The sequence below is a fragment of the Vicugna pacos genome, chromosome 35, assembly GCF_048564905.1.
Source record: "Vicugna pacos chromosome 35, VicPac4, whole genome shotgun sequence".
Classification (NCBI taxonomy): Eukaryota; Metazoa; Chordata; class Mammalia; order Artiodactyla; family Camelidae; genus Vicugna; species Vicugna pacos.
This window is the reverse complement of record NC_133021.1, coordinates 28745046-28817134: the sequence shown is the minus strand read 5'-3', so window position 1 is coordinate 28817134 and position 72089 is coordinate 28745046. Positions and strand designations below refer to the sequence as shown.

At 36.9% G+C, this 72089-nt stretch overlaps 3 pseudogenes across 1 annotated transcript; 2 read left to right on the top strand and 1 right to left on the bottom strand.

Moving 5' to 3' along the window:
- Window positions 1–30624: 30624 nt before the first annotated feature.
- Window positions 30625–31413, top strand: LOC102542576 (regulating synaptic membrane exocytosis protein 3-like; annotated as a pseudogene).
- A 64-nt stretch (window positions 31414–31477) lies between these two features.
- Window positions 31478–32911, bottom strand: LOC102542823 (ubiquitin-associated and SH3 domain-containing protein B pseudogene; annotated as a pseudogene). The gene has a single exon (XR_012067133.1). The product of XR_012067133.1 is annotated as a ubiquitin-associated and SH3 domain-containing protein B pseudogene (transcript).
- Window positions 32912–63318: 30407 nt separating this feature from the next.
- On the top strand, window positions 63319–64384 carry LOC102538373 (chromatin target of PRMT1 protein pseudogene; annotated as a pseudogene).
- The last annotated feature ends 7705 nt before the right edge of the window (window positions 64385–72089 follow it).

The following is a 72089-nucleotide window of genomic DNA, read 5'->3' as shown; positions in this document are numbered from 1 at the left end:
GATATTTTTCGTTTTGTCATTGTAATCTTATTTTACATTATTATCTAACATGATACTTCACAAATGTTGACCATGAACTTATCCATCAGATACCATGGTTTAATCTCTAGGGAAAATATACACTTAGAATCAACTGCTTTTAAGTGAGAGTATAATTTAGTATGTTTACTAACTATGCTGGCTGAGGGGAGAGAAATGTGGTTTTAAGTAGGACCAAGAGAGTCATAGTCACAGTATTCAGAACTGTAAGCTGTCTGAAAGCAAGGACTGTGCCTTATTCCACAAACTGTCATTAATTACTAAACGATGCATGGTTGGAATGCAAATAACATTCTTATTGAAAAAGCACATGTAGGTATATAAAATGGGAAAATATGGCTATCTTCTTAATGGAGCTATTTTTTCTATGATAAACTAATGTATTAATAGTTAAACAACTTATCTAATATCAAACTAATAATCTTATAGTATGCTAGCTGCTTTATTATTTGATAACAAAAGACTATAAAATAAATGAGCTTTATGTAATAATTATTCTAGTAAATATGCTGTTACAACAATAGCTACATTTTTTATTGCAATAACACTGTTTCTCTTAAAGACTGGTAATCCATGGTAGCTATGTTTGTTACAAGATAGGCCTTTTAATGTTAGTAAATTTAAATTACACATTTCAGATATTCTTCAGTGATTCATACGGTCAGTCCATAACATAATAATTTGTAATTTGTGAGAAGCACATGCGTGAATAGAATATTCTGTCAATACTGGGTAGGGGAGTTAGTCGCTAAGGTAACAAATGATCCTACATCAACATTTCAGAACTTCTTAGCTATTTGCTCACTGGCCAGTGAATATGAGATGGCTGCTTTAAAGAAAACCATCATAAGATTTTATAATAAAAATTATAACCTGGGAAGGTTTGCATGAATTGGGGGTTTGTGAAGTTCTCCAGATTTTTTCTTACAGAGGGTCAAATATGCTTTGTTACGGTAATTAATTATATCTAAGAGAAGTGCAGGGGGTAAAAAAAAAAAGATAGGAAAAAATTAAAATAAAATGATCCATTTGATAAGAAGACACGATATACCTAGCCGTGTTCTCAGCCAACGTTAATGAAGACACATGTTAAGCCAGACTCCTGCTAATAAAAATCACCAGCTTCTCTGAATCAACAGAAGTGATAACAGAGGTTACTAACACCTTATTTTTTTTCTTTTAACCTACAACACTCACAGCATGGAGCAGTGGAAAACACTGTGTGATGGTAGCTTATGATTAGTGAGAAGTTTAATGAGAAATCTATTTAAACTTGTGGGGAAAAAAAACAGTTCTTACATGGAGAGTACCTTATTATTGCCTAGTTAAGTACCTAATACCTTCTTACATACCTTCCTATTGCCTAATTATTCACCTTATTTTTAATGTATAGAAGAAGTTCAAGTATTATGGTACTTAGAGCACTCATTTTTTGGAAATATATTATTTGCAGTGTTGATGAACATAAAGAAACTTCAATCATAACGTTTGCTTCCTTCATTGGTTTCCTTTCAAAACTCACTCATTTTGTTTCTCCCTTATGCTCCCTCCTATAGAAGGAGTACAGTAGATTATGCCTTGGCCATAGCACAGCGATGACAATAAATGGGGTGAGTTGTTAAGTTGAGATGAAGAAACAGAAATCAGCATTCTTTATAAAGTCAAGTTTCATCAAATGTTCAGAGTAACATAAACTGAAAATATGCCACAGAAGAACAGATGGCTTGAGCATTTAATTATCTCCTGTATGAGTGGATCTTATGAATGGCTGACCACAGTTTAAGCCCGAAATAGGTCAGGATGCCAGAATGGCCAGAAGAAACTTGGCCCTTAGGTCCATCCTAAGTAGAGTGAGAGCAAGCTAAGACTTCCCATTGGCTGTTACATTACTGAGAGGAAGGCAAGCAAATGATATCCTACCAAGCACCATGTTTGTTTTGGGTATTCTGTAGCTCAGTGGGCAAATTTTGTAAATGCCTGGGAATCTCCCCTCAATCCTAGTACTTGGAAAGAGAGAGGAACAGAAGCTTTGATCATACTGGGACAAGACAAAATGAATGTTTCCAACATCTTATGCCTCAGCACATGGAGTCCTCACTCCACTGTCAGATCCTAAGAAAATACAAAGGTCCACTGGGGAGAAGGCGAGGGTGTTGCTGCTGCTGTCCTTGGCTTTTCCTCTGTTAGAGATCTGGGTTTCACTGTACACGTTACTTTCCTTATCTAGTTCAGTTTCTAACATTTCTAGGCTCTGTAGCAATGGGTCAGTGGACAGCAAGCTGGGTCACCAACACCAAAAGTGTCCTTTCTGTAGAAGTCTTAGAAAACAGTATTGAAGGTGAATCTGAGACGTTCAGAAGCAGTGCAGACAGGACCCAGGAAGAAGCATGTACAGAGTACCTCACTGGACAGTCTTCCTGTGTTACAAGATGAGCCCAGAAACTCTGTAAAAATAATAATGGCCAATATAACTTTCCCAGTTTCAAAAATTACCATCAGATTGTGGAAGACACTGGGCAAGACTGATGCAACAACCTCAGATGCTCTGCTGTCTCCGTTTACTTTCTGCCTGTGGAAAACGGATCAGAGAGTCATATAGAACAGAATGTGGGTAGAATCAAGGATTGCTCCCTGCTGCTAAAAGCCCCAACCTGTCTGCCATTAATACGAATGAGTCATTAAAGAGAAATCTTATGTGATGATTCAGGAAAGGTTAAGAGCTGCTAAATTAGTTCCATTCTGTAACTCCTTTTAAAATGTACCATTTTATTACCTGATGCCAAGTGAGTACAGTCCAGGAAACAGCACATGTTTGGGGGGGGAGCAGAGGAAGGAACACACATTGCAAGTAACACGTAGTCACTTTTCCCCTTTAGATGGAGAACAGTGGAAGAGTAACCATCTGCCTCTTTTTAAGCCAAACCCATGTTTAAATCTGAAGGCAAGTATTTATATCAACGCTGTTAGAAGACTGTATTAATAATCAAGAAGGTGGGAAGGTTAGCTCATCAACAGAAAGTGGGATAAGGTGTTTATTATATTTGTGAATGTATGTGACAATCTGTACTTTTCCAGTCTAACACAGTCAGACAGACTTGGCTATAAATTCCAGCTCATATGCTTGAGAGTTGCATGACTTCAGCAAGTTAAACATTCTAAGCTCAGTTTCCTCATCAGTAACTGGTCATGATAATAGTGTACACCTCACAGTGAACTTGTAGGACTAAGTGTAATGAAGTGCATAAAGCAGTAAGTCCAGTTTCTGAACACGTGATAGACAGCTCATGGATGCTGCTAGCATATTGGTAAACCATTTAATGATTATAAAATTAACATCCTAGTACTCACTAAATATTGGGGGAGCATATATCTATTCTCTTTAAGGAATACATCTTTAACTGGTTCATCCTAAGGATACTTGAGAAGATTAGGTATGTTTTGATTACCAACGTCCGTAACAATCAGAAAACAATCTAGAGGAACTTAGATATTTTGGCAACCCTGGCTCCTTGTCCCTGTTTTGTCAGTCACTAGCTGCGTGGCTTGAGGTAAATCATTTGCATTCCTTGAGACAGAGGTTTGTCACCTGAACCTATCAACTCTTTGTCTTACCTTGCCTTGTGTTAGAATCACACAAAGCACTCTAGACATTCAAATTGTTCTTGCCATTATGCAAGCCAACAATAAAGAAATAGTTCTAACTGTGTCTTCTGGGTCTGTTAACCTCTGCTGTGTATAAACAGACATGTACCAAAAATGTTCCAGAATATTGGAATAATATGAATCTGAATTTTTAATGGTTATAATCTCTGCATGTTTCTTTATAATAAATAATGTAGGGACTGTTAAACAACTCATCCTGAAATGTTTAAGAAGAATCCTCTTTGAAGAACAACATATACACAAAATATAGAAGAGATTATGTGAAATTTAAATAAGATTATATATAATAATTTGTTCTACTGACTAGTTACTGTCTGGCTACAAATGTTAAAAGTTATCGACTAGTTACTAATATTCATGAGTCATGACACACTAATGTTGATAGACTTTCCACCATGGCTACTTTCTTTAAGTCATGTGATCAGTTTTCTTAGCATTCTTTTTGTTTTTTTAATCAAAGAATCACTAAAACTGAGTTGCTTAGTTAGCTTTAAATGTTGGGACAGACATAATATTCAACTCCAGGCTGAATTAATAGGCTCACACAGGTGTCTGACATATGACTTTGGCCTTTGGGTACCAGCTGCAAATCTTACCTAATTAGACTTACAAATATGAAGAAACAAACAAAAAAATTGCCAAGTAATTTTTTTTTTTGACAGGCTGCACAGCCTTCTGGGCAAAATGCCTTATCTATTTCATCATAATAATCAATCAATTACTAGGAAATCTGTTGGATGAAATTATTTGTAGTTTTGGTCTGAACATAGACCACTTTAAAAATATTTTTCCCTTTAATATTTTATTTAATGCCTTGAGGCTAATTCTCCTGTGTTTGTAATTGATTTATCATTTCAGTCAAAGCAGTTAAATCCAGTTTCACTGGTAAACTTAAATCTCAGGTGTATTCCCCAGAGCAAAATGAATGAATGTACTTCTGCAGGTAAAACTGAGCAGCCTCTTGGAGGCAGAACTAATGCAGAAGATTAGTGCAAGACATTTCGAGGATTGTGCCTCCTGCAAATAAATAATTAGTTGATAAGATGGACTTCATTAAAATTAAAAATTTATGCTTTGTGAAGGACAATGTCAAGAGAATGAGGAGATAAACTACAGTCTGGGAGAAAATATTTGCAAATAACACATCAAAAAAGGACTGTTATCCAAAATATGCAAATAACTCTTAGAACTCAACAATATCACAAGTAAAAAAAGAGCAAAAGATCTGAACAGAACCCCACCATATATATATGTGGCCAATAAGCATATGAAAAGATGCTCACATCATTTGTCATCACAGAAATGCAAATTAAAGCAACAGTGGGGTACCACTACACACCTATTAGAATGACCAAACTCCAAAACACTGGTTGGGGATGTGGAGCAGCAGGAACTCTCATTCATTGCTGTTAAGGATGCAAAATGGGGCAGCCACTTTGGAAAACAATGGTGGTTTCTTATAAAACTAAACATACTGTTACCATACAGTCCAGTAATGATGCTCCTTGATATTTACCCAAAAGAGTTGAAAAGTTATGTCTACAGAAAAGCCTGTTCACAAATATTCTTGCAGCTTTATGTACAACTGCCAGAACTTGGAAACAAGACGTCCTAGCAGGTGAATGAATAAATAAACTATGGTTCATCCTGACAATGCAGTATTATGCAGTGCTAAAATGAAGAGCTATCAAGCCATGAAAAGACATGGAAGAACCTTAAATGTTATTACTGAGGAGAAGAAGCCAATCTGAAAAGGCTACATACTGCACAATTCCAACTAGATGACTTTGTGGGAAAGGCAAAACTGTGGAAATAGTATAAAGACTAGTGGTTGTCAGGGGTTAGGAGAGGTAGGGAGGAATGGATAGGTGGATCAAGAGGATTTTTAGGGCAGTGAAACTATTCTGTATGATGCTGCAATGGTGGACATATATCACTGTACATTTGACCAAAACTATAGAATGCACAACACCAAGAGTGAACCCTAATGTAAACTATGGATTCTGGGTAATAAAGACGTGTCAGTGTAGGTTCACAGATTGTAAAAAGTGAATCACTCTGGTAGGGAATGTTAAAAATGGAGAGGCTATGCATGTAGGGGGGCAGGGGGTTTTGGGAATTGTGCTATTAATGTAAAGCTACTCTAAAAATGAAAATTTATTACTTTAAAAAAAGAATAAAGTCATAAATATCCTTCTTTTAAAGACTTTAGCCATAAGGGAATTATTAAATGCTCTAATGATAGGATAAAATTTAAATAAATTTACTACACCAGAACTTGATTTAACTAAGTTTCCATTGTATTTTATAAAATATCAGTGCACATTGCTATGTGAAGTTTTTGTCTGTATTTAAATATTAGGAGCAGAACTCTTGAAAATCGATTACGAAAATCTCATCATTGTAATCAAGTGTATTTGCTTTAACCCTGTTGTTATCAATTAGGAAAGCAAAAACCAGTGTATGCTTCCCAGATTGACTACCTAAGCTTTAAAAATACCTATTGTAAGATTTTAAAAGTAGAATAAAAGAGGAAAACACACTTTTATCATTTTTAGTATTTTAAAGCTGTCAGTTAAAGTTGAAAAATTCTATCACTTCGAACACAGTAATTTGTTTCTTTGCTGTGAAAGGGTGATTCTGGAATTCAAACTTGCAGTTTTTACTGAGATAACACAAATTTACCCTCAGGTTAGTAGCCCAAAACCCTGTTCAATCAAGGCACTTTGTCAGTGAATAAAATCACTTATTTGGTATTCTCCTGAATAATATGGAATCAAAATGCAACAGTGAAAATGAAAAACTTATTCATAAATTTTCTCTGAAATAATTCCAAACCAAATATATTTATCAGAAATAACTCATGAAAGAACAATGTGAGAGTAATCATTACTTAGAAAATTTAGAGAGAGACCAGAGTTTGCACAACTCTACATGGGTTTAAATCATTTGAAGGGGGCAGGGCACAGCCATTCAAGGAATGCTACAGTAATTAACATCAAAATGGTGAAAGATTCAACCCTCAGCAGGCCTTGAGGCTCAGGATGGTGGGAGATTTGACTTCTAGCAGAACTTGAGCTTTGTTATACACTTGTTGTAATATATTAACATGGTGAATAATATGCCCATGGGTGCCATGACAGTCCCGAGGCTAGCTGCAAAAGGTCAAAGAGTGGGAAATGGCCAGCTTCCTGGGAATCCCAGCCCCTTCCCTAGACTAGACTGGTCCTTCCACTTATTAGCATTTGAAGCCACTGAGCCTATAAAAACTGGAAACCAGGTGCCTTGCAGCTGCTGCCCTCTCTCTCTCAGGAGATGGCCCACACTCTGTCTATGGAGTGTGTACCTACTTTTAATCTGAGCACTTAACCCCCACACCTTGTGACCTTTCTCTTGCCTTTGAATGTATCTCTCTGAATAAATCTACCTTTAGTCAACTGTGACTCACTCTTGAATTTTTTCCTGTGTAAAGCCAAGGACCCACACTTGGCGGGGCACGTACCAGGGGCTCAACGAAAGCCTGGGACAGGGCCCTCCTCACACCCCACATCCATTTTTCCTGCATCAGGTTCATCTCAAAGGCAAAATGATTTGAGTTACCAAAGACAGATAAGCCACAGATCTGGGGGGGCGGGGGGGGAGAAACATTTCCCAAATTTCAAAGTACCTGAATTTTCATTTAAGTAGTTTGACTCAAACTGACCCATGCTAGAGTGATAATGTCATAAATCTTAAGGAAATTTTCTCTCATTTATGATGTATGTCCCTCAAATAGCATGATATTTCTAAGGCCTTTAAGCAAAGAGTGATAATATAACTTAACACAAAGAGAGAGAGAGAGGCAAAAAAAACTTGACACCAAATTTTTACTTATAATCAAAATATTTTTCAAAATATCAACTTTGTAATTTCCAAGTTCTTAAGGATAAATAAAAAAAGCAAGAATAAGGAAAATTCAGAAAAATAAGAGCAGTGTGTACATGACACCACAAGTTATAAAAGTCTATTGTAAACATACATTCAGAACACTGTGGTGGCATCAGTGCACAAACAGCCCAATAAAACACAATGAAAGTTCAGCAGTAAATCCAAGTACGTGTGGACCTTTAGCATACAGCAACAGTGGCCTGTAAAATTAGTGAAGAAAAGATAAACTGCTGAGCAAGTTGCTGTTAAGTCTATAAATTTGGGGGAAAAAAAACATAAAATAAGAATCATACTTTATTCCATACTCTAGAATAAACTCCAAATAGATCAGAGAGTGAAATGAGCTTAAATACAGAAAGTGAAACTACAGAAGTTGTGAAATTAACCATGGGTGATGTCCTTGATAACACAGGAGCGAGGAAAGACTTTTGTACTGGGACAACTCCACCGTTAAGTAACAGTAACTAGAGTTTTTGTAGATGTAATTACAAAATCTACCTCCTAATTTTTTGAGGACTTTTTTTCTTTTAATCACAAATGGGTATTGAAATCTGTTAAATGCTTTTTTTGAGATTTTTGTTTGCTTTTTCTTTTTGTAAGGTTGGTGATCTTGTGACTACATTGATTTTCAAATGTTGAAAAACACTCCTCCCTTTTTTTTCTTTAAAGAAAATCACACTTGCTCTGATCCCTTTAAAATATTTTTATATTGAATTTACTCATATTGTGCTTAGAATTATTGCATGTACTTTCATGAGAGGAATTTGTCAGAAATTCTGTTTTTGAAATCTTTCCACCTGGCTTAGATATCAGAGTCATGCTGGCTACATAAAATGACTTAGGAAGTATTCCTTCTTTTCAATTTTCTGGATGAGTTTGTGAAGGATTTTAATATTTCCTGCTTCAGCGGTTGGTAGAATTCTACCATTAAGCCATTGTAGCCTGGAGTTCAAGTTGTCTACTTCTTAACAGAGTTTTGGTGGTTGCATTTTCCAAGAAATTCATAACTTTCTTTTAAATTCTCTAATTTATTGGCATAGTTTTGTTCATAATGTTTCCTTATTATCCTGACAGTATCTCTTGAATCGATAGTAATTTCACACCTGTCATTTCTGATAATGGTATTTTGTCTTCTCTTCTTTTGTCCATGGTCATGGTCTAGACACTTACAGTTTTATTGACCTTGCAAAGAACCAACATTTTGTTCTATTAATTTCTCTGCTGTTTCCCTTGTCCTCTTCCATTGATTTCCAGTGTGAGCTTGATATTCTCTTCCTTCTTCTTTGGGCTTAATCTGCTCTCTTTCTTGTTTTTTAAGGTGGAAGCAGAAGTTATAATTTAAAACATTTCAATAATATACATATTTTATCTATAAATTGCTCAGTAAATACCACTTTATCGGAATCACATAAGTTCTAATATGTTGTGTTTTAATTTTCATTTGTCTCAAAACACTTAATGTTTTCTCTTATAACTTTCTTCTTTGACCCATGTGTTATTTAGAAGTGTCTTATTGATAATCCATATTGGATCATTTTCCAATTATCTATATTTATTCTTATTTTAATTCTACTGTGGATGGAGAGCATTCTGAAGTTGTTTTAAATTTACTGAAATGTTGCATTTTGTGATCCTAAATTCAGTCTATCTTAGTAGTGCTCTATATGTACCTTAAAAATATTGTGTGTTTGGATCTGTTTTGTTTGTTTGTTTGTTTGTGTTATGTTCTATAAATGTCAGTTAGTTTGTCCATTCATAATTGAAATATATTTACACTGTTGCCAAGTTTTTGTTGCAAATATGTGTGCTGAGTCTCTTTAAACTGTGTGCACATTTTAAAAAGTATCATTACCATATACAGCTAGAAGTGAAATTACTGGATCTGACTATATGCATAGCTTTAATTTTACAACATATTTCCAAATTCTTCTTTCAGGTGGTTTCCCAATCTACATTTCCACCAAAAACCTCTTTCTCTCATGCCCTACTCAACAAAAGGTATGATTACATTTTAATTTTGTTGACGAAATGAATATGAAATAGCAAAATACTTTGTTTCATATTTTTATAAAAACTGTACTAAATAAATATCAATTACATGCTGGTTATTTACATTTCTCAATCATGAATTCTCTCTTCACATATTTCCCCATTTTTATATTAGGTAGTTTTTTTGGTTTTTGTTTTGTTTTGTTTTGTTTTGTTTTTTTGCTCATCAATTTGTAGTGATTATCTACTTCTGGCTAATGATGTTTTTATCCGTGATATGTGTTACAGTTATCTTCTTATTTTTCATCTATGAACTTTATTAATTAATGTGTCTTTTCTTTTTCTTAATATATTCTTAATTTCATCCATGTAGTAAGTGTACCATTATGTTATTTTATTACTGTGTAGTTATTTCATTTTTTTAAATATTCAAAATTTGTCTTGTCTGTTACTTTGTTGGTAGAAATATGGGTCACTTCATTTTGTGGCCGTTTTAAATAAAGCTACGGAAAAATGCCTTTTTGGTGGATATATGCACCTATTTTCCTTAGACATATGCCTAAGATTCAGATTGACTCTTAGGAGGGCAAATATGCTTAAGCTTATTAGAAACTGCTAGCATTATCAACGCCAGTTACCCATTTACCGATCTTCCAGGCACGTGTGAAAGTTTTAGTTGAATTTTATCATTGCCCAAACTTGGCATTTTCTTTCTTTCTAATTTAGATTCTGATGAGTGTGTAGTCAGATTTTATTTTGGTTTTAATGATAGAAGGAATATTTTCATGTGATGATCATATTGATACCTAATTTTGTGAAATGCTGAAGCTTTTTGTCCAATTTTTATTAATTTATTTCTATTTTACCTATTGATATGTATGTATGTATGTATTACCTATTGATATGATTGTATTGATATGTATAAGTGCTTTAAGTAGCTTAGACAGAAATGCTTTGCTGTCTATACTGAAAGTATTATTTGCAATCTCTTAATTGCTTTTTCACTCTCTTCATACTGGCTGTAGATTAACAAACAGTGCTAATTCTGATTAATTATATTTTATGTTTTCTTTTATGCTTATCATATTATAAGTGTTTCCTAAGAAATTTTTGCTCACCCCAAGGTGAAAATATCCTATATTTTTCTCATGAACCATTACAATTTTAGCCTTCACACTTAGGTCTATGCTCCATCTCTAACTTTCTATTAAAAAAAATAATAAGTAGTAGTAACTTTTTGGTAGTAAAAATAGGTTAAAATAATTTTTACAGAGATATCCAATTTTTCTAGCATCATTTATGGAAAAGAACTTCGCTTATTCAATTGTATGGGTACTTTGGCAAAATCCTAAATTGCTATATATCGGCGATTCTATTTATAAGCTATCTATTTCTATGCTATTAGTCTATATGTCTATCATTACAACAGTATCACTGCATTGGTTACTAAAGTTCTTACAGTAAAGCTCAAACTTTAGTACTCAACTTGGAAATTCTCATCTCTTTTGATAAGTTAGTCCCTTTACGTTTCTTCACATCCACAGCTCTCCAGTGTCTACAAACATAATTTTTAGTTGACCTGTGTTGTTGTATATATATCATAAATAGAAGTGGAATTTCAGGCGCGGATTTCTTGAACAAGGCACAGAAATGCAAACCACAGATAATAATTTGATAAAAATTCAACTGTATTAAAGCAAGGACCTATTTCATTTCAGGATCCTATAAAAAATGAGAAGATAAACTCATCTAATGAGAACTTTTGCACATGATCACTAGGAGATATGGACTGAAAGTCTGTAGCAGCATTTTTTCCAGACACAGACATTGGAATCCATCCAGGAATCATTGATAACAGAATAAAAATCATTTTGACACATTCATAGAATGGAATAAAATTCATCATTAAAAATGAACTATACCCAAGTAAATTAACATGGATAACTCTTAAAGTATAATGCTATGTGAAATTAGGAGTTCATAAAAATACTATATCTGTATATTACTGTTATTTCATTTTAAAATCTTAAAACCAAGCAAAGCTATACAAAGTGCATGAATAGATATTTAATGTCAACATAAAATATTAAACATCTAATAAAATTTGCAATGGGCATGGATAGGGTAAGAATGAAAAGAGATTTAATATTTACATAAAATATTAAATACCAGTATTAATAGCGAGGAATTTTAATTTTCTCAACCACATATTATCTTCATTGATGAAAATAGGAATTACTTAAGTCTATTCAACATAAAGACTATCATTTGAGTGGAAGAGATGTAATGGCTATGGTCTGTTGGTTGGTGGATAATTTGGTGAATGTTTTGCAATGTAATTTGGCCATAGTACTCAGCCAATTTTCAATAAAAATATGCTTTTACCTTTTCTCACGGATTCTACTCTTAAGTTTTTATCTTAAAAATCATTCAGAAATACAGAAATGAGTTTATGAACAAAAAAGTGCATTGTAGTTTTATCTAAAATATCAATCAATAGAAGTATATTCTATGTTCATCAATTTGGTGAACAGAACATGATAGATACAGCCAATATTAAAACAAAATGACAGTAATATACTGTAAGAGAAAGTGTTGATGGATATTACTTCAGAAAATCTTACATCAAGATTCATAAGATTTAAAATACTCTCCCAAGTGAAATCTACCAAACCTTTATTTTATAGTTCGTTGCTATTATTTTGTTTTCTAAAGAACTAATCCCACCTGAGAATCAGTAATTTATGATATAGTTATGAATAAAGCATCTATGAACATTCCTGCATTGTTTTTGAGCATATGCCTTATTTCCCATTCTTTAAATATATGGAAATATAGTACCGTGATCATTGGGTACACATATGTTTAACTTTATTAAAATATGCCAGGCAAATAGGCATCCATGTGAGAATGGATATCCAATTGTAGAATATTAGTACAATGGAATAACATTTATCAAAGAAAAAAGAAATGAATGACTACGTGGATAAGTTTCAAAAACACTGTGTTAAGCTAAAGAATCCACGCATAGAAGAGCATTTACTGTATGAGTCCACACACATGCTGTTCTAAGATGGGCAAAACTAAGCTGTATGGTAGAAATCATTTCAGTGGTTGCTTTGGATGAAAGAGGACTGACTAGGAAAGTTCATGAAGGATTTTTTTTTTTTTTGCGTTAATGGATACTTCTCACATCTTAAATAGGGCTGTGGTTACATGGGTGTATACATTAGTCAAAATTCATTGAACTGTATGCTTTGGTAGAGGGAGAGAGAGAGAGAGAGAAAAGGAAAAATACATAATACTAGCCCAATTTATTTTATTCATTCTGAAGTCCTGGAATCAGTATTAAAATCACAAGTTATCCCCTTCATATCTTTTTTATTTTCTCATATTTTTAATTTAACCTCAAATTAAAATAATAGTATCACGTAAACATATTTAGATGCCATGCATTTTGTAATATATTCTGAAATGAGAAAGGCATATATATTCTCTTTAAGTTACATCTAGATAGAAGATAATATTACTAATGTTATTGCTAGTTTGTGGTGTGTTGGGCGACTCTTGTTTCTCCTTGGAGTTTTTCTATATGGTATAAATTGTTTGGAAAAATATCAGTTTTGAAATTGTGGAGGGTGGCGAATTCATATATATTTAATTAAATTAAAGGGAATTGCCAGTATTAATAAATTCAATGTAGAACTCTTACAAGAACTAAGAAGCAATTAGTATGTGCTTATTCTCTTCTGTGTATTTCATGAAAAAGTCTGGACAAAGTACTCTGGAGTGGCAAATAATCTCTTTGCTATCCTGCAGCAGAATCCAAAATCCCAATCATTAGGAACTAATCCTTCTACCATACAGACAGACATGGCAAATACCTCAAACAAATTTATTACTAGTCCTGGAAACAGGAGGATGTTACAGACGCTGTGACACACAGGCGCCGGGGGAAGTCCACTTACAGTGCTGTTTGCCTGGCACCTACCCATTCTGACCTACTCTTGCCTTTCGGGGGTGATTTATTAAATACATAGAATGGAAAAATACTCCGTTTGCTCTCTTTTGCCCTAGGAACACAAGTAAAAAGCCAACTGGTTTTTAGTTTCTAGCCCCCAATTCTCGTTACAGTGCCTGCCTTCCCCTCCTCCCCAGGAAGGCTTGTGAGAGGGGAGTGCAGAAGAACGTCTCCAATCATGGTAAATAAAGCACCAGGCAGCTCCTGGGTAAAATTTCATAACCTCAGCAGTGCTGCGGGATCTACCTAAGATGTAGTTTAGATTGTCACACAGTGTCGAACATTAAACAAAACCGTAATTCTGATTCATAAAGCCATATTTAGTTACGAAGTAATCTAGGCTTGATGAAATAAAAGATAACAGCATCACTGCCTTTTACTCTCCTCTGATAATTACAGGAGTTGTTTCCAAGCCTTCTCAAGGAGAGGCGTTCTGGAGATAATCAGAAATGAGCTGGAATAGAATAAAAGCAGTATGCGGCATGTGTAGATGAGCAAGAGTTGCGAGTCTATTATTTTTAATGTTTATTGGTGATAAGGGAAATGTACTATGTATATTGTAGTCTGCTTTGCAGTTTACTTACATGAGTTGGAATGAGTAAGATGGTATTGTTGACTGCAAAGCCATTTGCAGCAGGCTTTCATAAGAAGGAAACTACACTGAGGGAATAGCCTACAGAGCCCACAAGCTCAATAAAGGCGTATAGTTCATTATGGTGCTATCAGGTAAGGTAGCCTCAGAGTGTTACTGCAGCATCTAAAAGGGCCTGGCTCTCTCCTTAGACACTAGAAATAACTGGCTCAATAAAGTTTAAGAGCAGTAATGTCAAAAGCAGAGTTCAGTGCCTTGGAGTTTTATGAAAGTACTGTTATCATCATCATTAAGGTTTAAATTGAGAACTCAATAGTATAGATCCATTGCTTTCTTTGAAAGATCTCATAACCTTGCTTGAGAGTATTTGAAAATTTCAGAAGTAAATGTTGGTACATGTGATCTTGTAGTGATGATGACTGAGAAGAAATGCAAATATTAAAGAAATGCTGATGGATGGGATCACAGGGTTTTAAACGTAAACTTGATAATGGATTTCATAAAAAGATGTCTCATTTGATAGAGGAATTCTCCTTTTAAATAGGTTGACCTCACAGCAAATGGTCCACTTTCTCTTTTAAAAATACTTTTTCCTGTCCTCTCCTTTTTTCCATTAGAGAGTGGAAGGAAAGTTTCTCTAACCCCTTTTATTATTTCCAAGAACAAACATTTGAGCAACATCTAAGTGCAAATCACAGAAATGTAGGCTTTGAAATCTAAGAGAATAAGGCTTCAAAGCAATTGAAGAATATATTCCAAGTTACAAACTGTGGATAATCAGAATTCCACAAGTAAGAGATAATCTTCCCCCATTTCATATTTGAATCTGCTTGGTAGGCCAGGGGAACAGTACACATGCCTGGGTGGCTACAGACTACAATTGGACATAGGAATTATAGGAAAAGAGGTTGGAATAAAAACTGGCTCTAACTGCAAAATGACTGAAGTATCAGGCACAATATGCTGTAAATAGTGGAGAATCTTCATTATTTTTAAGCAAGTAGTAGAATTTCCAAACTTATGTTATTTTTAGAAAGACAACTTTGAACAGAAACAGATTATAAAAAAAGAAAAGACTAGGAAAACAACATTCAGAAATACATTGCAGTAATCCAGGTATTAAATATAAATGATCATAAGTAGGAGTAGGAAAAAAAGAAATAGAATGTTTGGATTTGAAAGCTTAATTAAAGAGACAGACACATTAGAGGCTGCTATTCTGCTGAATGGAAGGGTCAAAGAGAAGTAATAATAAAAGTTCATCCTGAGATTTTTGCTTAGGTAAATGTATAGATGCTGGTGGCAATACACTCTCTACAGAAGACTGGAGGATAGGTTTTGAGAGAAAGATAGCATGTTTAATTTTAGGCTTGCTCCTTGAAGTCAATTACAAAATTATGTATTTGTGTTAAGTATTATAGAATTATAGAATATTTAATATTTAAAAAGAGCTAGCCAATGTGCATTTTATTTGGTTCTAGAAGTTCTGTAGATTGCAGATTTGGATGTCATTTGAATAGAGACTTCGTTGGAGAATGGCAGTGGGTGGATCACTGAATAAGGATATGGAGAATTATGAGCTATGCAGGCTGAGTGTTGAAACCTGGAGAACATCCAGCCCACACTGAAGGGGTGGGTGTGTGAGAGAGACAAGCAAATGTGGCCAATTGGATGGGAGAATAAGCTACATAGTGTCCTGAGAATGAACGCAGGAAGTTTTAAGAAGGAAGCAGAGGGAAACAGCACCAAAGTTCTCTAAGAGGTCATACTGGAGAGGGCTCAAGACACGATGTTTAGAAAGGAAATTCAGGAAGTCATTCATAGCACTGAAATTCAAGTTTCAGTCGGGTAGCGTAGCACAAGTCAGTCTGTATTAGGTGCGGCTGAAGAAGTGAGAGCAGGAAACAGAGATTACTCTTCTACTGAATTTGATGATAAAGAGAAGGCAAGATAATTTGCGGTAACCTTCAGAGACAGCATCTGGAGATTATCAGAAAGCCAAGGGAAAGTACTCATGAAAAGATAAAGATACAAGTGAGAAAGAAAGTCAGTGATGATGTAACAAAAGCTGTGGTGGAGGGCCGAGCCGACAAACAGAGGTGGCCGTCAGCGAAGCAAGGCTGTGGAGACGGCTGCCCAGAGGCCAGGGAGGTGAAGGCCTGGGCCCAGGAGGCTGAGCTGGCTCTGGGGGCACACAGGAAGAAGATGAGCCCCCCTGCATCTCCATAGATGCCCCCACAGGGGATGAGGGCACAGCCCGGCCCCCTGCGCTAAGGGCAGCGTCACCACCCTGCAGTGGAGAACCCCTTCCTGTGAAGCGCACCCCACAGGGACCCCCTAGAGCCCATAGACAGTGCGAGGGTGGATGCTGCTGCCAAAGGGGAGCGGTGGGGCTGGGCCCTCTGCTGCGCAGAACACCTGACCATCCCAAACTTTGCTTTTGAGCCGCTGGACGTGGGGGGCCTCAGCGGGGACCTGTTCTTCGACGGCGGCCACGGTGCTGCCCCAGAACCCAGAGCTTTGTCCTCAGGTGCCACAGCACCTCCAGAACCTCAGCAGACCAAGACTCCCACGCCACCTGGTGACCCCTCCAGGGGAGGGACGGGGGCTTCACCTCACTGTCCCCCAGGGCCCCCTGAAGAAAGGGTCCCACCAGCACCCCGGGTGACAGTGTAGATGAGTCCGTGTAGCTCGGGGTGCAGTACCTACTGGCTTTGGACCTGGGGTTGGGGCGCACCCAGCAGGGTGGAAGCCCCAGGCTGGGCCATCCATGGACCCCAGGTCAGGCCCCACCTTGGGCAGAGGAGCCGGGACAGTGTCAGCCCAGTAAGGGGGTAGGCAGACGCTGTTCTGGGTGCAGCGGAGCCTGGGGAGCCCATGGCCCGAAGCCTCTGTCCCATCCATTCAGGTTTGGGATTTCCAAATTTGCCACCCTGGTCTGAGGACGGGTTGCGGCCTGGTCATCAGTCCTGTAAAGAGAGCTGTGTCCAAGGGACAAGGACCAGAAAACGACCAAAAGAAGAAAGGCAGAGGCTGCCCAGCAGAGCCCTATCCCCACATCCACTTATTTTTATAGGGAACACGCTTGTGGCCACATGTGCCGTCTGGGTGGCGGCTCCATCCCCGAGGCCACGTGGCCATGCTTCACGTCACTCACAGTCTGAGTTCTCATCTGTTTGTCTCCACCCCTCATTGCTTCCCTCTGTGCCCACTCCCCACTTCTGTCCCCCTCAGCATTCGGAGAACACCCCTGACTGGACTCTGGGAAATGGCTGGTCACCAGGGCTTTGAGGAGTTTGCAGTGAGACCCTCACTGCCCATGGGGAGTTTCAGCTGATGCCCCCTTGTTTCATTTCATTTCTTTTATAAATTCAGGTTAAACCTTGCAATAATCTGAAGCAGAAAACTCCACTTCTCAAGTCAAGGGGACTTGGGGTGTGAGGCAAAGCACAGCAGAATAAATATTAACTTATTTAAGAAAAAAAAGAAGAAGAAGAAGATGTGGCAGAAGCATCAGAGAATGATGTCGTGTTGGAATTAAAACTTATCAAGAAAGCCAGGAGTCGGTCAGTTTCCCACATGGCAGTTGGCTACAGGAAGGATTAGAACTGGGAGTAAGAACTGTGTAGCCTCCGCTACGCATTTGCATTTCACTCTGACTGTAGAACCTGATCAGGCGTCCAATAGGATGCCTCCTATTTTTTCTTTAATACATACAGCAAACACATCTAGATGTCATAAACCTTGCAGGCAAGATGAGAAACATCTACCATTCAGTTCAGGGTCTTGGCAGTTCTATTAAAGACTGAGCCATTTGAATGTCCAGACATCTGCATACAGACTTTGCCTTGGTTCTCTCTTTGGATTAGTTGCCAAAATGGTTTCAAGCTTTTGGGGTACACGGGGCTTTGTGTCCAGGTTAATGAACAGAACAACCAAGTATACTGTACTTTATGAGAGATTAAAGGACATTTTAAGGGTAATTATTAGTATACATTAGTGTCAAACTGGCTGACACTGGAACTTAGTGCAGGTAACATGCAATTCCACTTTAGAGACATCAAACTGGGTTGGGTTGTCTGAATGGAGAGAAGTATGGGGAGCAGAGCAGATCATCCTCACAGACTAGGGACAAAAGGAAATTACCAGCAGGAGAAAACTACACCATTTGGAGTTTCTCCAATATTTCATTTGACTCGTAGATCAGTCTCAGTTTGCCAGGCTTAACTATTCCCCAGTGCGATTTCAGTGACAAGGACTAGGCTGTGTCTTTTGGCTCTTATCAATCCCCATGTTCTCATTTCTTACTGTTCTCTCCCTTAATAACTTGCTTTAGCTGCTCTAGTATCCTGGTCATAGAATATGCCAAATCAGCCTTCCCTTTAGAGCTTTAACACTAGCCGTCCCCTCAGATTTGGGCATTCCTTGCATCTTTAAATACTAACTTTATTAGTTTAAATATTAAATCCTCAAAGCCAAGGTAGCTCCACAGGCCTCTTCATCATGCTTTAATATTTTATATTCTTAACTGAATTATTACTGTTATATTCTTTTAAATTTACTGCCTTTTTTTTTTTTGTCATAATCTTGGAAAGACAAAGCCTTATGTTTATCATGTATTCTCAGTCCCTAAACCACAGTCTACACAGCTGGGTATGTGATATTCTGTATCATAGCATGTGTTATACTATGCATAAACATAAAATAGCTAAGGCATTAAAATACACCGCCATAAGAAGAGACATCCTAATTATAAAGCACAAGACACAGTTATATATGGGTTCTAGGAATTAAGAATATAAACAGAAAGCAGATGGAGCAATGCAAAATTGCCAAATTCAGTGATGGTGGATAAAACAGGAGATGATAGGTGAAATAAAGAGGTACAATTTTCATCAATTAAGAACATCCCCCTAAATTGTGAGTGTTTAAAAGAGTATACCATGAAAGTTTTAAGGGTTCATGTAAGGACTACTATGATGATTTAGTTACAGTTAAATGTCTTTCATCTTACCAGTGGTTCCACGCATCTCTACTTAATATTGAAGGATTATTCTGGGGTTGCAACACAGCCTTCTAGCAGCTCGCTCTTTCAAGTAGAAAAATTAAACATGTATCTGATAGAGTGATCTGAGATTGAACGAATGGGAGTTTGGTATGCTAGGAAATCCATGGTGTATCTCACATTGTTTAATGTTCATAAGGAATAAGCAATTTGCTAAAAAAAAAAAAAAAAAAGGAGATGAAAGAGGGCCCACAGAGATTTTTTTTTTTTCCTTTTTAAGTGTCACACACTCGATTTTATTCTGTTATGTTTAATCGCAGGCTTCATACCTAAGCCATGGAAAAAGTGATAAGTAAGAACTAGGTCAGGTTTTGCACAATTTTATCATGATCGCATCTGCATTTAAATTTGATAGGGTGTTTTCAGAATAGCACTTTGTAAACCATAATAGAAAAGCCCCTGTGTTATAAAACATAATGATGTATCAGTGTGCTATCGACTACCTTGTGCTGAGGTTTTCTTTTTTATAGCAAGAGATATCATATATTCAGACATATATGCACAGTGTAAATGAGACTTCTAAAGCAAACAGCCATGTAACCAACAGTCAAGGCAAGAAATAGAACAGTTCAGGTACCCCAATAGCCTCTTCTGAGTGCCTCTTCTCTTCTCACATTTCTTGTTCTCTACTACAGATAAATACTATACTGATTTTTGTGATCCTTTTCTTTGTTTTAAACCTCTGTATATGTCCTTAAATAATATATTTTGGCATTGTCAGTTTGGGAACTTTACATAAATCGATAAAGTATTTTTGTCTTTTTAAAAAATAATTTAGTTTGAGCAGTTTGGTGTTTGCAGCAAAATAAAGAGGAAGGTACAAGATTTCCTGTATGCTCTCTGCCTCCACACATGCATCGTACTCTCCTCTATTATCAACATCCTCCATCAGAGTGATACACTTGTTACAACTGATGAACCTACATTGACACATTACCACCAGAAGTCCATAGTCCACATTGGGGTTCACCAACCATTATAGTATCATGTAATCAAGTTGCGAGTAATGTCACTGCCCTAAAAATCTTCTGTCCAATTTATCCCTTCCCCAGCCACTGGCAATCACTAATCTATTTACTGTTTCCATAGGTTTGCATTTTCCACAGTGTCATATAAGGAAATCATGTAGCATGTACCCTTTTCAGATTGGCTTCTTTTCCTTAGTAATATGCATTTGAGCTTCCTCCATGTCTTTTCATAGCTTGATAGCTTATTTATTTTTAGCACTGAATAATACTGCATTGTCAAGAAATACCACAGTTTATTTATTCATTCAGCTGCTAAAGGACATCTTGATGGTTTCCAAGTTCTGGCAATCATGAATAAAGCTACTTTAAATGTCCCTGAGCATGTTGTTGGGTGGATATAACTTTCGAACCCTTTCTGACAAATACTACTAAGAAGCACAACTGTTGGATTGTATAGTAAGAGTAGGATTTGTTCTGTAAAAAACAACAAAAACAAAAACAAAAACACCAGTGAACTGTTTTCCAAAGTGTCTGTACTATTCTGCATTTCCAGCAGCATTGGATGGGTGTTTATGCTGTTCCACATCCTTGGCCATATTTGTTGTAATGAGTATTTTAGACTTTGACCATGCTAATAGGTGTGTAGTGGTACCCCCATTGTTGTTTTAATTTGCATTTCCGTGACAATGAATGAAGTGGAGCATGTACTTACATGCTTTTTTGCCATATATATATATATATATATATTTGGTGAAGTGACTGTTAAGATCTTTGGCCCATGCTTTAATTCATATGTTTATTTTCTTATTGTTGAGTTTTAAGTTTTGTATATTTAGTATAATAGAGCTTTATCAGATAGGTCTTTTGGAAAAAAATGTTCTCCCAGTCTTCAGCTTTCCTGCTCATTCTCTTGATATTCTTCTGCACAGAACAACAAGTTTTAATTTTAATGGAGACCAGCTTACTCATTCTATCAACACTTTGTTTCACTCTATTCTTTTCTTACTTGCATGATTTCCTAGGCTAATGGATTGTAATTCCTGTCTTTGCTCCTCTATAGGTATTTATTTTTCCTCTGGCTTCATTCAGGCTAACTCTGGGTTGGAAGTTTATTTTGTGGGATAATTTGGGCTGCTGAATGCACTATATAATGATTATGTAATCATTGAGATTTTCTGTTATTTCTCAGTTGTGATAACATGATTTTCCTAACAGTTGCTCCTTTTGTTTAAATTCACAAATATATGGTCGGAAAATTTTTCATGATATTCTGTTATTCCCTTTTTAAAATCAGTAGTTCCCAGTAGTATCTATTTTTCATCTCTATTTACTAACCTGTTTGTTACAAACTTTGTGTTCTTTTAAATAATTTATTTTTCTCTATTCTTAGATCATAATTTCACTGGGATCAGAACTTTAGGTTTGCAATTTTTTCTCATCATATAGAAAATATCTTATGGTTTTCAGTTTTCTTATACTACTGAAAAATCATGTATCTTTCTAATATTCTTATTCTGTTGAAGTGACTTATCCTTTTATCTGAGTACTTTCAAAGTAATCACATTTATTGTTAATCATCATTATCACCAATGTATATGTGTTTTAGTTTTGTTCCATTTTCATTGTTTATAATATTTTAGGATAAGTTCAGAGTACCAATGCAGGCCTTCAAGAGTTTTGTTTAGTGTCATTTTGTTTGATCTATGTCTTAGTATTTTACGTTAGTAGGGACTGGCTCATTCTATTCTCTTATCATAAGAAAAAGATTTATCAAAATGTATAGATATGATCACACTTTCTCTAACAATCATTTTCTTCTAAGTACTATTGTAAACTCACCTACTTATAATCCACACCTACTTATGATCAACACCTACTTATAATCCAGATAAACTCCTCCATTGAGGCCATTTCTAATCTTCTTTCTCACTTGAAGTTGACCTTACAAAATCATTCTTTTTACTCCCACTGTGTCCTGAAAAAAATGTAGTTTAATATCATCATTTATTATTAAATATTTATTGAGTCCCTATAATGTGTCAGAGCCTATTCTAAACATTGATGATACATTAACAGAAGAAAAAGACAAAAATCTATGACTAAGGAAATACATTCTAGTGGAGAAGCAGTGGGGTGGAGGCAGGCAACAAGCAATAAAAATAAGTAAATTAGATAATATATTGAAAGTAGTAAGTGTTCAAGAGAAAATTAAAACAGTGAAATATATATGGTGAAAAACAAAGGACAGCTGCATGTAAATCAACGAAGTTAGAACACTTCCTCACACCATACACAAAAATAAATTCAAAATGGCATAAAAACTTAAATATAAGACATGATACCATAAAACTCCTAGAAGAGAACATAGGAAAGACACCCTCTGACACAAATAATACTAATATTTCCTTAGGTCAGTTTCCCAAGGCAATAGAAATAAAAGTGAAAATAAACAAATGGGACCTAATGAAATGTATAAGCTTTTGCACAGCAAAGGAAACCATAAACAAAGCAGAGACAACCTACAAACTGGAAGAAAGTATTTGCAAATGATGTGACTGATAAGGGATTAATTTCCAAAATATAAAAATAGCTCATACAATTCAACAACAAAAATAAACAATTCAATCAAAAAATTGGCAGAAGATCTAAACAGATGTTTCTCAAAAATATATATAGAGAGAGGGGCGAAGGCACATGAAAAGATGCTCAACACTGCTATGTATTAGGGAAATGCAAATCAAAACTACAATGAGGTACTGAGGTGGGAAGCCCCATAAAAAGACCGGAAGGACCCCCCAGGCAGGGCCACTACTCTCTTGCCAGCACCATCCAGTTCCCTGGCCCAGAGGCTCTAGCTCACTTTTTGCCTCTAAAGCGTCTAACTTACCCCTAAAATTCTATTGGTTCCCTGAGCTCACTCTTGAATGGTTATTTCCTTCACTCCTGATTGGTTATTTCTCTCCCTCCTGATTGGTCCATTTCTACAAAGCTTGTTCCTAATTAGTCAGCTGTCATTATACCTTATTTGCACATGATGTTGCAAAGTGTAAACTGGCAGCCTATAAAAGCCTGTGTAAACCTACAGACGGGGTCCAGAACTTGGAGTGTTAACTCCTCTGGGCCCACTGGCGTAATAAACCTGAGTTCTCCAACTCTCTGAGTGCTGCTTGGTGTCTTGCCTGGATCCAGGTTGCTGTCACAACTGAGCTGTAACACCGAGCTGTAACACATTTTTCTGTACAGTATCACCTCACACCAGTTAGAATGACCATCATCAAAAAATCTACTGCTGGAGAGGGTGTGCAGAAAAGGGAACCCTCCTACATTGTTGGTGGGAATATAAATTAGTGCAGCCACTATGGAAAGCATTATGGATACTCCTTAAAAAACTAAAAATAGAGTCACTGTATCATCCAGCAATCCCACTCCTGGGCATATATCCAGAAAAGACAAAAGCTCTAATTGAAAAGGTATATGCACCCCAATGTTCACAGTGACACTGTTTACAATAGCCAAGACATGGAAGCAACCTTAGTGTCCATCAATAGATGAATGTATAAAGATAATGTGGTATATTTGTACAATAGAATGTTGGTCATAAAAAAGAAGGAAATAATGCCATTTGCAGCAGTATGGATGGACCTAGAGATTGTCTTGCTGTATGAAATAAGTTAGACAAAGAAAGACAAATATATGGTATCACTTATATGTGGAATCTAAAAATAGTACAAATGAACTTATTTATAAAACAGAAACAGATTCACAGGCTTATGGTTACCAAAAGGGAAGGCAGAGGAGGGATAAATTTGGAGTATGGGATTAACAGATGCACACTACTGTATATAAAACAGATAAACAACAAAGTCCTACTATACAGCACAAGGAACTATATTCAACATAGTAATAACTTGTAATGGAAAAGAATAAAAAAAGAAAAAATACATAGATATAACCATATTGCTTTGCTGTACACCTGAAACTAACACAATATCATAAGTCAACAATACTTCAATGAAAAAGATTGTCATTTTATTAGAGTAGAAATAGATATACCACACTAGATTATTATAAAGTAAATGCTGGTAGCATATCTTAAAACACAGCAACAAATATTTGATATATTAGACATGTTTCACCCACTTCATCCATGCTTTGATTTTAGACGATAGGATGGAAGAACCAAAAGGCACCTCGCTTGGTCTCTTAGATCCTTGAATTTACACAGGAAATAGAAATAGCTACAATTTTATTTCTCCAGAATAGCAGCAGTCAGTCAGAGCTCTAAGATGTTGATTCCAAGAACCTATTAAAAAAGTCTTCAGAGAATTAAATTATGTTTAAATTGAGTGAGTGTCGTTTTCTGTGTCCTTGCCTCGCCCCTCTCACCCCAGTTAAGCTGAATACAATAACCTGTGGGAGCGCTGGTCACGGGCTGAGTGCCGCACTAATGATCTGGGGTCAGAACTTTCATTTTCATCCTAGATATATTTAAGCCTCTGGTATTTCCAGGCTTCAAAAGCTCTTAGCACAACAGGAGTTCTTAACCTTACATGATGTGTGTTTTATTTTTAATCCTTGTTTCTCCTTGTTTGACAGGCAAAAGGCCTGTGCCCAGGTCATTTTTCTGTGACTTTCTCGTTCTTCTTTCCTAAATGCCCAGCAATTGGCAGGTAACATTAACCAGGTCACTCTGACCTCCATGTGCAAAGTGGCTTTTCTCTAGTGTAGGTTGTGGGATGGGGCCAAGGATGCTGAACCATTGCCATGTTTTAAACCATGGAGGTAAGGTAGGGAAAATGTTTTAAAGTTGCACTGAAGTTCAACTTCAAATTCCATTCTTAAAGTGAATCTAGATTTGACATATTCTCTTGATGTAGTATACTATCCTCAGAGATACATATATATTTATGTGTATCTATGTGTATATATATACATATACTATATAATTGTATACATAGTAATATCTTATAATGGAAAAGAATAAAAAAAGAAAAAATATATAGATATAACCAGATCGCTTTGCTGTATACCTGAAACTATATGTGTGTGTGTGTGTGTGTGTGTGTATAATTAGAAATCTGCTCCTATGTTTTGTTTTAAAATAAATTTGCATAGTGCATTACCTAGGCACCAAGTGTTAAAAATAATGGGAAGAAAACCAGCAGTGGCTGGGCAGAAGACTGCTTGGCCTAGCAAGTATAATTAGTTCTGGGTGGAAAATGACAGCACCGATCATTAGCAGCTCTACAGTAAATAGCTATGTTTATTAATTCACTGGTTTCCTCATCCACTAATGTTATTTATTTATTTTACAGTGTATTCATATTAAAGGAAAACTGAATCTACTTCAATTGCTCTCTATTAACTTTTAAAGGAATTACTCATGGTGTGGTCAGAGTATCACTGAGAGAGATTGATGCCTCACCCCAAGGTGGCTCCCCTCCAAAAGAATGAATTTATCTGGGTCTAGGATCTGGACTTCAGAATTTTAGCATCAGAATTCTGATACTTACAGCCCACAGAGAGGAGATCCATGTCTTAGAACTGGCTCATATTTTCCAGAATCACTACATTAATGAATGATATTCAGGAGGTATTTTATCAGTTTATATTACAAAATTTGAACAATGACACACTTGTTTGCATGACTGGCTACTCCCTTGCTATAGATGAACATGCATAAAAAATGGAGAAAAAACATTAAGTTGATTGGAAATGAACCAAGACAGTGAGAGTTATTTGTGCAAAATGGTTAAACTTCCCACCTGTGTAACATGGAGAGACTTGATATATGAAGTAAAACACAATGACGTTTATGGGCAGATTCTAAGTCTGTTGCTTAGTGTTTGAAAGATATTAGCCATGTTTACCTCCATATTTCATTATTTTCTAAATGGCCATGACTTAATTATTTTTCTGTTTGATATATTATTTTCCTGAATATTTTGCCCCAAATCATGAAGCTATAGTAGGAGCCGACGAACCTGCTGTAGCGCTGCCACTTCCCAAGTTAAAAAGTTACAGTCCTGCTGCTGGAACCACGCCGGTGACCTGTACTGAGAAATGAGAAGTTTATACCCTCCCTGGTTCTGCTGAGCACTCAGTTACTTACAGACACTCATGGGTGCTGATTATTGCTGCCTTCTGGGAACCACCCTCAGGGGGAAAATGATCTTCCCCTTCATTCTGTCTCCCAGTCTCAATCTATTGTGTCCCACTGAAAGTCTGAGAAAACTATTTTGCAGGATTTAATCCTCGTGGTACTCAGGGGAATATAGTTTTGCATGATGGAAGCTGATAGACATCTGACACTCCCTGATGCAAGGTCTTGCTGACAGCTGGGAGAGTAAATATGAGAACTGGCTGTACCTTAACATCAATTGAGTAGGGCCCTTGACTGATTTTATACATCCTTATTTAGGGCTTGTAGAAGTCATTGTTGTGTCAGGAAGAGAGAAGGTAAACAGCACATTTTGAGTATAAATTAGGGTTTGATGGAGAATTAGAGGCTTAACTGATTTTGAATGATTCAGAGGAGCAGAAGTCAAGAAAGATTCCTCAGAAGGTTATGGAAGCTCGTGCTGGTGGGCAGGGATTCAAGCAACCAAGATTTCATCCCAAAGCACCGAAACAGATACTTCTCAAAGGCATGCAACAAAGTTGTTATCACTGTCAAATCAAACAAAAAATTGAGACGTTCTCCCTGGCTGCCTCAGTCTGCACCTCTGAGGTGGCTTCCAAGGGCTCATGGTCAAACTGTTAGGTTTTCGTTCTGCCTACATCTGGCTGCAACAGCTACCTGCAAAGTACAGATTTTGCTCCATTTCCATCCTCTAAATGCTGGACCGTTTCTTCTCATTGGCAAACTCAATCCCAGGAAAAGGATTCTAGAAAATGTATCTCCTAGCTTTTCCTCTCCGCAGTGTAGAGGAGTGCTGATCAGGAAGTGGAGGTGATACTGCACTGACAACAGAACATCCAGTGCAGATCTGGAGAGGGTCAAGAATATTGGCTTTTTTTTTAATTGAAGTTCAGTTACTCATCAATTTCTTGCATACACTACAATGTCCTAGTCATGCATATGCATATATATATTCATTTTCATATTCTTTTCCATTAAATGTTTTCACTTTTTTTGTTTATTTGTTTTTTGGGAGGGGTAATTAGATTTATGTGTTTGTTCATTTGTTTATTAATGGAAGTACTGGGAATTGAACCCAGGATCTTGTGCATGCTAAGCACACACTCTGCCATTGAGCTACACCCCAGGACTACTGGCTTTAATGTTTGCTTGTACCCATGTCTGTCTGCACTTAAGTCTGGTGCCTGAAGCACTGCCTGCTTTGTGAGTTCTCACTATGGCCTCAAGTAAAAGTTTTTAATCTAAGTCTAGTTTCCTCCCTCTAAAGCACACCCAAGTAGGTTACATCCTCCACCCAAAAGACTTGTTCTTAAGGATCACACATTAATATTATTAATGGGACTTAAAAGGAGAGTTAATCTGCCACAAAATCATTGCAGAAAGGATTTCCAGCCAGTATATTTCTTAGAGAATCCTACGTAAGCAGAAAGTGTTATACATGAGTATTTGTGTGTGTGTGTGTGTAAATATAAACTTTTCTACATATAACCTTTTTTGCAAGTGGAAATACTTCAAAACTGACATTTAATTAAATCATAGTCAGCAGTACTCACCAACTTTTGACAGAAATATTCAGCATTTTTTGCAGTGAAAGTGTTTCAGTTACGTATGTATAATTAATGTTTATTTGATTCATCAACGGGTGGTGGTTCTTATTTGGAAGTGAAAGGAGCTGAGATTTCTCATGTTTATTTCTCAGGAGTCAAACTTCAGTGACTAAAGATACTCACTCCGAGATACATTTTAAAAGACTGAAAAGTATTACTGAGGGACACTCTCTCTCTCCAAAGTCTTCCTTCTTGGCTGTTTTATTGCTTAACTGTGGCTCTGGAATTTTTCTTCTCTTCCTCTTTTTGTCAGGTTAAACAAAATAAAAAGGACTAAATAAAAAGAAAAAGAAGACTTGGGGAATCTTTTCTCCTAAGTGGCTTTCCTTTCTTACTCCAGTTCTCACATCTACATTAAAGGAAATTGTCCCAGTTTGCATGTAAACAGAGCAAATATCTGTCTTTTCTATATAGGATGCTTCTATTTTTAAGCATAAACCCCTTTGAAACCAATTATTACTAGGTATCTGACCTACATAATAGACTCTGAACTCCTTACTTTTCTCCTTTTTGTTTTTAAAGCAACACAATGGTTCATACATTTTTGTATTGATTCATGGGTAATTTGCTCAATGTGTATACATCACTTCAAACAGATTTCCCAAAAAGCTCTTTACCCAACATTTTTACACTACTAAATACTTTTAAAAAGTATTTCGCATGCTGCTGGAGTCAGTTCATGTATTTAAGCTGGCAATTATAAATGTCTCTAGCCACATGTGTTGATCCCACTGTCAAATTGTCAAACCATATTCCCTATTCAGAAAAGTTGTAAATAACAAAAAGAGAGAGAGAGAGAGAAAACAAAATGTGTTCTTCATCTGTTCCTTTGTTCTAAATCTGTACCCTTTTTGTTTGTTTGTTTTGTTTTTTTATTGTGGCCTCTGTGTTCTCAGTTCTTTCTCACAGAGCCATTCCTCTATGATCTTGATCTTGGGTATTTCCCATTGTGATAATTGTGTGTATAAACAATCACATTTAGGTTTGTTCTACCCCTGGGTCTCTGCATTTTACAAGAAAACTATCTTTTAAAAGAAAATTTCAAGAGCTCTACCAAAAGAAAATAATCCCTAGAGGTGCAATTTTCAGCATTAAGCTTAGTGCTGGGAAAGATGTTTTTGTTAAAGCAAAAACTATTCAGGGACTTTAAAATTCAGACATGTGCATAAATACTGGCCATATTGTAATAAAACACTTTTAAAGGATTGCCCAATCTTTTATATTTTGTTGAATGCTTGGTAGAGCAGAAATTTTACTCAGTTACCTTGATTATTACATGACATAATTAAACTACAAACATTTTTAAATCCCACAATGACTTCTGTTGACTTAGGAATGATCTATAAATGAAACTATCTTGGGGAGTTTCCAGCCTTCTTTTCATTGCTTATGATCAAAATTGCCACTGTTTTCAACAGTGTCCTTAAGTTTGAACTTTTTCACACGCTGGCTGTTCCAAGTAAGTTTGTTGCCTTGGAGAGAGCTTCAGACCTCTCTCTTCTTATGGCCTGCTTCTCCCCCTGGGTAGGATATCTGAACCACTTCTCTGGAGTGGGATGGAAACCGTGATTCAGTTCTCTCAAAATGACTTTGTTCCTGGGCAGGGTAGTAGCCTCTGGTTTTCATGGATCATAGATCATGGCATGGGACTTCTCAGCTTTGCATAAGCTCAGGCCAGGGTTATCAAGGCCCAGTATTCTCCACCTTCAGGGCTTGAGTGAAACTTCTACATTATGAGTAGAGTACAGGTGCAGGAAGGGAGCTATAATCTGATCTTAGCCATCCTTGCCTGCTTTGGTTAATTTCCAAAGTTTTTAAATGTGCATCTATGTATACACACACACACACACACACATATATATATATATATGCTTTCATGCAGTTTAACCATTTGATTTTAGTAGGTTTGTTACAGCCGAAAAGTGAAAAACCTAAATTAATAACGGCTGATATGGAACATTTCATTATTTTGTTTCACTTTTTTATTTCTCCATTGAACCGTATGCTTTTAAAAATTAATTTTTATTTTTAAGCTTATCAATATTTAGGACATGTTTAGTTATTAATAAATTCGTTTTATTCAGCAAGTAAGCCCTGACTACTACTAAGTCTTTTAATATTTTTGAGAATTGGTTTACCCGGCGAAGAACCGTGGCGGCTGAGAACTGTGGCGGCTGCGGAGCCAGGAGCGCAGGCGGGCGGAGCAGAGCTGCCCGGCCCGGTGGCGGGCGATGCCCACGTGAGCCTCTCTCGCCGCCCCTCCCCGCCGCGCGCCTGGGACCGGGCCCAGCCTACCACCAGGTCCACGGGGCGGGGTCCGGAGCAGCACCTGCCCTGCTTTGCGGAGCCCCCTTGGCCAGCGGAGACCCCTCCCTGTCTGGACCCCAGCCCCACCTCCGGACTCTTACCACATCACCTCCTCCTGGAAGCTACCCTGATTGTCTTCACCTCCTTCCTTCTTGAAAACTGGTGTCTCAGCAGAAGTTAACAGAAGGGCTTGTGTAAATGCCCTAAGGGTATGCTGTTGGGAGGGGTACAGCCCCCTGTGATGGGAACACCACGCTCAGATTCATCAGTTTGGGTTTCCTGAAGCCCTGCTGCCCCGTGGGCCATGTTTAACGGGGCGCCAGGTCCAGCCTCGGCTGCGGCCTCCAGGAACGTGGTGCGGAGCTCCAGCATCAGCGGCGAAATCTGCGGATCCCAGGAGGCTGGGGACGGGACCGGGACCACCACTGCCAAGAAGCGGCGCAGCAGCCTTGGGCCAAGATGGTGGCCGTCGTGGGCCTAACGCAGTGGAGCAAGAGCACACTTCAGCTCCCCTAAGCTGAAGGGGCCACCAAGAAGCTGAGCAGCAACATCCAGCGGAGCACAGAGACGGGTGTGGCCGTGGCGATGCACAGTTGGGTCCCTTGCCAGGGCAGCCGGGAGTCCACGGACGGGAGCTCCAACAGCAATAGCTCTGGCTCAGGGCTGAAAGCCAGTTCAGCGATTTCCTGGATGGGCTGGGACCAGCCCAGATTGTGGGGCGACAGACGCTGGCAACGCCACCAGTGGGGGACATGCACATTGCTATCATGGACCGGAGCGGCCAGCTGGAGGTGGAAGTGATTGAGGCTCGGGGCCTGACCCCCAAACCAGGCTCCACATCCCTCCCAGCTACCTGTATCAAGGTTTACCTGCTCGAGAGCAGGGCCTGCCTGGCCAAGAAGAAGACAAAGGTGACCAAGAAGACCTGTGACCCCCTGTACTAATAGGCTCTGCTCTTTGACGAGAGGCCCCAGGGCAAGGTGTTGCAGGTGTACATGGGAATGCTGGCTCTCTCTAGTCTTCTAAATCATAGCTTGACTTCTACCAATATGGACATCTGCCAGTGGGCTACGTGTGGTCCTTCATCTCCTGAATGGGACTGCCTGGTGGAGAAGAGGCCTTGCACACTGGTCTCAGGAAACAGCGTTGTCAGAGGGTTACCTGTACGTTGTATCAACGCTCAGGTTGGCTGCAGCTAACTCTGAAGGAGGTATCCAGGCAGGTAATGTGGTCCCAGCGACCCATTTTGTCCACTCAAACAAGCCAGGCTCCACACGGATCTTCAAGTGATTTTCTTGTTGTAAGCCTTTCAAGATGTTGTACGCAGTCTGAACGCAGCGCAGGGACAGGGAGCAGTAGACATGGTCGATGACGGTGTTGCTCTCTAACCTTGCCCCACTAATCTCTCTTGCATACATCCAAACACGGTGATTGGAGCATCTTTCTCATAATCTCGGAAACCGCCACTCCGCGAAGGTAAACTGTGCAGCATGTTCAGGTTGGTGCGTATGTAGCGGCCTTTGGCATCAAAGCACTGGGATAGCCAGTACTTCCCAAAGACAACATCCATCCTCTCACCGTGCCGACACACAAACAGGCATCTCTTTTGAGGACCATGCTGGCCGCTGACCCGCAGGCTGGGTGGGCTGGCAGATGAGCGTCAGGGGAGTGGTGTCCCCCAGGCCCTGGTCCTCGTCCTGCCACCTCTCCAACAGGCCAGCCCCAAATGAGAGTGCCTTGGAAGATGATGCATTTAAGATGGAGTAAGAACCGTGGAATATCCAGGTGCTGCGCTCGTCAGCCTTGGTGATGTAGTTTTCAGGCAGGAGTCTGGAGCAGCCGGTGGTTAAGGATGTGCTGTAGACCCAGCCCTTGCTGGTGCTGGTCTGTTCCATGGGAGACATGAAGATGGAGTCCCTGGGGACCAGCTCCGGCTCATCGTCATTCTGCAGGGTGTAGGCATAGATCACCTGCAAGTCTCGTGGTTAGCAAGTCGGATATCCCAAGAGAACATGGTAGCCACCCAGTTGCACCCGAGTTTGACATCAATGTTCTGGGCTAGTTTCTCTAGGGTGGGCAGGTGGCTGGCTTGGAAGTGGTAAGCCAGGGTCACATGCAGCTGTTTCTTGTGAGGTTCCACGTGCACTTCAGTTTTGGAGGCAGCCTCTGCAGCAAAGTCTTCGGCAAACTTCTTGAGGACTTCTGTGCTGTCTTCCTTCACGAAGAGGCCGATGAAGTTGGAGGAGGTGTAGAGCTCCAGGGGCAGCAGGGCAGAGAACTTACACTTCCAGCGACTGACCATCATCTGCAGGGCATCCCCCAGGGCGTCCACCTTGTTGTCCTCACACATGAAGAACTGGCAGAGGGTGATGTGAGGGAAGATGCTGTGCGCCTTGTTCTTGCCACAGATCTGCTTTGACTGCTGCCAAAAGTAGGAAAGCTTCTGCGCGCTAAGGGGCCAGTGGGGCGGAGGTAGAGGACGTACTCCCTGGGCTGGGGGCATCCAGGAAGGGCTCGCGGACGTGGGAGGACAACCAACCCGTCACATGCCGCCTGAACACTTCTTCCTCCTGTGGATCCCAAGGCTTTTTGTCCTCTGTAACTCTGGTCAGGGCCCAAAGCAAGGAGGCAAAGCTCTTGTTATCAAACCGTCCATCCACTCAGCGATGGGGACTCTGCACCTCCTTCAGGGCCTTGAGGAATCGGATCTCAAACCAAAGCTGTAGAGAAGGACTCCTGGGTCCCCAGCTCATCATCAGGGCCCGACTTCCCCTCACTCGGACGGAGGGGCTGCTCCAACCTGCAGCATGGCTGCTGCGGCTCCTGCTGGCCTGGCAGATGGTCCATTTAATCAAATATTCTATATGTACTTAGAACACATGTATTTTCTCAAGTTACTGATTTCAAGGGTTAAATATATCTGGTTATTTTTTTTTTACTTATGTTCTTCAAATATTTTGTTTCCAGGATAATTATTTGTATACATCATCTGTTAATAACTCTGAGAGTTATGTTAAAATCTCCACATATCATACAAGATTTATCAACTTCCTTTTGAAATTCTGTTATATTATGATTATATATTTTGAAGCTTTAATATGAGATGAATACAAGTTGTCTCTCATAGTTATTTTTTTTAAAATCCAAATTACTATGTTTGTATACCAGCTCTCTTTTTGATAACATTTGCCTGATGATTTTTTCTATCTTTTAAATATTGAATATTTATTAGCATTTTAATATTTTGGTTTTTGTAGTGATAGAACATTTTAACTTTTAAAAAATGTTATGTTTTGAGCGATAGCATGCTTTGTGTCTTACTCATACATTAAATGGACTGTTACTTGAAAAATTAAATATAATTATTTAAATTTTCTGTGTGTATGTACCACTAAAGACACTTCAGAATTCTAATTCTGAATTTTAATTTTTTTCTTACTTATAATAGAGGTGATTCATTTTCTTATGTGTTTTTTAATTTGGGGTTTTGTACTTAATGCTTAGCAGAGCACTGTTTTCCTGTGAAAGTACCGTGAAGGCTATGATGAGGTAGGAATCTACAGAAAGAATTGGAGTTGTTTCCTTCTGTTTGTATACAGTGCTACAAATAAGTGACTAATTTAAGTTCACTTCCATGTTTAAAGTGTCCTGGTTCATTCAGATAGTATGAAATAGAACATTCAGCTCACAGTAGGTAAGGACCTCCAGTTATGAATTCTGACAGCTGTAATGTTTATATCCTCCTAGGACCCACCTGTAGAAGAATTGTCTAATCTTCTCCTCTGATAATAGGCTGCTTTTTTTAAACTCGGACTCCTCTTTTAATATGACGTTGTCTCTCCAGTGTCTTTTCTTTGTATGAAGTATCATTGTCAAATCCTCCCCTTGCAAAGACATGAGGCTTTATCTTCTCTCTCTCTCACTCTCTCTCTCAACAGGTCATTAAAATCCAACCTGTAAGTTACAGAGAACAACAAATCTCTCTAGGGAGCCACTTCACCTATGTAAGTTTCTTTTGCCACAATAATTTTTCAATCCCCTTCATGTTTTAAAACCTAAGGTTTATATTTGTTTCTGTAAGCTCTGCTATGTTTTACTTCCATATGTATGTTGGAGGATATTTACAATACCTAGTTTATCATGTTGCCATAAATGGAAGTCTTAATTCATTCTACAGACTACAGCCAAAATCATCTTTTCAAAAGGGAAAACACATGCTTAAAATCCTTCTAACGCCTTTCCAATGATCCTTGGATTAAGACAAAGCTTTGAAAAAGGGCCGACTGGATGCATTTTTCTATGTAAGCTGTAGCTTTACTTTGTGCTATATTTTATTTGACATTTTTTAATCCAGAAATTACAGACTTGCATCATAATTTTCACTGCTATCAAAGGGCCTTTTTACATGTTTTTTTCTCTGCCTCGAACATTCTTCCCTCTTTTCTTCCTCCAGTTAATCCCCACTTTCCTTTAGATCTCCATTCAAGCTTTAGTTTCTCAGGAAAGTCTTTCATCACTTCCTGACTTGATCCTTTTCTTTCCTCCCCAAGAGCACTCGTAACATTTCTCACTGTTTATCTATAGTCATACTTACATTTTAAAATTCCATATGTGTCTACAAAATTATTTGATTTATGTGTTTCTCTACCTGGACTGCAAATTCTCTGAAAAGAATTGTATTGTTTCTGTTTTCATTCATGCTGATTGCCCCTAGAACCCCAAACAAAGTTGACACTAAATACATATTTGTATATTGACATAAACAAAATATAAACATGGGCTACTTTTGAATAGAGAGTGTTCAGGTTTCTTTTTTTCCAGTCAAGAAAGATTCCTGTTATAAAGAGGACCAGAGATGCATGTAGAACTAACATGCTGTCTGAAGTTAGGAATTTAAGTTTCCCTTGGTCAGGATAAAACAGCAATCTTTTCTTCCTTTCACTGCCTTCATTCTTTAATCTATAGGGTCATATTTCCATTAGATGATGCCATGTTAGCAGCACCCCCGTCCACAGGAGTCCTGGGTATCCAGAACTCAAAAGTAGACGTGAATGGTTGGTGCCCTGCAGCCTTGTGTTCCTGATTAGCATATATGGTGGGGGTTCAAAAACAATGACAACTTATCGATGGCAAGAGTGCACGTGAGCTAGGGTGCTCCTATACACACTAGATTTACTCATAGGGATGGAATATGTGTTTATGAGCCATTGCTTAGCAGATACTTGAAGTTCCATCAGATGGATCTAGCAGTCTCCAAATTGTGGGCTTTGTTCAAGTAAACGTTCTCACCAGAATTGCAGGGTGAAGTTAATCAAGAAACCAATAAGCAAACAAAAGGGATGGAGAATCTGGTTGTATGGCTGATAAACTATGATTTAAAAAGCTACCTAATTTTATCTTATGTAAGCAGATAGCCGAGCCCATCCACAGGAGTCAGAGAGGAAAGTAATGGCAAAGCCAGGAGAGTTCAAGTTTAGATTGCGAGAGACATTGTACTGGAACAGGAATTCACGACAGTAATTCAAACAGAAGGTCTGGTGCTATAACTGGGTTTAGTGAAGAGGACAGAAGAAAGAAATATATCTGGGGTTGGAACTTGAGTACAAAAACACTGTTACTAGAAGAAAGACCCAGTAAGAATGAGATGAGGGTTGGGGGTCATCAGGTCCGTCAGCAGGTTAGCACTGATGCTCCATGACCCAGTTCATCTGCCATGAAGAAGGACTCCAAAATCCTACGAGACTGTCAATAGGATATTTTGATCTCAACTTAATGGACAGGAAATCTTTATTTTCTCTTCCCTCTTTGCTTTAGTTAATTCCCACTTTCTTTCAGATCTCAGTCCAAGCTTCACTTCTCTCAGGAAAGCCTTTCCTGAATTCTTAAATTGGTCCCAGTCCCTCCTCCTCCATGTTTGTGTTAGTTCATTCCATAGTTTATCAGTTTTCTTATTTTTTTTTACTGAAGTATTGTTGATTTACAATATTGTGTAGTTTATTTATTTGTTTATTGGCATACCTACTACAACATAGACATTGATGTACAAGCTAGTGATACAGAAGTGAATCACACACCATCATGGTCTTGGGGATGTCTCTGTCCAGAACACCCAGCTTTGGGTGAGTGTGCAGACAGAAGGGAACTGTGAGCTATGATTCTGTGTGGTTGATGGAGGGCCAGCTCAGGGAGAAACAAGACAACAGACATGAGTTTAGGAAATATTATAAGTAGTAGCACTTGCGCAATTCTGAAACTCACTAAAAATAACCTCCAGTCTGTCCCTGAGTGCCACACAGAAGAAACAAAGGGTAATAGGAAACCCACTGGGGTCTGCAGATCCGTTGACTTAAACACACTATTAATTACTTTTTGTCTATAAGCAGGCCCTATTCAAAAGTGGCACGTTTTCTACATTTCAGTAACAGCTTGAGTGGGAAATTTCTGACTCCTAATATCTGAAGAAAAGAAATGAATAAATTAGTTGCAACACAAATCTGTTTGAGCAGCGTTTTAATTTTTTTCCCCCATGGACATAGGATGAGGTTATCTGGCAGATATTTGATATTCTTGTTAATTCTCGAGCTATGCTAATAAATGTGCAATTAGGCAAAACGCTTTCCGTCACATAACAGGCAAGAGAAGAAAGCACTGATTCAAAATACAAAAGCCTTTCCTGCTCTGGCATGGCTCCTTCATCAGGATAAACCAGGTTGGATCATGACAGAGGCCTTTCTGCCAGAGCCTGGATTTTCATAATGTGTGAGATGCTTTCTCCTTGTAATTACCGATAATGTTGCTGGGTGAACTGAAGACACATTGAGCAGCGAATTAGCTATCACAACACTCTATTGCAGGGCATGGGAGGCGGCAGCCCTGCTATTTACATCATGCAGACTTCAAATGCAATTTTTGGATCAGCACACCCTGTTCTCATTTTCACTTTTATCCTTTCTCTCCTCATTTGCCCTGAGAAATATCCTTTGCACATTGTCATGTCATCTGCGCTGTTTGGAATTGTTATTCAAAATCAATACTGCTACTGCATCTAAACTTTCCCTTCAGAGCATTCATCACTTGCCCATTATGAATAATGAAATAACTCCTTTATGTTTTTAGGCACTGCTTATCTTACTTCAGGAATTCCTTAATCCATCAAAAACACGCGGCTGCTTGACATTTAACCTAGAAGAGCATTTACTCTATGGATGAGTCAGTTCAGGCTCCTCTAACAGAATAGCGTAGCCTGGGTGGCTTAAACAGTGAACGTCTATGTCATGCAGCTTGGAGGCTGGGAAGTCAAGACCAAGGTGCTGGCTGGTTTGGTTCCTAGTGAGAGCTGGTTTGCAGGTGGCTGTCTTTTTGCTGCGTCCTCACAACGTGGAGAGAGACAGCAAGCTCTCTGGCCTCTGTCATAAGAGTACTAATTCCATTATGGGGGCTCCATCCTCATGGCCTCATTAAACCTAATTACCCTACAAAGGCCCCAGCTGCGAATGCCTTCAAATTGGGGGTTTGGGGCTTTAACGTATGAATCTGAGAGGGGACACAGGTATTCAGCTCATGATGCACTAGGACAGCAAAACATCACCAGTTTGCTACTGGTCCGTCCAGTTCAGAGTCCTGTGACCAGTTCAGTGACCACTAATGTACAGACTGTGGGAGACTGCTTCCTGTGGCAGGACATTTTCAGTTTGTGGGTTTTCAATATTTTTGTCAGAACCTTCACTTGGAATTAGAAATAAATTCAAAAGGTATTATTCAAATTACTTCAAATTTTCTTAAAGCCATTAATTCTGCAAAGCCCCAAGTATGTCTTATAGAGACAGCCCTTTCACGTCTCATTTAAGTGAACATTTTTTACTTTGCAATCCAGTTGTCTATTTCATGAGATCAATCCACTTTTTTTTTTTTTTATCTCTGATGGTCTATTATTTCTATATTTAACAACCTGGCCCAGTTTTTCCTGTCCAGCTAAACTGAAGAGTTCAAGAGTTACCTTTGGATTAACTCTTCGAGGTTAAAAAGCTTTCCTAAACCTGCCTTGAAAGACTTTTGAAGACTTACTGAATTGGAAAAGTAAACTGCTGTTCTCTCATTATCCAGACTTTCCCACTGAACAGAATTGAGCTTAATTCTAACCTTGCATCCCCTGACGTTTGAGTTGGTTCAAATCTCAGTATATATTCCCTTTCAATTCAAATTGCCACCAAGAACAGGGACACCTCTGGATGCTGTTAGCTTTTCTAAAATTATCACCAATCTCTTTAGCAACTATAGAAAGAAAAGTAACTAACTATAGAAAGAAAAGTAACAGGATATCCTACTGAGCTGAGATTGGGGTGAGGGAGGGAGAAATCTGTAAAAGCTTCTTTGTCCATTTCCTTAGAATTAATGTAGGAATGTGTCCTATAGTAAAGCTTCAAGTGTTCTCTTCAAAACAGTTTGAATAAACTCAAGCAGCAAAATAAAGGGAGAATAATGTATGTTGGTGTCACTTTTTACAATCTTCCTAAAAATACGGACAATTATGTTTTGCCTTCTCTGATTGGTTTGTGTAGAAAAAAATCTAGAAGTTCTCACATCTCTGTGTGAATTTTAATTCCCATTTTTATATTTGAATAAAAATAGTATCAAACAAAAAAATCAGGCTGTAAAAATACTGAAAAACACTCTCATGTAGACATTACTAAATCACATAATAATTTTTCTTTAAATAAGATGCAAATAAAACTACATTGCTAGGGCAACTATAATTCAGTGAAATAAGGCTTCAATAGTCCCACAAGAGAAAGATAATGGAAAATCTTATTTCTGTTGTATATTCTACAAGAAAAAATAAGCCTTAATTATGATGCTAGTTGAAATATTTTATAGAAAAGATCAGGTTGCCTTGAAGAGTAAGCTGAGATGCTTCATTGGGTTTATTTAACATAAAGTTTTCTTTTTTAAGCTTTATTTCAAACACAGATAAATGGAGACATCCAGCTTAAGAGGGCTGATCGAAGCCACATCATAGAATCTTTCTTCAATAATAGCCAATAATAACAGGGAAAATCACCGAAATATCAAAAAAATAGAATCCAAACCAAATCAACCAATCAAATTAAAAAACACAAAGAAAACAAGGAAAGCAGTGGAATATTCTGGAGAAAAAAAAAGATGATCCTTAACCCTTTTTGTATTTCCTAACAGTGGTACTCATGAGTTAACAAATCTCCAAGGATGGAAAGACTTAAACTGTCTAGGCACCCTCCCTTACCTTTTCTTCAACTGGGGAATAAGGAAATTAATATTAGGAATGAGGTTGAGGATAAGTGAGAAAAGACAGATGGATATTCTGTTCTGCACATAATGCCTTTAGGGCTGCTCAGTTAATCATTAGGTGAATCTGAAACCTGAAGATATCTCCCCAGCTATAACTGCCCTCCAACCGTGTGAAGAAAATCTTATTACAGAACAGATATAACTATCTCACACATGAGAGCAGAAGCCAGATATTCTAATGACAACAAAAACTTCAACTCTAATGTGGACCTAATACAAAATAGCTAAATGGATGGAACAAAAGTCATCACTTTTAAGCTCTAATTCAAGCAGGAAAACAAGTCTTAAATGTAGTTGTAAATATTAAACATTTAAAATGTCACAATATTTTATCAGAGCAAGCAAAAGTTTTGGAAAGAAATTCCTAAGCATTGGGAGATGAAAAGAAATGGCTTTGTTCCTATGTAAATAAAGTTTAGGAAGGAATGTAGAAAGGAAGAAAAGATAAAGGAAGGAAGGAGTGAAAGGAGAAAGGAGGTAAGGGGTGAGGAAAGAAAGACATAAGTAACACACAAAGACTGCCTAGAAGAAAGCATAACCCAATGAACATAAAAAAAAAAATTATCTCTACTTTTATCCTTAGTCCCTAATATAGCACCTTATTAAAACTGATTTCAGTAAAAAAAAAAATTCATAAAAGGAATGAATAAAAAACAAAATGCTATAAAAATATAAATTATAGATCTAATTAAATAGATAAAGGGCCAAAATAATTTCTCTAAAGTCTAACATTAATTAGAATTATCAGAAACCATGGTTAATTTTTTTTTCAACTACAGGAAAAATCTTGGGAAAATGTAGACGGAAAAGACAAATATATTAAAACAACCTAAAAAGGTTATTTGATATTGAAAATAAATTAAGCAGGGATCATTGGTACCTTTGAAGTAGAGTGCTTAATAAATGAAGATAAACATTTTTCAAAATAGTGTGTAAGAAGATAATTTTCTTTAAATAAACATCTCAATTTGTTGCTTAAAAAATCATGACATAAAACAGGAAAATTGTTTTCAGGCATTTAAGCCATTTAAAAGAGGACAAATATCTCACAGAGCTCAGACCTCTTTACAGCAATTTTTATAGCTAGAAGGCAATAGAAAAGTTTGTAGAGATCCAAAATAATATATATGAAAAATTGGTATATTATGAAAATGTACAGTGAGGTTCACTTATATAGGAGTGAATTTTGAGCTTCTCCTATATTATTCTTTTTTGATTCCTCGGCATGCTTTTATTACTTTCTTGACAATATTTTTTTCCAGATCAGGCCTGCAACAATAAACTATGCCAATATACTTGAGAATACAAAGAGTTGTAAAGGTCCAAAGATATTTGAGAATGACAAGGCTGCTTTCATTCAATGAACTAGCAAGCAGAAAGGACAGAGGTACAGGACAAATAAGAATGACAATTACTGGACACAGCTTTAGGGGGCCTCCCCAAGTCCTTAAAGATGTGAACGAATTTGGTGATTAGTGCAGCCTGCGTGGAGCAAGGATCTCCCTTGGTCAGAGGAACAAAACTCCTGGTCTCATAGACTAAGATGCCCCTAGACTGGATGTGGGGTTGTTGGGGACAGGGCCTCAGCACGTGACATAAAACCTCATAGAAACATTATCTCACTGGCTGTTTCTGCTTCCTCTCCTTTCCTGGTTCTTACACTCATCTTTGACCTTATTAATATTGAAGAACCCCCATCTTTGGACCTCTTCTCTTCGCTAGCCGTCCCTTCCAATATCATAGTCTTTTCCATGAGTCCCATAATGAACTGAAAATATTCTCAGAACAATTAAAATTAATATGAGAGCTACATAAATGAATTGGGGAGGGTGGTTACACACAAGTTTGAACTACTGACATTCTTTTATCAAGTCAAATAATTGAAAGTTGTCAGTATTTTCTTGAGTAAGCTTTTGATTAATGATGCTTGTCTTACAATGAGATGTCCAATAGTAGAAACATGAAAGCATTTAGAAAGGAAGAAAATTAACTAACTAACTAAATAAATAAATGTTCAGTGTCATAGAATTTGTAGACTTTCAAGGAAATCAGGTTATGGGCCAGAGTTTCATTACTTCATTAAGAAAGAGTTACCCTTTTTGACACAACATTGTAAAATGATTACAAATCAATAAAAAATGTTAAAAAAAAAAAAGAAGAAGAAGAAGAAGAAAGAGTTATCCATTTACTCTTCCCTGACATAAGCATAAATATTGCCTAGGACATGATGGCATTTTAGGAGAGATCACACAGTAGTGGAACTCAGATTATTTTATAAATAATAAAGCAAAACCTCTGAATTTCTGTTTGACTCCTTTTTGTCCTTGAGGAAGCAGTTTAAAACTACAGTAAGTTTATCAGAAAGCTTCCCCCAACCCTTTTTTTTTCATGACAGTTGCTTTAAAAATGGGCTTTCTTCTCAAGAGAGAAAATATCAATGTCATGTGGTGTGTCAGTTGCTATGGTAACATACCTCATTCTTTTTTTTTCTTTTTTTTTTTTAATAATAATCTGAACTGTCTCTTAAACCTGAGCCACCACCTGGCCTCCTGAGGAGGAACTGCTGCCTCACCAGAGCCCAGCACTTAACCCACTCCCCTGCTTTTCTTTCCCCACCTCCAGGTGCTTATTTGAAATTGATTAACCAATACCCTTCCTCAGTCCTCTTGGTTAGCTGTGCAGTGCAGTAAGAAGCATGTTAATAAGGGATTACTAGTTAAATATGGAGAAAAGGGTAAGTTTTCCAGTTTACCTCTGCAGGTAGAACAAATAGGAAGACTTCCCTTCTTATAAATCTATTAACTCTATTGACTTAATGTATCAACTCCAACTGCCCTCTTCCCACAGAACTCTCGTTCAAAATATTTGACCACTCTTCCCTACTTTCAATCTCCATAATGGCCGTTTGAATACAAATGAGGGTCAAACTAGACCTGGGTTCATTTTAATTTCTGTGTTATTAAAATGAAGCTGAGGCCATCAAATCTCTAATGTGGAGAAAAGTAAAGTACCCTTTGACCAACATCATAAAATAGCAGTAGAGAAATCTGATGACCTCTGTCTATTATTCTTTTTTAGCTGCTTGTGAAATAAATCATGAAGTATTTAACAGTATTTTATTCCTAAGATCATGGTCTTTAAGAAATGAACTTTGGTTTATTTCATTGAGATGCATACACTTGTCAGTATTATAATAGATTTTATTTGAAAATTACTATCAAAGAAAGACACAGCGGAAATTTAAATGCAGCTTAGCTCATTAATATACAGACTTGGATCTGAGTGTCCATATGTCCTTCAAAACATAAACTGCATAAAATCAATCTGAAATTAAATTTTAAACAGTAATAAGAGTTATGCACTGCTGTTATAATGAGTTATATTATGTGTGATATTGATACTATATTTCGATCCTGTTGTTATAGTTGAGTTACATTACATAAAACATTATTAATATATTTCACAGTTGTCTTGAAAATAATACTATCCCCCTGCATTTAAATATATAGAGAAAATTAGTAACATATGACTGACCAAAGCTTTATGATGTATATATGTATATAAATATACTTATATGACATAAATATATTATGCACTCAAAAATTGGGGATTTAAATTTGGAAATGAATGGTAATTGTGATTAATGTTTATAACAGTAAATACATATATATTTTGTTGGGGAAACCTCATGGTATTCCTTTATTCCCAGACTTATCAGAGAATGAAAACTAACACAAAATGATGAGTGTACTGACAAGCAACCTGAAGATTCAAAATGCAGGTGCAGGATTCCTTCACTAAAGGATGACTCTGCATGCTGTTGCAGGCCAGTCATGGAGGTGCAGTCTTACTTCCTGTGTCACGCTATCCCCCCTCTTCCCATCCTGTTGAAGCTCCCCTAGGGCTTTCGGGGCAGCAAAGGGCATACTGACTCTAGAGTGTGTGATGTGCTACTCCTCCCCCAGCCAATATTAAATTTCAATGAAGAGCACAGAGTGGAAAAATAGTAAAAGGTCTTTGATGAGATGTAATGCCTCATATATTTGGGTTCTCCAGAGAAGTAGAACCAATAGGATAGATATATCTGTGGATCTATATCTGTATCCTTATACATAGAAGATTGATCTATTATAACAAAAATTGGCTCATGCAATTGTGGAGGCTGACAAGTCCCAAGATTTTCAGGGTGAACTGGCAAGCTAGAGATCCAGGAGAGCCAATGGTACAGTTCCAGTCAGAAAGCCAGCAGGTTTAAGACCCAAGACAAGTTAATGCTCCAGTTCAAACGCCATTGGGTGGGAAGAATTTCCTCTTGCTTAGGGGAGGTCAGCCTTTTTGTTCTATTTAGACCTTCAGTTGATTTGATGAGGCCCACCCACATTAGAGAAGTCAATCTGTTTTACTCCATCTACCAATTTATATGTTAAGCTCATCCAAAAGCACCCTGAATAATGTTGGACCAAACATCTGGATACTCCATGATCCAGTCAAATTAACAAATAATATTAACCATCATAGCTGGGTTCTCTTGGTTCTGCTTCTACCTACAAATTAAATCTTATCAATAACTTAACCTCTGTGGAGCTCATTTTATTACCTGACAATAATGGGATTTAGTAAGATAAATTTTAAGATCCTTATGAATGCTAAAAAAGTACATTCTCATGTGGGTACAGATATTTTGACAATATTCAATTATTACCTCATAAAATCAAATAAATAAGAATCAGTAGCACATGATCTACCACGAACATGTATTATTATGTCATAAATACAGATGTCTTGTTCTTTTACTGTTCTTTATTTCACTTTAATTTGTGCACTTTTAAGAAGCATTGAAATAAATTATCACACATAGGAGCAGGGACACCTTTGGGATGTGAGAGATGAGATAAAAGAAAAAGTTCAGTTAGAATGATGAGAATGTGTCTGTTCTCAGACGAATATATAGAGTGATTGAACTGTTTTTTTATCTCCCTCTGTATCTTGCATAGAATCTTATTATCAGCAGAACTCCTAGGAATTGACGTGTTTGTAAAACATTGAGACACAGAAAACTTGCACACCTGAGATATAAACATGGTGATAATAACCACCAAAAGAAGTCCTCGAGGTGGTATGTCAGATAATGGACACCAAGCACTCAATTCACATCTGTACCACTAACGTATCTGCAGAGGCACGTATTTATTAAATGAGAAAATGATCACACGAGTCCCTGGGAATATATTCATAATTACATAGTCAAACCATATTTGCTCTTAGCACAAACTTAGGAATCATTTACAACAGTTTCTAAATTCTTTGTTTTGTGTTTCTCATGAGTAAATGTTCTGAGTATATCTCTTATGTATATTTATTTATTTACACATAGTACATAATAGAGAGAATAGTCAGAATATACCTAAAGAGAATGAGATCAAAATAAATCATAATTGTAATTCTGGCTTTCTCTTCCTGCCTCCCATGGAGCATCTCTCACACGTCCATGAATTGTATATACATCTCCACTGATAACACTTCAAGCCATTCTGAATAAGATGTACTTGTAAAGATCAGCTGGGAAGATAAGGGAAGAGATGGGGCAGCAGCCATGTGGAAATACTTGTTTCCATATGGGAGAGAATTGATCATATTAAATTCTGATGAGAAGTATTCAGTAGCGAGGGAAGAGTTGAAGGGAAATGTCAAAAATAGTGCAGGGTCCTTGAGAGGGCTTTGTATGGTGAAATAAGAAAGAGGGCATAAAGCTGTAAGCTATGAGATGTGTTAGAGACAACTGAGCAACTTACTAAAGTTGTCATTTTGGAAATTTATGTGTGTAATCAGCATCATAGTTTCCTCATCCATAAATAAGTCTATTGTAACATGGTATGCTTTTTTAGCTCAAAAATTTTAATTCTGAACTACTGGTTTCCAGTCCATCAATATGAAGAGCTTGGAAGTTATCAATGCGTCCTCACAAGAAAAAATGTGGGAGGAAAAAAAAAAACCCTGAAAAGCAACAGCTATTAGATCCATCTGAGAGTTAAGGTCACAGGGCAAACCATTTCCAGTAAAATTGGAAGGACAAGTGGATTCCTAGAATCACAGCTTAATGGGGCCAGAATTCCAAGAATAGAGGTGGCTGGAGCGGGCACTGATAGGAAAACTCCAGCTGTGACAGGAATGCCCAGAGGCTCCACGGATGTGAGCTGGAGAGTGAAAAACTCCAGAGGGGAGGACAGTCCTAGGACAGCCCTCATACTTTCCTGAGTTTCTTCACCAGGGTCCCCACAGATTCTCAGGATGACAATCAAAGAAAAGTCCCCTTGTACCTCTGGGAGTGAGAGGGAAAAAGAATGTTCTCTCCTCCTTAACAAAGGACTGCCCTCAAAAGAAACCATTATTGGACCTAACACACCTGGGTTTCAGCAGAGCCTGATTAACCTGGAAGAAGGCAAATACTCAACTCCAGGCCACACTAGATGTGCTGCTTCACCTAGCGGGGGAGGGCCTGGGAAGCCTTGTGAAAGTAATGGCCTATGGACACGGGCTCACTGACTGACTGAGGTCTAAACACAGGACTATAGAACACTTTTCCTCTTCCTCCCCAGGCACAACTTCAACAGGGTTCTCCTATAATAGCCAGGGATTACAGCTGAAGGGATTGCAAGTCTCAGACACTATTTAAAAAGGAGTTTCTGAGAAAACCCAAGGATGACCAAAGAGACAAAAGCAAGGACACCAGAAAAAAATTTATTCTCTGACACACACAGCTACAGCAAACAGTAAGCAGAACATAGAAACCCTAACCAGATAAATAAAAAGACCACAAATGAAAGATCCATTTATTTATCTCAGTTCCATTTACCTGATACATCATGTCTATATTTTAACAAGAAATTTAAAAACATGCAAAAATGGAAAAACACAATTATCTGAATAAACAAAGTAGCATCAGAAACAGACTCAGATGTGGTAGATATTTCAAAATTATTACACTGGTAATTTAAAATAACTTTGATTAATATGCTAAGGGTTCTAATGGAAAAAGTGGACAATATGTAAGAGAACGTGTAATGTAAGCAGAAAGATGGAATTTTTAAGAGTCAAAAAGAACTGCTAGTAATAAAAAATACTAAAACAAATGAAACATGCTTTTAATGGGCTCATCAGTAGACTGAATGTGACCAGTGATATTGAAGTGTGACTTGAAGATATATCAATACAACTTCCCAAAATGAAAAACGAAGTGAAAAAATAATTTTTAAAATGTGGAATGGGATAGCTAAGAACTATGGGACAATTACAAAAGTTTCAACATACATGTAAGAAAATGACAAGAAGAAGAAATTTCAAAAGTAACAGAAGATACATTTGAATTAATAATGATTGAAAAATTTCCAAAATGAATAACAGGCACCAAACCACAGATGCAGGAAACTCAGAGAACACTAAGCAGGATAAATATAAAAAAAAAAATCTAGATACATTATAATCAAACTTCAGAAAACCAAAGTTGTAAAATAAGGCAGAAGGAGAAAAAACACCTTATATATAGAATCATAAGGATAAGAATTACAATGGGCTGCTTCTGAGAGACCATGCAGGCAAGAAGAAAGTGTAGTGCACTTAAACTGCTCCACCTAAAATTCTATATACAATTCAAATATCCTACAAAAGTGAAGGGGACATTTTCTAACAGAAACTGAGTAGACCAGCCTTCTAAGAACTGTTCAAAGTTCTTCAGAAACAAAGAAAATAATACAGGTCAGAAACTCAGATGTATATAAAATATTTGCAAAACACATATCTATTCAAAGACTCATACCCTAAATATACAACTAACTCTTAAAACTCAACAATAAGAAAATAATTAACCCAGTTCAAAAGAGCCAAAGTATCTGAACCGGTATCTCACCAAAAAATAGACATTTGGCAAATAAGCATATGAAAAGATGTTCAACATCATAAGTAATTAAGGAATTTCAGATTAAAACAAAAAAGTACTACTAAATCCTCATTAGATGACTCAAACCAAAATAGTTAGAGTGCACGATATGACCACAAACATGGAACAACAGGAATTTGCATTCCTTACTGGCTGGAATACTAGTACAGCCACTTTGGAAGCCAGTCTGACAGTTTCTCACAAAGCTAAACTTAGTTTTAGCATACAATCCAGCCATCATCCTCCCTGATATTCACGTGAATAGTTTGAAAATTTATACCCAGAAAAACCCTGTATATGAAGGTTTATAGAAATTTATTCATAATTGCCAACACGTGGAAACAATCAAGATATCCTTCAATATGTGAATGAATATACTAAATGTGGTATGTCTATACAATGGAATATTACTTAGCAATAAAAAGAAGTGAGCTATCAAGTCACGAAAAGATATAAAACAACCTTAAATGCATAGAAGCCAATTTAAAAAGGCTACATACTGTATGATTCCAACTATATGACATTCTCAAAAAGGCAACTATAAAGGCAGTAAAATGTCCATGGTTGCCAGGTGTTCCAGGTAATGTAGAGTGGATGAAAAAGCGGAGTACACAGGATTCTTATTAGGATGTAGAATTATTCTGTATGATATTGTAATTGTGGATACATAACATGATGAATTTGTTGAAACCCATAAACTGTACAACACGAAGTGTGAACTCTGATGTAAACTGTGGACTTTAGTTAACAATGATGTAGCAGTGTTAGCTCATCAGTTGTAATGAAGGTATCACACTGATGTAAGACGCTAGTAATAAGGGTGAATAATAGGGGCAGTTGTGGGGGGCGGGGGTGAGCCTGCATAAGGAAACTCTGTACTTTCTGTTCAGTTTTTTCCTATAAACCTACAACTTCTCTTAAAGATAAAATCTGTAAGAAAGGGGAGAGACATTGATGTGATTCTGTTAATTCATGATTAATCAAATACATCTGAATACTTCTGCCTACTGAACAGACACACATACGCACAGACGCCTACTCCATATCTGTTTCCTATCTATTCCTGTCTCATTCCACTTGCCCAGCTTTCCTCACTCTTAGTCCAATGCAGCACCACCGGTTTCTGTCTCCACCTCAGTGACTCATGACTTTTAATCTGCTGGTGTGAGATGCTAAAATGTGTTTTTAAAAAGTGGTTGTTTGTGATGGAGATAAATGATTAAAAAGAAGGTGTTAACTTTCTGAAGTGGTGCATTTTGTGTGGTGATTTTATTTTTACTCAATATAGTATTGTGAGCATTTTGGTGTCACTAAATGGCCTTTAACATATCAATTTTATTAAGTGTGTAATATTCCATCTTGTGTACATACAAATGGGTTTTAAGTTTTTCTATTCTGAATATATGGAATATATCTGAATTTTTGCTTTTTATAAGTAATCTTGGCATTTGTATATTTGAACACATTTTTCAAATGATAGTCACCAACTATTTAGCCTTTTTAAGTTCCTTAAAGAGTAAATCTGGATTTGATCATGATTATGGACAATACTGGTCATTTGCAGGATGGCTGTTGATTGCACTTCTCACATCTCTGAAAATTTCCATAATCTAGAGCGATTTGATTGAGTGTTCCCTACATATGGAGGCAACCTCACTCCATCCTTCTCCTGGATAAGCATGCCTACCTGGGATAACATGTGAGGGTTGCAAAGTGCAAGAACCTCAGCAGGAGCCCTGGAAATCCTTTTGTACATTGTGAAATTTTTGTAAATGTGTTGGTCCCCAAGGATTTCCAAAGGAAAAAGCTACCAGAACCTGAACATAAGGGCCACTGGATTATTTTTATAATCGCTCTTCCTGAACTTAAAAAATTAAATCAGCCTATTAGAGTTAGAACACTGATGAGCTGCCAACCATTTAATGCACATGAATAAATGCATGTACATATGTTGAGTCTATAATGCTTCTTAAAAATGCTAGCTCTCTGATAGTGCAGGAGGAACAAACGGGTTGCTACTTGGCCTTCATTTGCTTTTGTCACTGGGAGAAAGTATCTGTGTGAGTGTCTGTGCACGCATTGTAGGGGTTTATGGGTACGTGACTGTCCGTATCTCTTATTGTCACGAAACTTCTATTTGTTAGTTGCTAGGCAGACTGATTTGGTACTGGGAGGGAAAAAACTTCAGAATCATAAGTACTTTTATCCTCTCCACTGTTCTAGCACAGCCTTAGATCCTGGGATTTGCTACTCTTTCAAACTGATTTATCAGAGACATATAGAACGGTGGACCAGTACAATGATGTAGTTCAACTCCTTCAGTTACTAATGAAGAATTACAGGAAAGAAGTCAGGTGCATGACAGAAAAAAAAAATTAAGTGAATGATGGAACCAAGAATGAAATGCAAACTTCCTGGTTCCTGAGGCTGTAGTTTGCTCATTAAATTTTCTTAAAGAACATTACTTTCCACTGACAACAGAGTACAGCAGATCAGAAAGCATGCTTTGTATCTGAGTGATTCAAATTTTAATTACCTATAAGTCATCTGGTGGGTTTCAAGATTCTGCATTAATAAACTCCCAGGTTATTCCAATATCTCTGGTTTGGACAAAGTTTTGAGTAACAAGAATTGGGACAAAATTGTCTATCCCTTTGCCTGTAATATACTTGCTCATAATAGAACCCTTTTTGTGGATATGGAAATGTGCACATCTCAAAGGAAATATAAATATCATCTCAAGTAAGCTTAAGGAGAGAATCCTTAACCTGCTATATTTGAAAGATTCCTAAATTTTTTAACTTTTACATCTCACATTATGAAATACTGTCTCATTTAATCATGGAGTAGGTAAGAATCACTGTAAAATAGGGCACGGATGCCTTACAAGATGTCACCCTAAGTTATAATATATACTTGAAAATCAGCAGCTTTTTTTTGTTTTACTGTATCTAGCAAACTTAAACAAAGTCATGAGAAATACCAACAGAAAAGGGACCAATCTGGTGCCTTCAGCTTCACCTATTAAAGTTTCTATAGACATGATGTTAGAAAGTATTCCAACCATCAAAGAGGAGGTGTGATGGCTAAAAATAATTTGTGTTACCTGACCCAGATCCAAAGTCAAGAGACATAGCTTGCAGAGAAAACAGCTTGACTTTAAAATAAGAAAGCTGACTTCTAATGCTCCTTGTGATCTGGGACAGCAGGTCTTGAGCAACTCTGAATCAGTGCCCTCAAATTTGCTACATCCTCTTTTTCTACCCTGTGCTGTTCTTTCAACACGCCTTTGCCTCAGCGCTTCTCATGAAACTGATAAAAGAATCTGACAAGCTCTTTCTCACTGAATCTTCATAGGTCTGCATGTACATTCCCTCCCAGGGACAGCTGCATCTAGCTATACCAGGGGATCACCTGGGGAGCTTTTAAAAATAGCTGACATCTAGATTCCCCCTCTCCAAATCAATTAAGTCAGAATTTCTAGGGTCAGTCCTGGGCACTAGAATTTTCAAAAACTCTCCAGGCGATGCAAATGTTCCATTAAGGTTTATAATCACAGCTGAAAGAAGACAAATAGAAAAGATACTGGTTGGCACTTTAATGGAAATTAGGTTTCAACAAAGTGTGCTGTGGACTAGCCAGTGGTCACAGCTGCTCGGAGGCTGGCTCAGAAGCAAAGGCATCTGTGTATGAGTAGATGGAGTAGATGTGTATGCACTGTGTTCACTGTCCTTAGCTCATGATGAGACATCAAGTTACAGGAGATATTCTGGGGAAGGTAGCCTTCTACCTGCACTTCCAGGTATAGGGCACAGGATGACCACAAAGGGAAGGGCGATAAGGAAGTCCTGAGATTCTCTTATTTATCACCTGTACTCTTGCCTCTTGCTAGCACTTCATCTGCCACACCCCACTGCACAGAAAATCACTCAGCCTACTTTCACTCTTTATCCTCCGTTCCCCCAAAGCCCATATGAAAATGAAAACTTAAAGTATGTGCATGAACACACAAACACTAAAATAATACATAGAATGCAATATTTACTTTTGTACACAGTTGGATTAGATAACCTTTTAAACCCCAAGAATTAAATATTGATATTATTTCTTCTTCCAAAATCACAACCACAGAAGGTTTTACTTATTTGTCAGTGTTTTCCCTTAGTTTCATGACTAGGTTCTCATCTGTCTATAGTTATATTGGTGGTGCTTTAGAAATTATTATACTTTTTTACTTGACTTTTACTTTTCCTCCCCTGGGTAGGTAATATTTTGCTTTGTCTTACTTTTTACATGGCTGAAATAAATCCAGTTTCTGCAGAATTTCATTTTAATGTGCAGTTGGGTTTTTGCTTAAATAATGCTAAATATTAAGGCCAATCTATGAGTCTCTATTTAAAAGTAAAACCATCTATTTTTACTACACAAGTGAGTAATAACCAATTTTGGAATAATGACTTGTTTCTTTAAATAAATATGTATTTTTACCCTATGGATGAGAGAACATATTCCTAGCATCTAGAAATATAAACCATTTGCTGAAACACTAATTTTTTCTGAATTTTCTGAATGTACTTTGGTCAGGCTGGTTTTGGTTTTCTGCTAGAGATGTTCATGAGTGACTACCTGTTGTTTCTCCATGTCTTACATGTGTGTTTAGATAAGAGGTACTTCCTGTACAGAGTACCAAGCACCCTTGGCAGCTGAAAATTAGGTTTTAAAAGCATAGACTTTACCAAAAGCACTTTATTGACAGTTCAAACCAGCAATCAGAGAGTGTATTCAAGTAATCAAACGAGCTTTTGGTGACGTAACAAAAACACTACTACCCCAACGACATAATAGTAAACTGCTGAATGGCCAAATCTTAATGCTTTTTTTTTTTTTTTGGTATTAAGTATTTGTCAGTGATAGAAAAGTGGTAACATATACACTTGGTGGCATGGCAAAAATGATTGCTTTCTTCTGTCTAATGGCCATTTATTAGTTATAAATAGAAGGCAGAAGATAATCCTGAATCCCTTAATATGTGCTTATGTTACATACCATATACAGCCCATGTTTTTCCTAAATTAGTCTTGGTTTCTTAATTAGTCTGGTCAAAAGAATAAATAAACATAGTAAGAAATGCACAACACTCAGGAAATATTATAGATAGTGGAGAAGTGAAGGTTGAATATCCTTGCCCGGAGTATTAGAGTGCTACGAAACACTTAGGAGATTAGACAGTATCAAAACATGGCTCTCAGACTTCGAATGATGCTTTATGATAATAGTGTTCTCTAAAGCTGTGCTCAGTGACTTTAAGGCCTCTGGTAGAAACATCTGCACTAAGCACATTATGAGTTAAAGAAATTCAGATTTTGTGCGGAAAACTTTGAAAGACACTTAAACAGAGACACTGTCACAAATTTGCTCATCCCTTGCATTCTGGCTTTAATGGTTTCTAGATGTTTGGTCTCTGTCCTTAAACTACTGTAAAGTCATTATGTGTTTATTTATGTATTTATTTGTTTAGGCTTAGCCAGAACAAAATAATGTATTGTCCCCTGTCATTGCATTTTCTTAATCTATTCTGTTTTGCTCTAAAAAATTATTTGTTCTCAGTCACAAAATTTATTTTACATTAGTTTATATTTGCTCAATGTTATAAATATATTGTATTCTAAATATTTTTTTTTTACTATTCTGGTGTCAGTTCGTTTAAAAAGTCTCTGTGCAATAAAAATGTTACTTGAAGATTTTATTTCATATATATATGTATATATATATCATCAAGTCAATATTATAGATGGTTTTACATTTTTAACACAGTAAAGGGAAAGGATAGCTTGAGAAATTGGTTGATATAAATAATAAATGTAATGATTCATAATATTTACTTTTTTTGCTGGGTTTCCAGATGATGCTTGAATTGCTTTGTAAAAGTTATCCTATTAATAACACTTCTAATAATAAAATGATATAAGTACTAAGCTTTTATGCATTTTATTGATGAATAAAATAATATTATTTCTCTCTACTGTACAATTATACTATATAATACATATATACATAATACATAAATATATATTATAATGCATTATATATGCATACTATATATATATATTCTCTTGTACCCTATTAACAGCACTTCAACCTACATTAAGCTAAAGTTAGTAGTACTAAAAAGATAAATCCTTATTTAAGACTGGAAAATTTAATGTCATTCTCTCAGTAAGTGATGAAAAAAATAGATAAAAATCAGTAAGGATATGGCAAATTTGAAAACCAATATGAAACAAACCTATTTAATTGGTATCTATAGAGGATTCCGTCCCAAAAAATACAATACAAATTTATTACAAGGGTGTAGACATAAGTTCAGCCATACAAAAAGTCTCAATACATTGGAAATTACTGAAATCATACACACTGTGGTCTATTATTGCCATGGAAATAAATCAGAAACAATAAGATAGATATTAGGAAAATTTCTAACATGCTTCTAAATAGTCTATGAGTCAAAGAAGAAGTTAAAAGGGAAATTTGGAAATATTTTGAATTAAATGAAAATAAAAATAAAACCTATTAGATTTATGAGATTCAGCTGCAACACTGATTGGTGAGAAATACTTAACTTTAAAAGCTCATATTAGAAAAATCAGAAAGGGTAAAATCAGTGAACTAATCTTCCATATTTAGAAGATAGAAAAAGGAGAGTCATTAAGCAAAGGTAATTTTGTTTTTAAAATAAAGTAACTAGAAACCAAAGAAATAGAAGTGGAGGAGCAATGAAGAAAGGCAATGAAATCAAAAGCTTACCTTTAAAATTATCAATAAAATGAATGAATCTCTAGTTTGATCAAGAGTAAAGATACAAATTACCAATATAAGGAATCAAAGTAGGAATATCATTACAGAACCTACAGGCATTTGTGTAATATTAAGGAAATGTTACGAACAACTTTATATCAGTTAAAACAAATGACATGGCCAAATTCTTTGAAAGACACAAACTCATTCATCTGTATAACCACAAATGCATGACAGAAATTGTCAAAACTATTCCCCTAAAGAAAATTCCAAGACCACATGGTTTAACTGACAAATTCTATCAAATATTTAAGAAAAAATATACCAAACCTGCTTAAACTCTTTCAGAAAATAGAAGAGGGAACACTTAATTTTATGAGAACAGTAATGTCCTTATCATACCAGGCCAGATTTTATGAAAGAAAATAAAATTATAGTCCAATGTCTTTCATGAACAATGTTGTAGTTCCTTGAATAAATATGAGGAAATCAAATTCAGTCATATAAAAAAAACATACATCATGACTAAGCAGAAATTATGTTAGGAATGCATAATTTGGTTTTGGTTTAACTTTTAAAGATCAATATAACACTCCATATTAACAAAATATTGGAGAAATATTATACAATCATCTCAATAGTTCAAAAAATCATTTGACAAAATCCAACCTTCATTTCTTTTTTATTGAATTGGTATACATTATTATAACTAGTTTCAAGAGTTCACCATATAAATTTATTATAAAATTATTTACTATATTCTCTATGCTGTACATTATATCCCCATAACTTATTTATTTTACAACTGAAAGTTTGTACCTTTCAATCTCCTTCATCTATATTTCTCCTGCCCCCAACCCTCCTCCCTCTAGGAAACACCAGTGTTCTTTTTTATCTACAAGTCTGTTTCTGTTCTGTTTTCATTTGTTTGTTTTGCTTTTTAGATTCCACATATAAGTGAAATTATACAGTACTCGTCTGACTTATTTCACTTAGCATAAGACCCTTTGGATCCATCCATGTTGTGGCAAATGGCAACATTTCCTTTTTTATGGATTAGTATTCTATTTTGTGTGTGTGTGTATCTGTATCTATATCTCACGTCTTTTTTATCCATTCCTCCATCAGTGGCTACAGGTTGCTTCCATATCTTGGTTATTGTAAGTAATGCTGCAGTGAACATCGGAGTACAGATGTCTTTTCAAATTAGTGTACTCATTTTCTCAGGATAAACACCTAGCAGTGAAATTGCTAGATCATAGGGTAGTTCTATTTTTAATTTTTTAGGAACCTCTGTACTGTTTTCCATAGTGGCTGCACCAGTTTACATTCTCACCAACAGTACATGAGGGTTCCCTTTCCTCCACATGCTCATCAACATTTATTATTTTTGGTCTTTTTGGTAATAGCCATTCTGACAGGTGTGAAGTGGTATTCAGCATTCATTTCTGATTAAAAAACTACAGAAAACTAAAGTGGATGGAATTTTCCAAACCTGATTGAAGGCATCTGCAATAAAACAAGATATAACATAATACTGTAAGTCAAGCACAGATCTAGAATGTTCACTCTCATGCTTTTTCTTTAATAAATATTGAATGTCCTGTCCAGAATAATAAGGGGAAAAAAGAAAAAAAAGTAAGCATATTTTAAAAAAGGAAGTAAAAAAGCATTTATTCACAGACAAAATAATTGTGTAGGTAGAAAATTCTAGGTTTTCTTTTAAAAATAGGCATTAGAACTAATATTTAGCAAGGTTCCAAGATTAATATATAAAAATCAATTACATTTCTGTTCATTAGCGACAAACAATTGGAAATAAATTTCAATATGCATTATTTTAATACATTTAAATGTTATTCATATTAAAGTATTGCTTAACACATTTAAACATCATTTACAGTGGCATAGGATGTCATGAAATAACTTGTGTACATAAAAAAAATATGATGCAAGACTTGTAGAGAGAAAATTGCAAAGAATTGTTGCAAGACACTATAAAAGGCTATAAATATATGGGGAGATGTACCATGATCATTTATTTTAAGGTATTAACTCTTTCAAATACATATTTAGATCCAGTGCCTTATCAAAAAAATCCTGGTAATTTTTTTGTGTGGAAATTGTCATGCTGAATCTAAAATGTATAAGGAAATGCAGAGGACATTAAAAAAAAAATAATTTTGAAAAAAAAAAAAAGGAGTTGGATTTTAAGGCTTGCTATAAAGCTACTGTTCAAGACAGTCCATGATATTGGCATGGGGACAAACACATAGATCAATGGAACAGAGTAAAGTATCAGTTGACTTTGGACAATCATGCTGGAATTTGTCAGTGGGACTAGGATGATTTTTATAACAAACAATGCAGGAAACACTAGGACAATTGTCTAAATCTACCCTGATCATTTTTTCATACTATATACAAACATGTAAAAACATTCTACATGATGGCTCTTTCTTTACTCCAGCACATTTTTGAGGGAACAGGTCTCTGTTAACTTGTTTATAATAAATTTAATGCATCCCATATTTCAACAAAAATATTTTCTCTGATCGTGTCTATTTAACAAATCTAATCCTGAGATTATACAGAAATTGAAAATAATCAGATTGTCTGCAGGTGGCTGTGCGAGTGAGTTATAAGGAAAATTATATATCAAGGGGTATTTGGTTTTGTAACAGTAGTTCTTGGAATTTGGGGATAATCTGTTGAAAAATGTAATACACACTTTTAAATGGAATTCCAGGGATTTATGGATTCTCTGAAACTCATTCATGGATCCAATTCCAGTTGAGTACATTTGCTATAGTTTAATTCTTTGTTCTAATTTTTGTCATGCTATTCAGTCATACCAATAATTGTACTTCACTGCTCTCACTGTTATTAGGATTTTAATGTTTTCAAAATACAGTTAAAATCCATGCTGGTTTAATATTTACTCAAAAAGTCAATAAGCTAAAACTTGTTCAAATTAATAAGCTACTCAATAAGCATAGCCTCATGAAATAGATCCAAGAATCACCAGGAAAATTAAGCATCCTAAATTGTGGGGTGAGGTCAAGGGAATACTTGTGTTCAGTCTTCATAAGGTGTTACACAAAGGCAAGAAGGCTGGGATGATATAAAACCTTGTTTCATTGGGGAATGTATTTATACTAATAATGTCTCATTGGAACCAAATTATTTGAGTTTGCTGGGGATTTTTTTGATGCATGGATTTTACTATTGCTGATGAGATGGAGTTAGAATTCACTCATTTCATTGAGAATCTGCCATACAGTTGATGCTGTGTTGAGGCTGTGAATATCAAGAGGAACAAAACAAAATTAAAGTCCCCGCACTCAAAAAAATTTGCAATAAAGGAGCAAAATATACCCCGTGCAGAAGAGGAGATGATGCAGTATTAGTGGAAGGTAACTGCGGAGCTTTGGGAATAGACTTCCTTCAGGAAGGAATCCCAAAAGTGGGCTTTAGAGAAAGAGTAGATTGTCTTTTCCTTGAAGAATATTTGGGTAAGGGCACCTGAGACTAAAGTAACACATTTGCTGAAAACAACTATAACTGAGTTCCCACCCATTCTTTTAACTGGAAACTGGCACACAGAAGTTACTGTAATGTCATTATAAAGCTTATTACCATGAATTAATTAACTAATTTGCATTATACAGCCTCCTATGTAACAGAGAAAGCTTGTTGTTCTTAAAGTACATGACAATTAAGTGTAAGAGTTCTGCTGTGGAAGAGAAGTGTTACAAAAAGCCTTAAAGGTGTAAATTGTTTTATTGTTCCAGTGGGAGTCATTATATAAAGAAAGGATTGAATTCTTAATGAAAGGCAGATAAGAGTTTTAAACCTTTTTCTTTTTTTTCCCCTCTTTCTGTAATACTTGTTCCCACTGTAAAGAGGGACCCACTTCAAGTTGTGTGCATGCAGATATTTTTAAAGCAATTAGGTGATTGACAGCAGATCCAGGTGGCATGATCACAGTAGGCTGGTCTGTTGATAAGACCCATCATTCATGATGCCAAAAGCAATGTAAACTGAAGATACCTTTGTGAATAAAGACAGCAAACAATAGATTGCAACATATAAAACCTTGATGCTTCTAAGCCATGAATCAAGGGCTTTGTGTCCTACAGAGACAACAATGACCTTCACCTTCTAAATGCTTGGCACAATAAATTAAGTCTGAGTAGCATGACTGATGTGGGTCACACAGGATGGTTATAAAATTAAACTATATTCTCTGCCAAATCACAAAGAAGCACTTTTTAGTAGATTATGGGATCTACGAAAATCAATGCTTCTGCATCTGAGTGAAGCATTTAAAATGTTTGCAGGCATCCAGAGTATACTTCAGACAATCTCTTCCCTTTATTAAAGAAGGAGGGGGAAATTAAATTGGGATCAGCTATCCACTGGAAACCTTTATCTTTTCATTTAGTGAAATATTTGAAGTTGTGTTTCAAGTGGTTGTTCCAAATAAAAATGAAAATGGTGACAATGTGGAAATGTCTAAAATTAAAATGAGTTAACTATCATGCAGCATTCTCATACTTAGTATTTCTTGTGCCTTGTTTTAATGAGAAGTGATGAGACAAAATCGAGCAAAGGGAAATCTGGGCAGAATCTTAGGAACAATTATGTAGGAGTGAGATTTGTTACCAAGTACATGAGCCTCCATGGGGAGCCTTTTCACCTGAGTTATTTAAATCCAAACTGGGCCAAGCACAGCAAAGTACGTGCCACAGATACAGGACTGTGCTACACTGAAACATACCAGATAACCTAGTATTTCTTGGTTGGTTTGTTTGTTTTTAAAATATAGGAGTTTGTGGTCACCAAAACTTCTTTCAGTAGGATATCTACAATTCCCAAATACAAATTACATGAAGATGTAAGAACTCTGTGTTTAGGGTACCATAGAACTTGAGTTAATTGATTGGCCTGTTACTGGCCAGATACTATGTTAAGCATTTTCCTAAAAACTACACAGATAAATATATTGTAGTGTTAGAATTATTATCTCAGTATTTCATCTGAGGATGCCTGTTACCAGAGAGTTTAAAGCAGCATGCATAGCTTAGTAACCAAGCAAAGAAACACAATGATGAAGACACGAATGAACAAGTGCAATCTGGTATTGGACCAAAGTCTCTCTGACACCAGTATCAGGCTCTTCCCACTGCAGGGTGTTATATTATCAGCAATCAATCTAACTGCACTGTGAGCACAAGCACGCCCTGCTTTCAGGAAGTTTTAATTAACTGAAGGGAATTTGAAGAGGATTTTTTGCTTTTACGAAAAAGCTGTTTATCATTCTCATGTTGGTCTTTCTTAAAAGGAAGTGGTTCAACATTAACTTTCAGAAAAGAGGTGGTACTTTGCTTCACCTCATTTTAACTTATGAAAGCTTTTACAGGAACGCTCTACTTTCGTGTAGTGGGGAAAGCCTCCATCTTAAAACACTGTGGAACGTAAATTAATAAGAAGCAACTCTGTGGTTGACTGCAGATATCCCAGGCTGGCCAGTGTACTATGCTCCATAAATTCCCAAGTCAAGTTTAACTGTCATCAGTTTGGCTGTGACGATAGGCGGAGTATAGGATGAGTCCTCATCACAAGATAAGATGATGAGGATAGAAAAGCAGAAAAAGATTAAAGCATTCACAGATTAATGAAAAAACAAGACAGCTGTCATATTCTGTCTCATTCAGATACCGTAGACTAGTGCACCACCATTCCTTGCCCTTGTAGAGAAGCTGTGGTTGCTTAACTGTGAGAAGAGAGAAAAGGAAATGGTAATCTCAGAGTTCTCACACATACGTGCAACCAAGCTTCGTGTTCTGACCCTCCTACGCACATTATATTAGGAACAAAATGAGATGTAAGTAGGAAACAGTGATTTTTTAAAAAACTGATTTTTTATGACAATAATTTTGGTAATGCAGTTAAAGTGGAAAAATATCAGAGGACATGTCTTTTGGCCATGAATTAATAAATCACAAGGTAATTAAATCAAGCAATATCAATTTAAAAAAAAGGTACTCCCTTTCTGCTGTCAATAAGTAGAAAGCTAAAAAGCAAAGTAGACAACAATTTTCAGCCAATAGAAAAGGAAAACAAAGGAAGCCCTGGTATTATAAGGCTTTCTACCTGGGCAAATTCTGGAACTGCAGTGCAAGGAGAACTCACACAGAGCCTAGCACTATTGCTGTGCAGAGAGATCAGACGTCAGGGATACAGACGGCACTAGAATAAACTGGGCAGAATATTGGGGAAGAGCAAGTTATGCAGAGAGACTGTTCTAAAAACATTTATGGGGCTTTCTTGATTCTTTTGCCAACTATCAATCCGCACATAGAGATTTTTTTTTCAGTGCTTTAAAAATGTTACTCCATTGTCTCCTAACTTGTATAGTTTCTGGTGATAGGTCTGCCATAATTTTTCCTTTGTTCATATGTATATAATGTGTCTTTATTTATTTATTTATTTGTTCATTTATTTGGTGGGCAGAGGGTCTGGTTGCCTTTAAGATTGTTTTCATCTTTACTACTCAGCAATTTAATTATGATTTATTGGGATGTCTTTGTGTGGTTTGTGTTCATCCTACCTGATGTTGTTTGAGCTTTGTGGATATATGGTTTACTGTCATTCATTAATCTGGGGAAATTATTAGACAACATCTTTTCAAATATCTTCTGTTCCATTCTCTCTTCTCCTTCTGAGATTTTAAATATGTCCATAGTAGACATTTTAGTATTGTTCACATCTCTTGTGTTTACTCTGTATTTTTAAATTTCCCTTCTTTCATTCTCTTTGTTATTCAACGTGGATAATTTCTAATAACGTAGCTTTACTAATTCTTCTCAGCTGTACTGGGACGACTAATGAGCCTGTAATCGCATATTTTACCTTAGTTACTATGTCTTTCATTTTTAGCATTTCCATTTGATTCTTTCATGTTTCTCTCTGCAGAAATTCTCCATCTGTGCATCTGTATTCTGTTTTAAACAAAGATCTCTCTCATTTTAGTCACAGCTATTTTTAAAATTCCTGTCAGAGATCTTCAACGTCCAAGCCACCTCTGACTCAGGTCCACTGATTGCTTTGTCTCTTGAGCACATATTTTCCCTTGCTTTATTGTGGCTCTGATGATTTTTTGTTGAAGCTGGACACATTATATATGACATTAGACACTGAGTTAAATAGTATATTTCTGGAGTTGAGCAGGCCTTGATTTTTGCTAGGACTTCAGTTTGGCAGTGGAATCAATTTAGCTGGCCGTTGAGCTGGATTCGGGTTTTCTTGTTGCTGCGGTTACTCTCAGTAGACCACAGGTTTCCCGTTCCTCCAGTGCTATCTTGTGATTAGGGTGGGACTCCTCTCCTTTGGCAGAGGAGTCCCACTCTTCCAATCTCACTTTAAGTCCTCCCTTTTTGCCTGACTCTCAGACAAGGACTCTGTCCATCTTCTTGTCTCTCCCTCTGCAGTAGATTGCTGTTATTAATCAGTGCTTGACAATCTGATGGTGAGGCTGAGGGTAGCCTTCTCTCTCTCTTTTTTTCCTGGTTCTGTCTCAGATGTTTCCCTGGGACTTGGGAGTGGAGACTTCCCACTGATTCCACCCCTCCCTCAGTGGTAGGAAATCTTTAATGATCTGGGCTCATGATCTTTTCCTTCTTCTTTTCCAGTGTTAGGGTTTTGTTGTTGTTTGTTTTTAATTTGCTTTCCCTAGCTGCAAAGGATCACTGCTCTTTTCCCAGTGACCTAAGTCTTTGTTCTGTAAGGGAGATAGAGGGTAGAGATATGCACTTTTGCACTTTTCTTGGACTTGCCAGCCCTGTCACCTCCTTTCTCATGAATGCCTGTTGAGGTCTGTGGAGAAGAATCTGTGAATTCAAATTCCCCCAACATCTGTGGCTTCAATGCTTTCCATACACAAACTGGCCTATTCTCAGCCTTAAAAATTCATTACTGATTTTCAAATTTAGCTGATTATTTCTTACGAGCTTCTGTCAGATCCAGTATCTACCCTCAGTTAAGAAGGTCTTGTATTGTGTCCCCTTGAAGGTGCCTTCTTTCCTTATGTTTGGGATTATTTTGGTGCCTTAGGACCTCAGTTCTGTGATGAAAAGCATCAATTCAGGAAAAACATTGATTATTCAGATCACCTGATATTTTCTAGTGAAGAGTTTGGAGCAACAGTCCTAACCTAATTGTGTGTTCCTAACTACCCATAAATTAAAAATAAACAATAAAATAAATTATTAATTAATTAGAACTAAAGAATAAAGGCAATGTTAAATGTTGAAATCATATAACACAATAAGACTTGGGCAGAGGATAAAATGTAGATTTAAATGCATTTATTTCTTAAAATAAAAATGAGTTGTTGTTTCATATATATTTTTTCAATTTCTCAATTGCTAAGTAACAAAGAACCTACAATTTATTGTCATAGAAGTGTTCCAGCTTCATCTTAGCAATTTTTGTGAGTGACATTTTTTCACAAAATTTGGATCATACCATAATATTTTAAATTTGAACTCTTTCACTCAACCATATAAGTTGGTTGTTTTCTGTACCATTAAGTGTTTCTCAGAATCATTTTAATCTCATGATGTTTTATCCAAAATTCCATTTTAAATAAAAATAACAGGAAAAGTATAATTTTAAAAAATCTAAAAATATTTAATCTTTTGGACAAGTGGTTTCATTAACTTTACCCTTCTTCTAAATTTAACTGCCGGCGGGAGTTGGCGGCGACGGCTGTGGTGAAAGGCATGAAGGGCAGGCCGGGAGAGCGGGGGGACCAGCGGACCGGACAGCCGGCCGACAGCAACGAAGTAAGCCAGCACCCTACCGCTTGACACATCTAGCCAACCGCGCACCGAGCTAACCGAGCCCCTCCGCCGTCAGCTCAGCTTCGGCCGGCCCCGGCCCGCCTTCCGCAGCCGTGGTGGCGGCCCCGGGAGGAGCACTGGCGTCCGTTTCCTTCGATTCTCGGGATTTGAAGATGGCTGCACAGTCAGCGCTGAAAGTTGTGCTAAAAAGCACCACCAAGATGTCTCTAAATGAGCGCTTTACCAATATGCTGAAGAACAAACAGCCGATGGCCAGTGAATATTCGGGCTTCGGTGCAGCAACAACAGCAGCTAGCCAGCGCCAGAAACCGAAGACCGGCCCAGCAGATGGAGAATAGACCCTCTGTCCAGGCAGCACTGAAACTTAAGCAGAGCTTAAAGCAGCGCCTGCGTAAAAGTAACATCCAGGCACGGTTAGGCCGACCCACAGGGGCCCTGGCCAGGGGAGCAATCCAGAGAGGCTTGCCCAGAGGAGGACTACGTGGGGGACGTGCCACGAGAACCCTACTTAGGGGCGGGATGTCGCTCCGAGGTCAAAACTGCTCCGAGGTGGACGAGCCGTAGCTCCCCGAATGGGCTTAAGAAGAGGTGGCGTTCGAGGTCGTGGAGGTCCTGGGAGAGGGGGCCTAGGGTGTGGAGCTGTGGGTCATGGCGGAATCGGTGGTAGAGGTTGAGGTATGATAGGTCGGGGAAGAAGGGGCTTTGGAGGCAGAGGCCGAGGCCATGGACGAGGGAGAGGTGCCCTTGCTCGCCCTGTACTGAACAAGGGGCAGCTGGACAACCAATTGGATGAATACATGTCAAAAACAAAAGGACACCTGGATGCTGAGTTGGATGCCTACATGGCACAGACAGATCCCGAAACTAATGATTGAAGCCTGACTTCCCTCCTGTGAGAGACTCTTGTTAAAGTCACACATCTGTAAATAACCTTGAGATAACAGATGAGAAGAAACCTGACTGATGCTGAAAGGACCTATCATAATAGGCGGACTGACTTGCCACCAGTTTGTGCATTTAGTGTGTTTCTTTTACTTTTTGATACTATGTTGTATGAAACCCTTCTTTTCCTCTGGAAAAAAAAATAATAATTGCCATCTCACTGCTTATTAAAAAGTACATTTACCTGGTTATGAATCAAAGGTTGTAAATATGTGTTTTTTTTTATAGCACCACAGACTTGAGTAGACATTTCTCTAAAGTGGATATATAAATTGCCAATAAGCACATGAAAAGATGCTCAATATCATTAATCATATTAGGAAAAATTAGGGAAATACAAATCAAAAATAAAATAAAGTATCCCTTCACACTCCTTGGGATGATTATTATAAAAACAAACAACAACAACAACAAAGCACTGAAAATAACAAGTACTGGCAATGATATGGACAAACCAGAACTTTTGTTTATTGCTGGCAGGAATGTCAAATGGTACAGCTTCTGTGGAAAACAGGACAGCAGTCCTTCAAGAACATAAATATAGAATCACCACGTGATCCAGCAGCTTTACTTCTGAGTGTATACCCGTAAGAAATGTAAGCAGGGACCCAGGTATTTGTCCACCAAAGTCTGTAGCAAGATGATTCACAATAGCCACAAGTTAGAAACAACCCAAATGTCCATTGACAAATGAATCAATAAACATACTGTGATATCTGAGTACAATGGAATATTATTCTGACTTTAAAAGGAGTGAAATTTTGATACATGCTATAATATGGAGGCATAGTGATAACATTTTTTCCCAGATATAAAATGATAAATTTCATATGATTCCTCTTACATGAGAAACCTAGAGCAGTCCAACCATAGAGACAGAAAGGACATTGGTAATTTCTAGGGACTGGAGGCGGAACAGAACAGGTAGCTATTGTTTAATGGTTATGGAATTTCAAAGACAAAAATATTCTGGGAATGGATGGTGCGAATAGTTGTACAACAGTGTGAATGTACTTAATGCAACTGAACTTTCTACTTAAAAGTGATGACAATGGTAAATTTATGTCATGTATATACCTTACCACAGTAGAAAAGTACTTCTATTCAGGAATAATTCTGAACAAAACTTTATTTGTTGTTACTAAATTTTATCACCAGAATGTCAAATTAAAATTATTATCCATTAAGTGCGAGAACTCACCCACAGTACCCAACTGTAATAATACTAACTATAATTTTCTCCGGTAGAAGTACCAGTACTTCTCCAGCACCACAGAGAGAAGTAGTGACATTTTGCTTTATTTATTCTTGCCTTACAAAGAGATTTTGATTAGATATGTGAGGGGAAAATGACCTACGAGCATAAAAGCAAACAATTCTTTCTTAAATTTGACATTTAAAATCACAAAGATGAGCGAAAATGCATTAAGTGGCCAGTTAGGATGGAATTTACAATTCTGAGAACTTAAGAAAAATCTGAAATATAATTGAATGTAACTTTGCAATTATGCAAATCATTAGATATCTTAAATGGCTATGTTGCACATTAAATCTAATGCTGTACAAACTGTAGGTGTAAATTATTGTCTAAAGTCTGCTCAATACATTAAATTGCAACCAATATTACCTTAATTAATTGTATATTACACTCTCGTGGATTTTTTTTCCTTCTTGATAAAACCCCTGTGTTTTTTGGTTTTCTTTTTAAGGACTTAGTTTAAGAAGATAGGTGTTTGGTTTCCTTTTCAGAGAATATTCTAGATCTGATATTCAAGTTCACCACTTCCATCACTATTTTTTTTTAATGTAGATGTTATCCTCGAAGAACTGGTTAATTTTATACTTATACAATTAAATTTTACAACTATATTATTATAATTTATAATTATAATATTTTATGATAATCACTGAGATTTGAAGGCTGGGGAGCCTAGGCAAGTGAGAATAAAATTAACAGTGATTGTCAACTGTAAAGTAAATTTCATAGAAGTCCGATAAATGTTAAATACCTTTATTCTTTCTCTAAAATTCTGCTTGCCCTTTCTAGTTCCATCAGCATCTTGGTCTATTTAGCAATAGCATTCATTTCCAGAGCATATTCAAAGTATGCAGATTTTATACTTGGAATAGCCCCAGAGTCTATGTTGGCTGAACTTGCTGGGATGGGGAGTGGTAGTGATATGAAGAAACTGGTGGAAGAAGATGAATGTAATATATCTGTATCTCTGTATCTGCTCCACTCTACATTATTCCATCGTTCCTCCAACAATGTGGAGTTACTCTTTTGTAATATCATTATATATCTTTCTGTGCTTAGGAACAGAGAAACACTGAGTTGATCACAAATAATTGGGAATTCCCATCCAAATGATAGGAAAGCAAGTAAAAATCAGAAATTATCTCATCAATCACACAGACAGACCTCACTGCTAATTGGAGTTATTATCATTCAACCATCAGTGACAAGATTAGTGATGCAAGAGAAGCTTCGCAAACCTGTCTATCTCACCATTTTCCCCACCATGAACTTGATGCTTTCACTCTAGCAACTCAACACATTCATCTCTTTGTCTCTGTTACCCTTTCTCTCTTTTTGTTACTTATTCTACTGAACCATCTGCTTCCAAGTTTTTTTCTTTGCTGTACATTCAGGGCTCATGGACAGAATAAATGACAGTTAACACCATCCAAAATGGATCATCCATACTGTTATGATTCTTCTGTATGTAGTCTACCTATCCTGCAGCAAGCATGCTTATTTCTGCAACATTCAGTTCATCCTGCATATTAATAAAAGCTTTTCAGTGGATTTTATGTGCCAGAGGCTCTTTTAAGAATTTAAAATATATTACTCAATTTAATCTGTACCATGATGCTTTCAGGTGGTTGCTATTAATATCTCCAGGTCTCAGAGGTGGAGCGAGTCTAAATAAATTTCCTGTGGTTACATGTGTAGTAAGTGTCAAATCTGGGATTTTAACCCAGTATTTTGTGTCTAGAGTCGTTACCTTTAATGGTGATGCTATACTGCTTCTCTGGGACTCTGTTCCTCAGTAAAATTCATCCTAAGACTCAGGTCTGGATACACATGTTCCTCTTCCTACTATACAAAGTATTGTAACTCAGGCATCTCCTCTGGCTTTACTCTTAGAAGGGCATGGGGCATAGAACAAGCCCAGCTTATTTAGAAAAAAATCTTTTTTTTTCTGCATTATAAATTTCTTGATGGTAACAGGTATATTTTATATAGTTTTCATGCCAAACATACCCAGCACAGTAACTAGTACATGTAGCTAGTTCAAGAAAATAGTTACTGGAGGAATGAGGGGGAAGACGACTAGCACCTTAGGTGCCTGCTGTACCCAGGCACAGTCCTGGGTACCAACTAGACCTAAAAAGATGAGCATGCTAATGAGTTCCTTCTCAGAAATGACAGTTTCACATAATCTGTGTTCTACACTGAGAGAGAGAAGAGGGGGGAAGAAACATGCTGATGATGTAAAATAACTAGATCACATCATTTGTGAAATAATGGGGGTATTGTACAGAACATATTCTTGGAACTAGACACTATTCTGAATACATGGATATTATTTAGTCTTCTCAGCTTTACGAGGTATGGTATTTTAAACCATGTGTTATTTACCAACATTGCCTTCTATGCAGACGATACCATCAGCATTCTAGAAGAGAAGCCAAGAACTGTATGTTTTCCGGAATCCTTTTGTCTGGAGGGTTCTGGCTTAGAGTTTTCCAATGAGAAAGTAGTGAGAGATTTGGAAAGCAGAGAGAAGGAGAGCCTGTAATTCTTAGGAGACAATGGTGGGCAAATGCAGCCTCTTTTCAGACTTCTCCACAAGCTCCGGCTTATCAAATCGCTGCAGGAACTCCTATTTCTCTGAGTTTGCCATTGCAGCCTTCTTATCTAGATCTTTTAAACCCTCATCTTCTCCTATCTTTATATTCTCCAATCCCTCTATTAAATTGTTTTATCCCAACAAACATTGTAGTGGCTTTGTTTCCCCTTCTGGGCCCAATTTTTAATCTTCATTTAATAGAGAGTGCAACCATGTCAACAGCGGTTAAGAAACTTGCTAATGGGTGGACACCAGTTAGGAAATGGTGAAAGCAAGATTTAAACCCAAACATTCTGTCCCTGGAGTCACCGCCATTGCACAATAAGATTTACTGCCACTCTTTTATATAAGAAAATAGGATTCTAAACCAGCTTCAGCTGACTCAAAGATTTTGAACTTTTCATCACATTACTTTCTCTCTTAGGCAAGTAACGATTTCATGGGGTTAAACATGAGCTTAATTTTAGGAAATGATGTGAAACGTATTTGTTTAATCAGAAATTTTGTGGAACTTGGGTCAACACAATGGTAGTAATCTTAATACTTGAATCATGACATTCTTTGGTCCATTTATAGCTTTATTTCCTTTTTTTTAAATTTAGTTGAGCATTCCTATACTTTTTTTTTTAATTGAAGTATAGTTGATTTACGATGTTGCATTAGTTTCTGGTGTACAGCATAGTGATTCAGATATATGTATATATACACACACACACACACACATACATACATATTATTTTTTATTATAGGTTATTACAAGATATTGAATATAGCTCCCTGTGCCATACAGTAGAAATTTTATCCTGCACATAGTTGGAATTTATTATTGTGTTTTAAGAAAAGGGCTTAATATGGAGAATAGCAGACATATAAAGTGTTTATCTCCCTGGCAACCCTAACCCGTTCTTTGGGTGATAAGCTACCCTTCCATTGCATACTGTGATTTCCCTCTGTAGTCAGGTAGTTCCAGTGGAGGATGCCAATAACAATACTGCACTACCTAGGACATAGTTACTGGTCCACTGATGGGCAAGGCACCCAAACCCAGGCATGTAAAAATACATCCTGAGTGTTTTTCTAACTGGAAGTTGAAGAGTTTTCTTTCCTTTGTAAGTAGAGAGCAGTTTTGACATCAGCTTGGACATGCCTTATGAGGTTCCAGTCTTATAAAGACAGGTGGTCTAAGCAAATACCACCTACATTCTGAGAAAAAAGGAGACAAGGGAGCTCATGACAGCATGAGCCCCTGTTCCCACTCATCTGTAAGGCCACCTCTTCTCCTGCACTTTTGGACTTTTAACTATATGAGTCTATCATTTTTTGTTTGTTCAAGCAAAGATTCTTGGTCTTGTAACCAAAAACATGCCTAGGATGAAGCATCCACCAAACTCCTCACTGAAAACAAAAATTGAGTAGGTGTGCTTGTTCCTTATAAATACATCCCTATAAAATCTCACACTTCCTTGTCATCTATTATTTTCAGAAAAGTCCTTCAGAAAGTGTGATAAAATGACAGTGATAAAGCCAGTGATCTCTCTTTAAATATCACTGAAGAAATTCACAAGTTTTAAAGAATGGAAAGCAGAAAATAAATTGCAAATGGCCTTTATGGCTATTTCAAAGAACACCAAAGTGATGTAATAACACTGAAGATAAAAACAGAAAGAAAGTTTATCTTATCTTTAAATATTCTGGGCTTTGTTGTTCAGCTCCAAGCAAAATATGTTATTTACCTGATAGATCAGAACACTTTCCTCATAAGAGATGAGTTTTTAATAGAAATGCAGGTACATTCTCAGTCACCAGAGCCAACTTAATAACATCTCTATTGCTCTAAAATCTTAGAAAATTATATACCAAAGGCTTGTGTTCTCAAAATATTCTAGGCAAAAATCTTGTCGTCTTCTCTCTTCTTACTAAAGAAAGAATTCATAGATCTGGGAAATACCCATTCCCATGGATTAGTCCTTTTATCCTCTTTTCCTCTAAAATCTCCAGACTATAAGGTTAATATTAAGATTATTTCAGCCATATGTACCCAGTGATAAGATTAGAGTGGCCAAAAGTATTCCCCTAATTGTTACTTCTTTGTTACTTTTTACCTAAATTCATATCTTCCCTTCTTGTCAACTGAGGCATTTGATAACATCCAGAAGAGAGAAAACTTCTGTTTTCTGAATGGCATCTTGTTTTTCTCTGAAAGATTACTGGGGAATTTATGCTGATACAATAGGAGCACTACTTTTAGGTTCTGGTTACTAAGTAGTGTTAAGTATGGGAAAAGTGAACCATCAATTTGAATGTATCAAATTTCACAAGCTTACGTATGTTGAACATTAGTAAACTGAAAGACGGATTGATTTACCAAGCGGACTGATTGATTTACCAAGCGGACTCATTAATTTCAAAGAATCTATTTTCTACATTATTCATCTGCTTCTTCTACCAGGTATGAGATACAAGTTGAAGTCTCTCTTATTTTTAAAATTATTAATTTACTATTTTAGTCATGTATTGTTTATTTGTGTAGATTCGAAAGAAAGACTTGAAAATTCGTAATAGTCAACATAACATTTTAAGGGCCAATTATTTGAAGTATAAAATTGTAAGGAACACAGCCTCCAAGCCCTTCCAAGTACCTAAAAACCCTCCTTTAAAATCTGTTAATGAAAAATTGACAAGATAAAGGAAAAAATAATGACTAAACTTATAGTCATAATGGGAGACTATGAATCATTTCTTATAGTAACTGACAGAAAGAGCAGACCAGTAATTTAGAAAATAGATCCTTTGAAAATAATGTCAACTTGATAATTAACATACAGAGAATCATGTGCGAAAACAGTGACACAGTGCATACATGTCCTTTCAGGTGTACATTGAACTTTAACCAAAATTGATCACAGGGCAATAAAGGGGAAAAAAGTCAATACAATTGATGTAAAAAGCAAAACATATGATTTAAATTTTACTTTCCTGCCTAGTAGCCATATAACCTTAAGGAAATTATTTGTCCCCTGTAAACTCTGAAAATATGTATAATTGTAACAGCATTTTCTCATTGGGTTGTTGTGGGTTAACATGTACAAAGCGTATACCTGTCATTTGTTAAGAAAATAAATAATGACTACATACCTGGGGACTTCAATATTTATTAAAAGTTGTTGACAAGAAAAAACTTACATTAGATCTAATACAGCTGTTTGATGTTTATTTTTTAATTTTTTAAAACTTTTTTTTATTGAGTTATAGTCATTTTACAATGTTGTGTCAAATTCCAGTGTAGAGCACAATTTTTCAATTATACATGAACATACATACATTCATTGTCACATTCTCTTTCGCTTTAAGCCACCACAAGATCCTGTATATATTTCTCTGTGCTACACAGTACCATCTTGTTTATCTAGTCTACATTTTGAAATCCCAGTCCCTCCCCACCCCCCATCCCCCTGGCAACCACAAGTTTGTATACTATGTCTATGAGTCTGTTTCTGTTTTGCATTTATTTATTTATTTAGATTGCACATATGAGCGATCTCATATGGTATTTTTCTTTCGCTTCCTGGCTTACTTCACTTAGAATGACATTCTCCAGGAACACCCATGTTGCTGCAAATGGCATTATGTTGTTGATTTTTATGGCTGAATAGTATTCCATTGTATAAATATATCTTTATCCAGTCATCTGTTGATGGACATTTAGGCTGTTTCCTTGTCTTGGCTATTGTAAATAGTGCTGCTATGAACATTGGGGTGCAGGTGTCATTTTGAAGTAGGGTTCCTTCTGGATATATGCCCAGGAGTGGGATTCCTGGGTCATATGGTAAGTCTATTTCTAGTCTTTTGAGGAATCTCCATACTGTTTTCCACAGTGGCTGCACCAAACTGCATTCCCACCAGCAGTGTAGGAGGGTCCCCTTTTCTCCACAGCCTCTCCAGCATTTGTCATTTGTGGACTTTTGAATGATGTTTGATGTTTAAAGAGCTCACCGTAAAAAGAGGTAACAGCATTGATGTAAGTAGCAATGGAGGGCAAAACAAGTGG